We start from the raw sequence: 61,426 nt of genomic DNA, 5'->3' as shown, positions 1-61,426 counted from the left end.
GTATTATTTTTGATTTAGCAGCTTTACTAATTTTGATGGCCTCATAAACGGCCACATTATGTTGTTATAATTGCTTCAATGTTTCCTCATCTGTAAGTCGCTTTGGACAAAAGCGTCTTCTAAATGACTTGTAAACGTCTGCCATTAATCAAACGTTATAAACAGATGACTCATAATTGATGTTCTCTGTAGCCTAATGGTATAATATAGGCTACAGTATGTCATGGATGCATGTACTGTACCAACATGAGGGCAAGGGACATTTTTTATTTATGTGAAAATGTAGGTGGGTTACAGTCACACCTCCTTCAGATTCTTCGCTGCAAAAGGAAAAAAGGTTTATGTCAAGTAAACAGAACAATTAACACAAATTTTAAACATGTTAAACAATTTTTAACAAAAATCTCTAAGTATTTGATGTAGGCCATTCATACTGACTCATGATTCCTATAGGCCCAACTACATTTACATTAGCAGACAATTTTATCCAAAATGACTGACATGAATTCAGAAACAAACGAGAATGAGCGGGAATTTGTGAGGGTATAACAAGGTGCCGACCAATGGCTTCTGGTTGGGGTGTAGGTGTGAAAGTAGCCAGTGAAAGTCTCAAGCAAGCATTAGTGACTTAAACCTGACCAGGGCTGCAATAGCCGGTGGAGAGAGATGACATCATATGAAGTCTTTTGGGTTCTTGGAAGACAATCCGAGCTGCATTCTGAATCAATTGGATTCGGTTCGAGTGCCCGTGCATGAAGACCGGCGGGAAGAGCACTGCTGTTGTCCAGCCTAAAGATTACAAGGGCCTGGACAAGGAGTTGTGCAGCATGCTCCGTAAGGTAAGACCTGATCTTCCATTATATAATGCAATTCGGCAGGACTATGTGATGTGACCTCTAAAGGACAGCTGGTCATTAAAGATTACTCCTGGCTGTTTCAGATGTTGTAATGGTTTTAATCATACATAATGGTTGTCTTTATGACATACTTTAGTCGTTCCAAATTATTGATTCTTCTCATTCTTAGTTTTCCTTTAAAAATGCTAATATTACATCAAAGACCTTGTTATGAAGTGCTTTGAGCGGCTGGTCCTGGCAAACCTAAAAGACCCTCTACCACCCATACTGGACCCATACAAATTTGCCTACCGTAGCAACAGGAGCGCAGATGATGCAGTGTCCATGGCGCTGCACTCCGTGCTCACACATCTGGACAATAAGGACACTTATGCACGCATGCTGTTTGTAGACTTCAGCTCTGCTTTCAATAATGTCATCCCTTCCAAGCTAATCATCAAACTTGGAAACCTAGTCATTAACAACTCTGCCTGCAACTGGATTATGGATTTCTTGACGAACAGGCCTCAGCTTGTTAGGGTAGACCACATCTGCTCCACCACCATCAGCCTCAACTCTGGGGTCAGCTGTGGCCTAATGGTTAGAGTGTTGGGCTTGTGATCAGAAGCTTGCTGGTTCTAATCTCAGTGCCAGCAGGCCATGACTGAAGGGCCCTTGAGCAAGGCACCTTACCCCTGATTGCTCTGCAGTAATGTGCCACTGTATAAAATTACTTGTAGAATTGAGGAAAATAATGAATTTAATAAATTTTGGAATAAGGCTGTAACATGACAAAATGTGGAAAAAGTGAAGCAAATTAATTTTTTATTATAACTAAGCATCCTGTCATTTTCTGTACTACTTTTCACCTCTTCAGTAAATTTTTCATTAAACTCCATATTAAACTTGAATGCGTCTTTCAATTAATGAGTCAGTAATTCAGAAAAAGCAAAATGTCATGAAAGAAAACTCAGAAATAGTGTGAATTTACACTGTCATTATAAGAAGTTTCAGCATCACAATGATAAGTAAAGTGTAATGAAATATATTCTCTGGTGGCAGATGTAACCTGCGTTCCCAAGATATAGGGAACGTCTCGGTTACGTATGTAACCTCCGTTCCCTGATGGAGAGAACGAGACGTTGTGTCGACAGAATGGGGTTTGACTTGAGAACCTACCTTCTCTGACTGACTTGAACAGGCCAATGAAAATTGGCGAATGAAATTTGCATGCCGGACTCCGCCCCTGGATATCCGGGTATAAAAGGGAGCCGGCGTGCCGCATTCATTCACCTTTTGTGCTGAGGAGCCTGAGGATCTTGCCCCGACTGCTGCAGCGGGCGGCCAGTGTTATGGCATGAAGGACACAACGTCTCGTTCCCGTAAGGCCACTGGGAAGCGTCATTCCCCCCTGAGGGAACGCACTATGGAGACCACTTCCTACCGCAGAGAGGAGCTTTAGTGGAGATTCACACACGGTCTCACCGGATAGGGGAGAGCACGTGGGAGACATGCAGACACGAGGTCTCACCGGATAGGGGAGAGCACGTGGGAGACATGCAGACACGAGAGGGTGTCGCGAACAGGTGAAGTACACCTGGGAGAGGTCATGGGCCATCGATTGAGAGCCATTCATGAGAAGACAACAGACGGAACCGCCCTGTGGGGGGGTTACTACGTGTGGAGCACTAGGCCTTGTTCGAGTCACTGCTAGAGCTCAGAAACAGGCCAAGGGAGGCAGGGCCACTCCGCCGGGCCCGCCGCCGAGGAGTGCTTAGTGATGGATGGAATGCCTACTCTTCACCCACGTGGGGGGAAGAGGGGAGGCTAGATAGCGCCGCGTCTCACCTATGGAGGGGCGCTATCGCAGGCGTACGCCCACCGGCTGCCGGACTTACCTGGCGGTGTCTCGTAAGACTCTGGCTGATACCGGTTCCACGCGGAGGCTGTAGAACCTCGCGAAGGTGCTGGGCGTAGCCCAACTCGCAGCTCTACATACGTCTGCCAGAGGGGCGCCCTGCGCCAGTGCCCACGAGGAGGCCACGCCCCTGGTGGAGTGTGCCCTCACTGCAAGCGGGCATGGGAGATCCTGTGATCGGTAAGCCATAGTGATGCCGTCCACGATCCAGTGCGCCAACCTCTGTTTGGAGACAGCCCTCCCCTTGTGCTGACCTCCAAAACAGACAAAAAGCTGCTCAGAGCTCCTAAAGCTCTGCGTGCGGTGCAAGTAGAGGCGCAGCGCGCGTACTGGACACAACACGGAAGGGGTTGGGTCTTCCTCCCCAGAAGGGAGCGCCTGCAGGTTGACCACCTGGTCCCGAAAGGGAGTGGTGGGAACTTTGGGCACGTAGCCAGGCCGGGGTCTCAGGATAACGTGAGATTGACCAGGCCCGAACTCTAGGCAATCCGTGGCCACGGAAAATGCTTGTAGGTCCCCTACCCTCTTGATGGAAGCGGGCGCCACTAGGAGAGCCGTCTTCATCGAGAGATGAGAAAGTGCGGCATCTCCGAGGGGCTCGAAGGGGGGCCTCTGGAGGCCCGCCAGGACCACATTGAGGTCCCAAGAGGGAAAGGAGCGCGGACGGGCCGGATTCAGCCTTCTCGCGCCCCTTAGGAACCTAATGACCAGGTCGTGCTGTCCCAGAGACTTCCCACTAACTGGTTCGTGATGAGCGGCAATTGCGGCTACATACACTTTCAGCGTGGAAGGGGAGAGATTGTTCTCGAGTCTCGACTGCAGGAAGGACAGCACGCTCCCGATCGAGCATATCCGTGGGTCTTCTCCACGAGAAGAACACCGGGACGAGAAGAAGCGCCACTTAAATGCGTATAACCGCCTCGTGGCCGGGGCCCTAGCCTGAACAATGGTCTCTACCACCGCTGGGGGTAGACCACTCAGGATCTCCTCGTCCCGTCCAGGAGCCAGACATGGAGGTTCCAGAGGTCTGGTCTCGGATGCCACAACATGCCCTTCCCCTGAGAAAGAAGGTCCTTCGTCAGGGGAATCGGCCAGGGGGGAGTTGTCGTCAGGAGCATTAGCTCCGAGAACCAAGTCCGGTTGGGCCAGTAAGGCGCAACTAGTAGCACTTGATGCTCCTCTTCCCTGACTTTGCACAAGACGTGTGCAATGAGGCTCACTGGGGGGAAGGCGTACTTCCGCTTGTCCCGCGGCCAGCTGTGCGCCAGGGCATCCGTGCCGAGGGGGCCCTCGGTCAGGGAGTACCAAAGCGGGCAATGGGTGGTGTCCAGGGAGGCGAACAGGTCCACCTGTGCCTGCCCGAACTGCACCCAAATGAGCTGGACTGCGCGGGGGTGGAGCCGCCACTCTCCGCGGGGCGTCGACTGACGAAAGAGCGCATCGGCTGTCTGGTTCAGGTCGCCCGGGATGTGCGTGGCTAACAGAGACTTCGTCACCTGCTGGCTCCACAGGAGGAGGCGTCGGGCGAGTTGCGAACGAATACCACCCTGTCGGTTGATATATGCCACGGCAGTCGTGCTGTCCGACCGGACCAGCACGTGCTTGTCCTGCACGAGGGGAAGGAACCTCCTCAGTGCAAGCAGCACCGCCAACAACTCTAGGCGATTGATATGCCAGCGCAGGCGGGGGCCCGTCCAGAGACCCGACACTGCGTGCCCGTTGCACACAGCACCCCAACCCTGCAGGGAGGCGTCTGTCGTCACCACGACACGCCTCGAAACCTGCCCAAGAGGGACCTCAGTCCGCAGAAAGGTCATTGAAGACCATGGGGTTAGGGTGCCCCGGCAGAAGGGCGTGAACGCGACGCGCCTGTTGCCGGTGTGCCACGCACTCCAAGGAACTCTCCTCTGTAGCCAGTGCTGTAGCGGTCTCATGTGCATCAACCCGAGGGGGACCACCCCCGCCGAGGACGCCATGTGTCCCAGGAGCCTCTGAAAAAGTTTCAGCGGGACCGCTGGCTGCTGCCTGAAGCTCCTCAGGCAGGTCAGCACTGACTGGGCACGCACGGAAGAAAGACGTGCAGTCATGGAGACAGAGTCGAGTTCCATACCGAGGAAGAGGATGCTCTGCACAGGGGAGAGCTTGCTCTTCTCTCGGTTGACCTGTAACCCCAAATGGTCTAGGTGCCGGAGCACCAGGTCCCTGTGTGTACACAACAGATCTCGCGAGTGCGCCAAGATGAGCCAGTCGTCGAGATAGTTGAGTATGCGCACCCCCTGCTCCCTGAGGGGAGTGAGGGCGGCCTCCACGACCTTCGTAAAGACTCGAGGAGACAGGGACAGACCAAATGGGAGGACGCGATACTGATATGCCTGTCCCTCGAAAGCGAACCGCAGGAACGGTTGCGTGGGAGGATGGACACATGGAAGTACGCGTCCTTCAGGTCGATCGCCATGAACCAATCCTGACGCCTGACGGACGTCAGAATGCGCTTCTGCGTTAGCATCCTGAACGGAAGCTTGTGTAGGTGCCTGTTCAGGGTACGCAGGTCCAAGATGGGGCGCAGCCCGCCACTTTTCTTGGGGACAATGAAATACGGGCTGTAAAACCCGGAGTACATCTCGGCCAGAGGGACGAGCTCGATCGCCCCCTTCGCGGTAGCGACCTCGGCCCGAAGCACGGGAGCATCTACCCCTCCCACTGAGGTGAAGAGGATGCCCCGAAACTTGGGTGGGCGCTTGGCGAACTGAATCGCATAGCCGAGACGGATCGTTCGCTCTAGCCACCGTGCTGGTCTGGGAAGAGCCAACCAGGCTCCCAGGTACCGAGACAGGGGGACCAGAGGTTCGATCTGATTCATTGCCCCCGTGGGGGGTGGTTCGATGGCTGGCAGTACGGCTCCCTCGACGCGGGCGGGACCCCGGGGAGGAGAGCGGCTCTGCCGAGGTGCCTGTCGGGCGATATCGCGGCATACCGCACCGTCTGATTGAGGGTGCTGGTGGCCACTGAGAGTTACACCCAACCGTGTGTCTCGCCAAACCACAACGTGGGGTTGCCGAGCACCGTCCTGCGGTGGTCGAGAGCGGCTGTGAAAAAAAGACCCAGGGAGAGACACAGCTCTTTTCGTGAGAATGTGGGCACCAGGCCCTGAAAAGGGCCCGGCTGGTGTTGCTGGGACGGGGCAGGCACCGTCCCAATCCGACCCTCCAGCGATGTAGTTGCCTGGGTCGGGCCCGGTGAACTCGATCTCCCTGGGTTCACCCCGTCAGGAACGCTTCTGCTTCCGCGGAGGTTGGTGACGGGATGGTGCTCTCCCCTTCAACGTCCTTCTCCGGGAGGCCGCCTGTGCAGGGGGCGCTGGGGCCGGAGTCTGAGTCGGAGAGGGGCGGGGCTGCTGGGAAGCAGACGCCGCGCGGGACCTCGACGGACGATAGGCGGCCGGGTCGCGGCGGGGCAGGATATGCTTAATCGCCTCCGTCTGCTTCTTTACAGTCGAGAACTGCTGAGAGAAGTCCTCGACCGTATCACCAAACAGCCCACCCTGCGCGATGGGGGCGTCGAGAAAGCGAACCTTCTCAGCGTCCCGCATCTGCACAAGGTTTAGCCAAAGGTGTCTCTCCTGGACCACCAGTGTGGACATCGTACGACCCAGGGCTCGCGCCGTCACTTTCGTCGCCCGAAGAGCGAGGTCAGTGGCAGTGCGGAGCTCCTGCATTAGCCCCGGGTCGGACTTTCCCTCGTGCAGCTCCTTCAACGCCTTGGCCTGATGGACCTGCAGGATGGCCATGGCGTGAAGAGCCGAGGCAGCTTGACCCGCAGCGTTGTAAGCCTTCGACACCAGCGATGCCGAAAACTTACAAGCCTTGGAAGGGAGCCTTGGTCGATCCCTCCAGGTGGCAGCTGTCTGCGGGCACAGGTGCACCGCGACTGCACGTTCCACCTGTGGGATGTCGACATAGCCCTTAGCTGCCCCGTCATCGAGGGAAGTCAGGGCGACCGAGCCAGTCTGACGTGCACGCGCCGAAAAGGGGGCGTTCCAGGTCCGACTGAGCTCCTCATGCACTTCCGGGAAGAATGGTACCGGTGCCGACCGTGGCTTAGAGTCACGGCCGGCTCCAAGATACCACGTATCCAACCGCGAGCGTTGGGGAAGAGGCGGTGCGGTGCACTGCAGCCCAATACTCGCGGCGGCCCGGGACAGCATGGCTGACATCTCGACGTCCGCTTCATCCTGAGCTCGACCCCCCGGCGGAGGAAGCTCCAAGGAATCGTCGAGGTCGGATGCCAGGAGGTCGCCCTCCGATGCTGCGAGCGACATCTCATCGTCGTCACGCCCCGTGTCCGAGTACGTGACGGAGGAACAAGGCGGCGTACCGCCTTTTCCGGGACGGTCAGACGAGCGAGGCGGGGCGTGAACGGTCCGCGAGCCGGTGGCTGACGGATTGAGGCTCACGGTAATTCCCCGATCACCCTCGGTGCTCGCCGAAGCGGACGGCAGGGCTGATGCCGCTGCTGCCGCAGAACGGGAAGCACTCGAGGTGGCGGCTGATTCTCGCAAGAACACAGCTACCCGTGACCGCAACGTCTGAATCACCATCTGCCCGCAGTGCGGGCAAGATGAATCCACAAATGCTGCCTCAGCGTGCTGGGATCCCAGACACCTGAGGCAGACATCGTGTCCGTCCCCTTCCTCGATGAGTGCGCCGCACCCACGAGCACAGCGGGACATGCCGCGCTGAAGAAATATTAAGCCCTGAAAAGGGCTCGCTCTTTAGAGAGACGCTTTGGCAGTTGCCGAGACGCCCAGGGGAAGTCACAGGAAAAGGGACAGTCCGCTGCACCACGTCGTAAGACCAGCAACACGTAGATAGTATCTGCAGAGTCGTCAGCATCAGGATGCGAAGGCTCCGAAGAACAAAAGGTGAATGAATGCGGCACGCCGGCTCCCTTTCTATACCCGGATATCCGGGGGCGGAGTCCGGCATGCAAATTTCATTCGCCAATTTTCATTGGCCTGTTCAAGTCAGTCAGAGAAGGTAGGTTCTCAAGTCAAACCCCATTCTGTCGACACAACGTCGAGAGACCGACAGAAAGGGAACAAAACTTTTTTGTACTAAAGATTTCTGAAACATACCACAGGGAAATGTCATGGTTAACCTTATTAGAATGTTAAGTTTGTACCAAAGTTTTCATCATGATAACATACATTTGATGGTTTAAAATGTCTCTCCTGAAGTTATACATTTTTTTCAGATAAATTGCACTTTTTAATTTTCTCCGAAAAAGTCGTCTCTGAAAAACCATGTCCTTTTTGTCACATCCATAATGCATGTCTTTTCTCTTTTTTTAAACAGAACAGAAAACCCCTACATAGACTGATCTTTTCCTGACGTCTAAGGGTTTAGTAAAATATAAACAGATGTTTCAATATATTGGTAACAAATACATCCAATGAGACAAAAACTCTTATTCTTTTCTTGAAAGCATTTCAATAAGTGGAAGTACGTAGTTCAAATGTAAACATTTGGGGAATTTCTTTTTTCTATTTTTACCACATAAGGTTAGCAGCCCATAGGGTTTCAATTGCTCTCTGACATAAATATTCAACAAAATATTTGCTCCTCATTGTATATCATGAAAACAAACCTTAAGACATACATAGATGAGTTTTGTTTATTTACCTATTCATATTCTAACATTTGAATTTATTTCTGTTTGTTTGTTTTTGCACTTACCCATTTCATCACAGTCCATGACATGATTTTATTTCAACTATGTACAGCTTAACACAGCATGTCACAAAATAAAAATGTCATCGATGAACCCTTTTTAAGACAAGTATTTCCTCTAGCATATATACACATGTGATGACATAAGCTCACATCTAGGATGTCTGTAGATGAAGTTCATTGCAGTTTACCTTATCATTGTTATGATTGTTTTGTGTCTCTTCACATAACAGGAAATTTCTTCCATTTTGACTCATTTCAGCTGCGTTGAAAATGTAAAGCAATCGAATGCCTTATTATTTAGACTTTATTCTGCATAGAAATGTATGAAGTCTGAGCTGTTATTTAACATGATCATTCATTGAAGTGGCTTAAACGAAAACTGTCATTTTAACGTCATGAATCCGTTGTTGGTCAATCAGTGACTTTGAACTGACTGTCACTACTGAACAATATCCAGTCCACATTAGTGCTATTAATGTAATATTAAAAAAAGTTTGAAGTTGGTTAAATTATAATCTCGGTCCTATTCTTTTCATTTAAATGGTCATTCTTGGCCAAAACCCTCTGTTTCCTCAATAGCAAACAGCAGTTTCTCTCGGAGTTGCTCCATGTTTTTATAGGGCGGCAGGTCCAGGCGATTAAAACTAGTAAATGAAGGCACAAGGAATAAAACATCCATTAACGTTTGTTTAACAATATCTCTTTACTATTTGGATTAGGTCAAAATGTGAGCCTCACCAAGTGTGACTTCTGGGCAGCCAGGTTTCCTTCCCCACTTTGTCTATGCAGAATTTTTGTGGTCCATTACTTCCTATAAATGTTAGAAAACACATCGTTTACACTAAAAAGCACTTTTTCTGCCGTTGAAGTCAACATCACATACATTTCATGCTATTATCAGTGCATGTTGTTCAAAAGAAAATAATCTCTCTTTGTGAACTCCTGTAATACATAATAACTCTCTCCGACTCTAAATCTGCTGCTTTCTTCAGCTGGTGTCCTCCAACACTCTCGCTCTATAACACATAGTGATTGTGCTCAAAAAGAGCAACACAAGCTAACAAAAATGTGTGAAACCTTCATTTTGTGGGATGTTAAATCTTCTGTTGTGTTGTGGGATGTTAAGATTAACTGTAACTCTACCTATAAGTTCAGCAAAACCTCCAACCGGAAGCCGACACGTTCCCGTGACAAACTGTAGGAGGCGAATTCGCTTTTCATTGTCCATCTCCTTTACCACCTGGCCAACAAAAAAAGCAATATTTGAAAATACGATCTAGTGCAAAAAAACACAAAAGGTTGACTGATATTTACCTGCCAGAACCATTGGATCTGTTTGCTGTTTTTAGTGTAATGTCGATAGATTGTGTTCTTCTGCCAGTCACTGAGATCAATCTCCTGCATCCCGCACAGCATAAGCTGAAGGAAGACATGATCATACGCCATTCAGCAGATGCGAAATAAAGGCTCCATAAGTGGGTAGTCCATAAAGTTATTTACAGTTCAGCTGTTTATTAAGTGACGTCACAAACGCTTGTGTCTGTGTAGACGGTGTAATTTACTTTCTGTGTTTTGTTTTGTTAAGCATCTATACAGTAAATGCAGCATGTTTGGTCCTTACTGTAAGACAATTTTGTTTGCTAAAAAAAGAAAATACCCACCTCCAATTCTTTCTCATCAAAATAGCGCAACCACTCCAACGGCACAACCTCATTGAAGCCGTCCAGGAAGGCCTTCGTTTGTTCCTCCACCCCTCGTGTGAACCGCCAGTCTGTGAGCAGACTACAGGAGAAAAATGCCATTAGTTACAACAACATTCAGTTTGGCTGTGAATAAATGACAAGACAAGCTTGAAGGTTTAAAGAATAGTACCAGATCAATATAAATTTAGCTGTGGCAATTATTTTGTATAATTTTAATTGAGTAAACAGTGCTTTCCAGATACAAATTAATCTTAATTTTTTTAACTAAATAAATCATGTGAAAGTTATTAGGTTTCTGGTCATGTGGTGAACTTTACCGAGATAACTTGACAACCATATAGTTAATAAGAAATTATATTCAGTGATGGTCCTACTGCATTTTGGAAACAAAGTAGCATTTTTCAGAAAACAACTGTAAAATTGCAGATAAATGTGCATAGTTTTAACTACAAAGTTGCTATAACGTTGATCATCACATGAATATTTTCTTTTTATGAGGACATCTAGGCTTTGTCAAAGTTGAACACTTTCAGAATGTCGAACATGAGAAGGGCTTGTTGCTTAATCATCGACAAAAATCTTTTTTTTGAGTGATCGTGCAGTTATATTCATTTTCTTAAAGTGAAATAACTCATGTAAAAGAACTTACATCTGACAAAGGCTTGTTGCTGAAATATTGGTTAAGTGAGCATGAAATTATATTCCTTCTTCATGAAATCTTATCATAACCTAGGATGAATGGTATAAATGTCATTACTACATTCTCTGTCTCTCTCTTGCGTGCATGTGTGTTTGTGTAAAACAGTGGTCCTTTGAGTAAAGTGATGTAAGTAACAGCACTTTTAATGCATAATCAACTAGCATGCAATTTCCACCCAAAGTTGCTAAATCATTATGTGGGCAGCTTAAACATGACAGGACAAAAATAGATAAAATGATAATTGTTGTAGCACCCCTTTCAAAATGTAATTAAAGCAGACCTACTAAAAAGTGTTTCACTTTCACTGCTACAAGGATGACACCCAACTCTATTTGTTTTCAAGGCCTGATTTATCTGTTTCCATCAACCTCTTTTTTGGAATGTCTAGATGAGATAAAATCCTGGTTTTCGTGCAACTTTCTCAAAGTAAATGGTTTTATTAATATTTACATATTAATAATGTTATTCGATCTGCTTATTTTCACTTATGGAACATCCATCGTCTCTGTCCGTTTCTTACATCCAATGCTATTCTCGTACATGCTTTTGTCACCTCAAGCATTGCCTACTGTAATTCTCTATTGTTTGTGTTGCCTCAAAAACTTAAACTTCAGTTGGTCCAGAATTCGGCCGCCCGTATAATTACAAGAACATCTTCATTAGAACACATTTCACCAGTTTTGTATCAAATACGCTGGCTTCCTATTAAATATTGCATAGATTACAAGATTGTTCTTCTTACTTTTAAAGCACTTCACCATCTTGCTCCTTACTGACATTTTCAAAATGAATATTCCCGTCTGTAGTCTTAGGCACAGGACGTGCGTCACTCTCTCTTGTTATACCTGCCGTTCGACTAACCACCATGGGGTCTAGAGCATTCAGTTATGCTGGACCTTGTCTGTGGAACTACCTTCCACAATTCATTTATTCTATCACTAATTTTAAATCACATCTGAAAACTTACCTTTTTAGATAAGCTATTCCTTATTCATTTTATTGTATGAATATTTGTTGCTAAACTGATGCTGTTGATTTTATTTGTATTGTTGAATTGTTGCTGAATCAATGCTGTCGATTTATTTTGTATTTTATATTCATTATTGAGTTGTACGGTGTCCTTGAGTGTTGAGGCCCCTCTAAATAAAATGCATTATTATTATTATTACTACAAATCGCTGTGTAAAAACAAAATAATGATGCTGGTGTATTTCGCATGTCAGTTTCCCCATTTCTAATTTGGCTTAAAATTTTGAGAGAAAACCATTATTTTTACACCCCCTCTAGAAATAAGTGGATTACTCCATAAACATGAATCCTTGACCTGTAATATTTGTCTTTCATCACTTTAGATGTTGTTCTTGTTTCAGTAAAAATATAAAAAATATTAGAGATGGGGAAATATTCAAAATTTGGTTGATCTGACACGGAATGACACCCTACTGATTCTAGGTAAACCATTCTGAATACTTTTGTTCCTGGACTGTCACTGTTACCCAAACGAGAGTGGGTAAATGACGGGAGTGTGGCTGGCTATACTATTCGTTAAACTGGCTAATAATACTATCATCAACGACTTTTAGCAGCATTACCCGATATACTCCTCTTTGTTGTCTTGAATGACCAGTTCATTCTCTCCATCATTCTTTAGCTGGTGTGTCGTCACCTTGCCCAAAATCTCCATGTCCTGAGCGAAGTACAGCTCAACTCCACACTCTTCCAGATCATTCTCTCTGTCAGCAGACATCAGTGTCAGCATCATGTCACACACTGTCCTCAATAACATCCACAACGGGAACCAAGCACTGCAGGATTAATACTCACTTGACCCACATGATGGAGTTGTAGAACTCGGGGTCGATAGATTCCAAGTCTTTTAGGGTGGGTTTCTTGTTGAGCATGCGTTTGTAGAAGGGTAAAGTAAACCCAGTGTCTATGAACTTCCCATGGTACAACGCCTGAAAAGAAACATTTGCATGCATTATTATCTCATGGAAAAATACATATGGCTGATTGGGCAAATTTCACTATTGTTACCATGGCAATGAAGCGTCCAATGAAGCGAAAGTATGTGAGGTGGTCGGGGTTGATGGAGGACGCAGGGTTGATCTGCAGACAGTAGTTGTTTTTACCGGCGTATTCAAACAGACAGTACATGGGGTTTAAAACCTCATGAGACAGCAAGAAAAACCACTCCCTATAAAGAGAATAAAGACAATGAGACATCAGTACCCTCATATTACAAAGCCAGTTAAACATTACAATAATCTTGTACAAGATTCAGCAGCCTTAGATATTTTAGAAAGTTCTTCAAAAAAGGAAAAATACCAGTCTTAAAAACACACAGTTTACTTTATTTGAAAAAGATAATTACAGGTACATTTACATGTTTTCATTTGGCAGACACAATGATTTCTCACTTATGAACTCGAATCAAAACTTTCTAAACAACTGGTGGGATCCTGCAGCTTCTTTTAAAGCCAGTTGTGGATTCTTTTCATTTGAGTGACTTCTCATGCTGTCAGCTTCTAATGCTGCACTACAAACTTGACCATCTCAATACAAAGTCATAAAAAAAGAAAAGGTTTCTTGTAAAATGTATCAGAAATTGTATTTCAATTTGGCATGATGTGTCTGTATGGCCAACGGAGGTACATTAGTGGTGAAAACGATAAAAATATAAAAATGATGTCTAAATTTCAAAAAAAAGAACTCTGACGTGAATTTTACAAATATATTATTATACATAAGATGTATGAAGGATTTTGTATGCCTGTTGCACAGGGTAGTTACGTTGGCTACATAACAATATACAAACCAATTTTGTACCGATAAGGGTAACGGGGCGAAATTGTTGCAAAATTTAAAAAATGCTATAGAAATCAATTTAATTTCAGTTAAATTAGAAAAAGACAAGGAAGAAGTATGTATATGATTGGTTGTTTCTCCATTTGACTAGTTAAATTCTCTCATTTCATCTACTTCTGCCTAAGCAGCTCTATATCTCTACTGTATGTTATTGTATGGTTAAAATACAAGGAATCATAAACAGAATCAACATGTTAAAGGATAATAAAAACTGCAAGGATCATTAAAGAATGCTTAAGATAATTGTAAATCTTTCTTTCTTCATTGCATCGGTTTAAAATGGTTTTAATGCATTTAATTTCATCATGAATTCATTGGTTAGTTTGAAACAATATGATTTTTATTTTGGATAGTTAAGAGGTGTGCATGTATTTTCCAAATAAATCACCAGATAGTTTTGACCAAATTAAGCTCGTTTATTTTAGATACTATAAAAATAAAAGCGTCACATGAACAAGCAATGAACATGAATACACACCTACACACAGCAAATCAAAACTGACCCATGATGAGGGAGTTAAGAGGGAGGTGAAAAATAAACATGGGGACCGTGATTGGGAGGATAGGAAGAGGGTTGAGGCTTGTCACATGACAGGACGATGCAGACACCTCCAGACATCCCGTCCGTGGTTCTACCCTGTGGTAGAACAGCATGACGTAACCTACCATAGGGTAAAACCACTGACACGACGCAGGAAGACAGACACAGACAGAGGACGACGACACTGAAGTCCAGACACCAAACAAGCACCAACACCAAACATCTCCCCGAACCCAAACATTAAGCACGAGTAACTAAAGACGACTGAGAGGTCCTTAGGATCAACTTGCCTGGCTATTCCTCCATAATCCAGACCCTCTTCTCCTCTCATTATGATGTACAGCCTCCGACGGAGATCATACGGCTTCATATTCATGATCTGAGAGGAAACATACAGGATACACTCATTATTATATAAACTGGAAAACAAAGGGTCTGAACAGCACTTGGATTATAAAGCCATGTGCAACATGCAAAACAGTATATTATGCAAATCAAAATCTGTATTAACTTTGAGAACTGCCTTAATCTTTTAAACAACTAAACAGATTAAGATGATGCAGATCCGTACTCCCCTGGACCTCTGCTTCTCGTAAATACTTCAGTCCATTATGCACATTATTGTTTTTAACAGAAATGTAAATGTCATGAAATTTAAATGATGGATTTAAAAAATGATATAACAACGTAATCATTATTTCTTAGCCAACAAGTATTCAATAAAGTAATATACAGTGTTTTTTTGGTGTATTAAGATCTAATTAGTCCAACTAATAACCATTTCGGGTATTTATAAAATGATAATGAAATTATTAAATAAAATAAATGATCAAAAATAACATAGTAGTAAAAATGTAAATGGTAGTCAACTGTTTGCTTTCCTGCATTCTTCAAAATATCAAAATAATGCAAAATATTTAATGATGTTTCAAAGTATAAAGGTTAGGAACAACTTTGGGTAAATGATGACAGAATTTTCCTTTTTGGGTGGAGAATCTAAGACAAAAAAGAGAATCGTTGTGTCCAAAATAGCATACTGTGAAGGTAAGTACTGAATTTGAATAAATACCTACCTGTCTACTGTTAAAACATTACATTCTATAGTACTCATATGAGTGGGGGTAGTATGAATACGTTTCGGAGATAGCAGATCAGCCATGTTTTATTGTCATGTAAACAGTATGATCTATGACCTACAGTATGACGTTTTAACAGCAACCTGTACGTAGGCCTTGTTAAAAACACAATTTACTCCATAGAAATTCAATTATCAGTACTTTCATTTAAAAAATGGGCATTTGCCTTTAAAATTTCCGCTATTTGTATCTGATTAACATTTGAATTTGACAGTTGCTCAGCTCCCGTGGCATCGTGGGATAGAGTAGTGTCCATCCAATACACACGCACAAATCTTTGCGGAAGCATCCGGGTATTTCTCGCCTACAGTTCTTTGTTTGCTGAGATTGTGGAGGTACCATTCATGACCATTACCGATTATAGTATGGAAGTCGATTTGGGACACAAGGACTGACATATTTGACTTCAATACATTCAGCTGTCACAAACCCTCATTGACTTTTGGAAATCACGTTTTTTTAACCAGGAAAGAAGTGGTTTTGAACCAGAAAACGAGCAGCACATTTGATAAAGTTGCTTTTATTGTAACAAAAAACTCTTTTTTAAATGAATCAAAATGCAGATACTGTTGAATAATAGGGAAACAAATCTGTAACACTTTACAATAAGGTGCTGTTTGTTAACAATTAGTTAATGCATTTGGTAACATGATCCAACAACGATCAATTCTTCAACAGCATTTATTAATCTTAGTTCATGTTAATTTCAGCATTTACTTAAACATTTTTTAAATCAAACATTGTGTCTGTTAACATAAGTTAATGCGTCATGAACTGACATAAATAAATGTATTTACATTAACTAACATAAACAAAGATTAAAAATAATTGAAAAACGAATTTTTTCATTGTTAGCTAATATTAGCCAATGCATTTACTACTGTTAACAAATATCAAATTTTTTGTAAAGTGTTACCAAAAAATATTTTTAAAACTATTGTTCCATTATCACCCCTTAGCAGATTTTAAATCATATGTGCAAAATCTATAATAAATTGAATAGCAATTAATAAAACTATGTAAACATTATTACGTTTGTATGATTTGGAAATGTTGGATATGATAAATAGAGCCAAGACGTCTGTGTGGAGGGACCAGCCACATAATTGTTTAGGGGCTATTCAGAGATTTATAGATTTTTGCCTTTATAGCACCAGTAATACCATACCAGTTGGCGCCCTATTTATGAGTGAGATTATGCTTTTTTTGTGGTGACCCACTTAACTCTCACTTACCTGTTGAAACGAGTCCTCAAAGAGCGTCTGTCGTGACACAGAGATTTTCACATGACTGGGCAGCGCGTTGGACTGTTCAGAGACACACAAAATATAAAGCAATAATAATCTGCAAAAATTGCCACTTAAAGAGTAAAGACGAGCAATTCACACAACTCACGTGACACAAGAAGCGGAACTGATGATATTTCCACCTGAAGCTGCGATCGTACGCGCCCGGAGAACCGCCCTGCCGCGAACTACACAGAGGAGAGATGAAAAAAAGTCAAAGCACTGTTAAAAAGTCTGAAATAATATATTTCATAAATGTGTTACTTGAGATGCTGGCACACATTTCATATGTGTAACATCAGAACAGACAAGAGCGAAGACAGATAACACTGCATTTAGGTTTACAAATTAAGACATTTCCTCTTTACCGCTGTATATCAGATAAACAAAGAAATAGGGAAAAAAAAGGAACAAAACAGAAAACAACAAAAAGTTGTATGAAATAACATAAGAAAATAAAATAATAATAAATATATATATATGGTTTGTGAATGCTTGTGGCTTTTTGGTTACAGACCTGAGCTAGAAAAACGCAAGATGTTTAGGGTACTGACGTGATTAATCAGTTAACATCACATAAATAATCTTTCCTATAAATCACACAAATCTAAGTAAAAAAAATATATATATAATTTAACCATACCATACAGCAACGGCATTATATCTATCATCTACCAAGTCAAGCACTTATTTCAACATTTCTTGGGACATCATATATCTGTCACAGTGAAAACCTCATCCCTTAATAAAAACAAAACAAGGCAACCTGAGCTTCGGGGTGTGTGATTTTTACCCTGACTCAAAGCCTGGCCGGGGGTCTTTAAAGGTGGTGGTGCGAGAATTGTGGTCCACAAAGTATCGCACCCCCTCTGCCGTGTACTTCATCTCCCAGCCGGGGGGCAGGGGTGGCTCCTGGATCATCCTGCAACAGGAGGAGGGCAGTAAGAGCAGCGCTACCTGCTGGATGCTACAAACATATCGTCTGACATGGGGTTTGCTAACAAATCATATCGTATGTTTGACTCCCTGTAGACTAAATGTGAAAATCCAAAAGTAAATATCCAAAACACAATGTAAAAAAAAAGAAGGTAAACGTAACGAAACAAATAAAAATGATTTGCATTTCGAGGATTTTGATTTTCACTTTTTTGGAATTCACAGATACACATCGGATAAACACATCTCCTTTTTATAGAATTTATCCAAATATCTTATTTTGTCTTCCACAGAAGAATGTCATATACATGTTATGAGGGTGCATAATGGTGAGAGAATTGTTTTCTTCACTTTAAAAGCAAACATAAACTAAAATCAAACCATTGTGAGATCCAGCACACTCGAGGCTGGAGTACACTACACGACTTTTTGATTGATTTATTTGACATTACATTTAAAACATAATACAAACCAGCCCAAAAGACCAATTCATACAAGTTTTAAAACTGTCGAAGATGACATACACAAAAAGCCAGAGGCTTAATTTCCATTGTGGTCCTCGGAAAGAATCTAAACAGATTTAAAAATTTTGCCCATAATTTCAGTATGTAGTGTATTCCAGCCTTAGAAATTCTGACTGTTATGCTTTGAAATATCAGACTTCCAGTCATGTTATAACTTCAACTTGCACTGATATCAAAATGATACAAATGAACACCCGCTGACTGCGATCTAACATACTCCACCAGTTTCTATGGACCGTGTGACAAGAAAACTAAATTACCCTTGGGTTCGAGGATCCTCCCACTGTGTAGTTCGAGTGTTGTGATTGACGTAATAAACTCGGCCATTGTCCTGACGTTTCTCTGATGGGGAAAAAACAATTATGGTTACTATATAGAGTTTTAACACAAGCACTGAACTAACAACTTACAGTCAGTTGCTAACCAGTGCTATTTTATTTTAGTAGATCAAAACCTCTTGCCCTTTTCTACATATCGACAATGACCATGTCTGTCCAGCTCAAAAAAGAAAGAGATGAGCAAGTATCCAATTTTGTTTCCATGCCCAAAAATGTCCCAACTACACCAAAATGGCACATGCAAGGAAAAAAGTTAGAGATAAGTGGCATTACAGTATGGTTGTTCAATAAAGTTAGACAGACAAACTCTGAGCTGCATGGCTGTAGATGAGAACTGACTGAAATCTTTCTCCTTTTGTGCTCCATGGAAAAAGTGATACTGTTGCACACAGGTTTATCCCACTCCCCAAAATACCTTTCTTCACTTCACTCTTACACTGGGTTTACAAACAAACACTGAAAGAGACACCGAGTACAGCAAAGTTTCGGTGAGTGACAAAGAACAGCTGGAATCAATTAAAGAATCAAAAGAGGTCCATACGCAAAAGCGCTGTATGTTCATACCCCTCACCCTTCACATCTATATTCAGCATGTGGTGTGGTTTCAGTCCTCGCTGTCTGACATCTTGTTCTTATTAACAGTCGCTTGTGGAGCACACAGTAGCACTTTACTTTCTCTGCCTTTTTCAGTTTTTTACTGACTCACCATCAGAGGGATCTCACATTACTGACAAAATATACTGTACAATATATACGTTTTTATTTAAATTTTTTACATTTAATTACCACATATTATTATTATTTTTTCATTAAAAAGCTCAATCAATCAATCAATCAATCAATCAATCAATCAATCACAAGAGATCAAAAGAAATACTTTTTAACCATTCTTTACCTTTTCAAGCATTATTCACCTAAATCCTATTCACATTTTGTATAATGACATCAGGGTCCAAAATCAACTTTTTGCAAAACGTCAATTGTGCCACCCACAAATATTTCTTACCGGCATAGTTCTAGTTGCGTTGGGTTCTTGGCAAGTGTTCATTTTGGACCCTGGTGTTGTTGGGCGGTGTTCTTTACATCGCAACCAAATGGTTTATACGGATATCGGCAGACACGATAACCAAAATATTTCCCTCTATTAGTCAAGTAGCCATGAAATTTACAGGTAGCTCACGAGCAACAGATCACCTGTAAATAAAGCATGAATAAAGACTTACCCCAGCCTGGAGGAAGAGCACCGAGCGGGTCATTCTCTACAACACCTCCAGACGACTAAAAGAGAGACAGACAGACATACATACACAGTTCTGTTAGGATTTCCTAATTTCTGTTCCTTATCTGTCTGCACACCACAGCTCACAAAAACCTCCCATAACCTTCAAACCAACAACAGCAGGACTACACAACCCATAGCTGTTGATAAGCTTCTACCAACATCAATGATGCAGTCAAACCCCAAGATTTACCCCAAGTTTCCGAAAGGTGTCAAACCAAACGAATCCCAGAGTCTGCCTGCTGCTCCTGGATCAGAGACTGGCAGAGGTGCTCAAATGCCTCACCAGTGACATCCAAATACTACATGCTTGCAATGGGCAAAAGGACACACGCACACAGTATTCCAATGATCTCACTGGCTGCTGGAAGGCCCCGCCCTGTCCCTATCCACCCCCTCCCGACCGCACCCAACTCTCTGGGCTTTTCTAGCGAAGCTGTGAAAGTACGCGGGGAGGCGCGATGTCTGAGCAGACTGAAGCGAACATTCATGACCACTCCAGACGGCCCAACACCCGCCCACCAGACAAAAGCACCTTTATTCAGCCGCTGCCGTTTACTCTGCACGCACACATGTGAGTCTGCCGCTTGGAAATCTCTTTTATTTTGTCCACCAAAAACATCCACCCAGCGCGTTTATATCTATTAAATGCCTTCTCTGTGGCAATATATGTTAATTCATATAACAAATGAGGTACACAGTTCTTTAAAGTATTACAACTACAAAAAGTAATACAATTTCTAAAGAGTAAATAAAAGTGTTTTACTGTTGATTTCTACAATACCAGCCTTCAGCATAAGGTCAAGTAGCCATGATTTGCTCATAGAATCAATGTTTTTCACATATACACAAATAAATGTTAATTGTAAACTAACTAACTAATTGTACAAAACTTGAAGAATTCAGTTGTGATTCAGACCAGAAATGAAAGTTTCTTTTTTTTTAGTTACCAAAAAGTACAAGACAAGAGAGCATGCTGCAAACTTACTACGATTTGGGTTATTTTAGAGGTTTTAGTTTCTGTTTAGGATTGTCTCTTACAAAAGTTTTTGATGATAATTTATTTTGAAAAAAAAAGAGAAAACATAATAGTGAATGTAAATTCTAAATTACATTTGCACGTCTGCAATATCTTCGCCTCTCATCTGCCATTGGTCACAAACACAGAGTCCCACCCAAACTATGCAATACTATCGCAATTATTGTTGTATATTAAGCTGATCAGGATACAATTAGTGTATGAATATCAGCAGAGTTGAAACTTCAGAGGAATCGGTCTCATGGTTCTTTCACTGATACAGTATCTCTGTACTTTACACCGGAAAAAGAACAAACATATATCATGTTGCAAAATATGAATTATGTAAAAAAAGAAAATTGTTTCAGGTTTAAATCTTTAAAATCATATGCCTCTAGTTTGAGAAAAGCACAAAGAATTCAATTGAAGAATAATTTCTAAAATGTTCTTCCATATTTCCTACAGGCCTTTACCCTGTCATTACATTCATGTCCCAAACTATAGAAGTTCCTACAATTGCAGCCAAGAGCTCTGACTAAGCAAAAGCTTAACTGGCATCACACACTGGCTTTTCCGCTAGCATTTACTCCTTTTTCCAACAGTTCATATATCAGTTATACTTGTGGATCAGGCGTATACCATATAGCGTATATCTATATATAAACCCCATGGCCTATGTTCGACTAAAGTTGGTCAGAAATGTAGGAGGCATAATAAACGGGTATGTGCTCATTTTTGTGTGTCTCTATGCCCCACCCTCAACAGTTTTTATGACTAAAAAAGGTAGAAAAAAAAATGAAAGAAATCATGACATCATCTTCACTCGCTCTACAAGGCCACAATACCCAAAACCAGCCTCAGATAAACAGAGATGGAAAAAACTGGGTCAGACAAAGAGCAATAACATGAACAACAAGACCCAAAAGCAAGTAACAAGAGGGTAATGGCTGCTCAAATAGGAAACGCTTCATAACCATACCACTGAATTTCCATTTTTCTTTATCTAAGGGTACAGCTGGTATAATAAAATCAACCTAATGTTCTTAAACTTGTTTTTATTGTTTCCGTAGAGAATTTTAAGGAGTCTTTGTGCAGTGTTTTGCCATAAAATAGCCGCAGATTAGAAATGAAGGCTGTCTCAAATATGGACAACTTTTAGACAGAAATGGTCACAATCACCGTTTAACTCCTCCTATTGGTGAAGTGATCATGCGTCGTGTAATCGGGTGAGACATATTGCAGTTTACACCCGCAAGAAAAATGCATATCTGTGGTCATAATATCTGCGAGAAAATTTAATTGCAGGGTCATTCTTACTCTTCTCACTCTTTGTTGCCATCCCAGTTTGTAATTGCTACTGCAGGTGATGTGCAGAGGTATTTTCTTTATGGCAGTTGTGATTCAGCACTGCTCAACTGCGCGGATGAGTCTGATGTTTTGAGTCGTGATCTGTGACAGTGCACCGGTGAGAACCTTCACTGAACATCAGTAGTGCATAATATACACAGATAACATGGCTGATGATATAACACGTAACAAATAAGTACACAAATAGACCCAAATTGCGCAAATGGAGGCAGTGTCGAAGCAAAGTTTGATATTTCGGGTGCTGGGCCATTTCCATATCTGCAGTTTTGGCCGGGAGTCTCCAGTTTTGTTATCTCTCATGGAAACTCCTGTAATGCGAACCGGACAGAAGATCCCCGAACACGGGTCTTAAATTCTGACATGAACAGTCATAAATCATTTACATCATACAACTATATATACTATATGCAAAGCCTTGCCATCATATCCGGGATATAAGTCTGTAAATTTGAGTAAAATCACAGCACTTATCTGTGCAAATTCGCACCACATGAAATACAGATGTGGGGAGGTAATTTCAATATCACACGAGGTCCCCAGATAATACTAATCCCGTGCGAATAAGTAATTGGGATCACTTTCAGATACATTTTTCCAGCAAATGAATGACAAAACACACAGTCAAACAGTCCCTTGAGGATTTCTAAAGTTTAGCTATTGATAATTGCGACAAAGGTTTTATGTCTGAATTAAAGTAGCAGGGTGGTCAGTTATTTAAAGCGACCACACGCGGTTTTTATTCAGTCAGTTCGACGCTTTAGTATTCATCCAATCATGTCTGTTGACGCTGCAAATATGCAAAAAAGAATGTTAACCCAGGGTTTAGTGATGTACAGTGTGAAACATCAGGTTATGAATACCCAGGGTTATCTCTTAACCCCTGGTAAACTATAAGCAGCAATAAACAGAATTCTGTTTACCTTGGGTTAAGCATTTCAAGTGTGAAAAGCCCTTGAGATTAATGTCATGAGCAAATAAGACAGTATCTTTATTTTTGGGAAACTAATCTGTTTTTTTTCTTCTTGAAATAAAAAAAACAACTTAATTTTACATGTTTGTGAGCATGAAACTCAGTATGCACACGGAATAAAAACAAGAGTGAGTGTGTTTTATTTTCGCTGCAGGCCGGAAACAGTGGTTAATGATACGTGCATCTCTCAGGAGTTCCTAATGAGCTGTAATTACCACACAAAAAGCTCAGTGTGCTGTGTGTTTGTATGACGCAAACGGCAGGCCAGAGACTGGTTTTCATTCTCTCTGCTCCATCGTGTAATGTTGGAATCAGGTGTCACATTTGAGACTCATGTGAGAATGAAAGCTTCTCTTCAGTGAGAACCGACCCTTTTACCCTCCAAACTTAATTTGGGTTTCTCATGTTAGCCATAAATCAACTTATTTATAAAAAAAATTATTATAAACGGAAAAGTAATATATTTGTATCACATAAATAGAACACACTTTAGATTAAAAAGAATAACCTGTCTTTAATGCTTGTTAATACACGGCACTCCGGAATACTTGGTCTGATTTTCCCAAATAACAACCGCTCAAATCTAGTAACACATGGTAACCCGGATGAACCCTGCAGATCATTTTGACAGGCACAGTTTAATATTACACAAAAATGAAATATGTCTTTTAATAACATATTATATTTACAAATGATTCAACCAAATTGTGTCCGAAAACCAAATGTAAACAGCTTTTCCTCGTGGCATGTCTGCATTCGTTTAATCATTCAAATTAGCTAATAAAATGTATCAAATCAATATTTCAATGTTTGTTTGTTTAAATTCTAAACACATTCCAAAACAACCACCGGTTGACCAAAGTGCTGTACATTGCAAATAAAAAAGAAACAAAGCACATAAAAGCACATTCTTACATTAGAATAATAATTTAAGAAATAATTCTAAAAAGTTAAGGATTAAAGCACAATTAAGTAGTAAAATAGGAGCAAGACATCAGAATATTAGCAGGTCGCAAATTTATCCAATAAATGTGACTTCAACAGGGATTTAAAAATAGACAAAGAAGATGCTATACGGATCTCAATTGGGGGTTGTTCCATAAAGTTGGGCTGTTATCCCGAAAATTATCCTTTTCAGAATGATACAAGACACTCTGCATCACTACCCTCCCCGATTACACTGTCATTCTGCAATTATGCTGCTGCCTGTACACCATCCTTTGCATACTATATCCTTCATTTGTTTTAATAGTTTGTCTTTTTGATATTCTTTTAATGCATTGCTTATGCTTGTACAGCACTTTAGCAAACACTTGTTGTTTCTAAAAAGTGCTTAAATAAAGTTTGACTTGACTTGATTTAGCAGCTACATTAAAAAAACTAAAGAATTTCACATTTATGCCTTAATACATGCATGAGTAACAAATGCTCATAGTGAGCAGCCTAAATTGACCGTGGCAAGCAACCAAAAACTACTTAAACAGTAACCATAACAATGCCCTTAAAATTACATTTCATGCAATGTGTAATGCTGCGGTGTGTGAATGTAAGCAATCGGTCAAGTTGTAAAGCCAAAAGGGAACAAATAACAAAGTTATTGGCTTGGGAAAAAAGGAGTTGGCTCTGAATCAAGCAAACGAGTCGTCTGTTGTTCTAATTTCAGTCAGATTTGCGTCACTTGGCAATGCCTGCCTACGTTCAGTTTGCGACACTGCGATGCTGTACGCGATAGACCAATCACATCATACTAAACCAGCTGACCAATCAGATAAAAGTAGGCTGACTGAAAGGAGGGGATATGACAAAAGAATCGTCAAATGAATCATTTGAGAGTCAGTCAAGAAGTAAGGTACAAATAACGGTCTATTATTAGAATATGAAAGTGTTTCTACACCTTGTTTGTACGTAAATGTATTGTTAGAGGCTCCATAAACCAAAGAAGGACCTTAAAAGTCACAAATATTTTTATATTTAAGGTGTTGGAACTATGAAGAAGCCAAAAGTGACTTCTTTGGTGTGCCTCAGGAGTACAACCTACCTCTCTGGTTATCAGCACCTTATGTCACGTTAAATGATTGGTGTAGATTTGGTGTGTCAGGACTGTACACAGAGACATATTTTGCACCTGCTATGGACTCCATTTTCCAAAAATTTTAATTGCCTGGTGGGTTTGACCCAATACGGCCCTGTACAAACCGATCTGCGTATGACTACTGCGAGACAAATGTGAGCGTAGACTGCTTGGTATGCTTTCCACATCTCTCTTGGGGTAGTTTGACGTCATATGCTAATCAGTCTGTGCAGCAGGAAGGTAGAAACAGCCTTAAAGTGGCCAGCCCCAAGCTGTAGAAAGATGTCAGGAGAATCCTTTTCAGGATCCATTTCATTGCTGTTGAACTCACTTCAGTTACTCTGAACCCGCCTCCGAGAACTACAAAATTACTATTTTAGATGCTGTATTTACCTGGTAGAGGTATCTTTGGTTGAACTGCTGCATGGCACCCTGGAGTTGACTGCGCTGAGACTGCCATTGCTCGTAGTTGCGCACAGACTCTGCTGTGGGTCGCTGCCATGTGGTGGTTCTGGTGTTGTGATCCACATAATAGAACCTACCCCGCTGGTCCACACGCTTTTCCCAACTACAACACAGACGACAGCGTTATTTTCTTAAATCCACTTTGATTCAACCAACCCAAGTGTGTGCATGCATGCAAACATACCAAGCTAAACCTCTGATGTTCAAACATTTCTCAATGCCAATATCCTTGAGCTACTGCTGTATCATCCGTACTCAACTTTTAATTGAATTCTGAAGTAAGTCGAGTAAAAAGCAGCTTAAACAACTTAAGACAATCTGTGCTTTTCAGGCAAGCAGCTACTTTATGAGAAATGCATACAACTACAGTATAACAAGTTTGAAAGCATCTTCAACTAAAGAGGTTCGCTTTGGTGACAGCTACATGATGTACACCTGGTTCTGAAAACAACAAGCAAATGAACATAACTCTGATTTCATACAGCCTTGAGTCTACGCCAAAACACCCTCAACCACCCACAGAATTTTGTAGATTCAACACCTGACAGTTTCAACTTCAAATTCGACACTTCTAAGACAAGAAATATTCACAATAAATAGTGAAGCTAATCTCATGCATTTTTAAAAATCCTTTCTGTAGACATCAGATTCTAAATGTACACATTCATGCCATGAAACACAACATGGCCTTCCTAAAAACTCTCACAGAGAAGCTAGACGTCCTAACAATCACTATATGCTGTGACAAGATGCGAGGAAAAGAACAGGCTGAAGTGTGTAAGATTTCTGATGTTCTCTAATCCTATGTTAAAATGCATAAAATGATTTGACAGAAAAGTATAAACACTGTAGATGAATAAAGTGTAGTTTGAGCATCCAAGCTCAGGTAAGTCACAGCTTAAACAATGATGTGATTCGATGAGGGACCAATTATTTGATGCACATAAAGAGAGTGTTCAGGAAGCCCTTTCTTGAGTTCTGTGATCTGTAGACCACAGTGATCCAGAAATTACACACTTAACCTTTTAGATTGGAAGAATCAGCATGCAAATTGTTAAAAATAGACATTCACTTTCATTAACATGGTGTTCACATCAGGAGAAATTGTGTTAAAAAAGGTCAGACACACACCCTGGCGGGAGGGGTCTCTCCCATGTGGTCGTCTTTGTGTTATGATCCACGTAGTACACTCGTCCATGAGGCAGAACCCGCTGTTCCCAGCTGAAAGTAATGAAAAGCATTGAGCATACTGATAATGTTCAAGTACCCAGACCCATTGTTCAATCCCTTCACATACCCAGCAGGTAGAGCATCCGTGGCACACGTCTCTGTGGTAGTACTGGTTTGGTCAGTGATAGAGGGAGTCTCTGTTGCTGGTGGCAAAGCAAAACTGTCGGTCCCGTCAGTGGAGTTAGAGCTTAGCGTAGGCAAGGATGTAGCAGGATATGACACATGACTGCTATCTATCCCATTGGCTGATGTCTCTTCTTTAGCTGAGCACAGACCAACAGAAATGCAGCATTACCTATTTCTAAGTAAGCATATAACAACAACAAAAACTGTTGCACTAAAACATGCTGCCCCGATCTTCAACCAAAGGAACAGTTCAACCACAATCGTAAAATCTCAAAGAATTTTCAAACACTTTATTTAGTCTACAAGGTGGGCTTTACCAATAAATATAAACCAAACAGGGCAGTAATATACTGTTTATTGCGAACTTAGGCTGCCAGGTCAATTTTTGTTAACAGTTGAAACAAAACACCTCACACATCATTTTTATGATGCTTTGGTGAGGCCATGACTTTCTTTGTTCCTAATGCTTTGCTTCTCAAGTCACCATAAAGTAAAAACTGACAAATCTTATTTTATTATATAAACGTTTCAGTGTTTATTATAAATGATTTATCAGTGTGGGTCATTTCTTAATTCATGTGCCGTCATAATCTTTAATCAAAACCAGAAACTTCTCCTCCCCCTCCAAATTACATATTTTCTTTACGTGACGCATGTCCTGGCTATTGACTGTCCAATGGTCCGGCTTCCCATTTTTAACAATGCAATCAATCACAATTCGGAAGAAAACACCATAGCATGCCTACTTTAAGTGTTTTGGATCACTTTATGTAAAAAGACATGTAAACCTAACATGTTAAATACAAAAACACAATGACTATTACTGTTTAATAACATACCATAGCACTGAGAGTAAGTTATGATGTTTTTCAGTGTTTATGCATCTCACCAGCATTGCTTGAGCTGTTGTTGGCCATCTTTATGTCGATATGGGATGTGGTGTCTACAGGCTCTCTATTCAGTTCTCCATTAGTGAGAGAAACTCCCCTTAGGTCAGCAGGAGAACCCCCCCGAGAAGCCATGGAAGACTGACCTACTAATCTGAATACGTGCACACAGATTTGTTTTTACATATGAGGGAGCTGCTAACAGAAAACTCTTAAAAAGGATAGTAAAGGGTTATTATCAACACGTTGTTTGTGTTATGCTACTAAACACAACATGTCCCTTTCATTAATTTTTCACAAAATCAGCACAACACAAGTTGTGCTAAACACAAGTGTTTTAGAGTGAAGAGAAGGATTGAGGAGATGTATGTGCTGACCGTCCACGAGGGCTGCTGCTGCTGCTGGAGGTCTCCTCACTTTGAGCTCTTCGCAGACTAGACCGGCTTGATCGAACAATCTCTGTAAACATACAAAAAACACTGCATTACGGCCAGAAGAAAATACAAAACAGAACCATTATCTTTATTAATTAATATATACAGTAGTATACAAATAGTACATGTAGGCCCAGTTTCATAGACAAGGCATAGCTTAAGACAGGTCTGTGCCTTAGTTAAATTTGGATATTTAAGTTGCTTTTATTACAATGCCTTATATTAAAACATTACTGGTGTGCATCTTGTGAAAAACAATGGCAATTACATATTTAAAGGTATGTCAGGGCATCCAGTTAAGACAGCTCAAACTTTCATTTTAGTCTGGGACAAGTCTTGACCCTTGTCTGTGAAACCAGGCAATAAACATAGTTACAAATGTTGGGTATTACATATGAAACTGAACAAATAACATGCAACCTGGTCCAAACGTCTGCATAAAGTTTTGGATATAATGTTTAAACCCTACAAAATGTAGCTTCAAACAAAAAACAATCACAAGGATCCCCTTGCAGGAGTAATACAAATTCATAGCCGACTTGGTTGCGTTTAGATCATTAGGTCATTTTGAAAGTTGTCTGCCTTGATGAAAACACTGCCTTGGGCATGAATTGGGCACCCTTTAGTAGTACCCCCTTTTGACCCAAGTCTAAGCTTTGCCCACATTTAAAGGACACAAACCGTGTAGCATGTGTCTATTTCAGGACATTTTAAGCATACTAGGACTCCAAATATAGTAACAAGTATAAATAAATCTGCATATAGATGCAGAATATTGCTAAACTATTTTTTTTAACTATTTGATGCTTTACCTAAAATACACAAGATTCTCTTAAGTGAATGCGTGTTTTTACTCAGGTCTGCACTATACAAAGGGCTGCTTATGTAATGTATTTGCGTGTGTCAGAAAAACTGCCAAGGGAAAACATTAAACTAACAACAGCACCTTCAGAGTGAACAGAGAGCACAAACACAACTTACATTACACACACTCCAACCTTTATTCACTACTGAGGGTCAAACACAAACACACACTCCCATTCACACATCAGCTCATAAGCGTTCCCCTCTTTTACAGGTTTAAGAGTCCATCACAGAGCCAATTGTTCTGGCATGCCGTGAAGGGGACTTTTTTTCTACAGAACTGAACATTAACACCAAACAAGAGAATGTTTAAAGACCAAATCTGATAAGCATGAGGAACGTACACTGACTGAACAGACAATTAAACTTTACTTCACGGTAAACATTAACACAATAACAATATGCTCAATATTTTTGTAAAGGAATCGTTTTTCTGCAGCCCTAATTTTGACTAAATAGACAAACTTATTTTACCTAACCTTATAAACAACTCTATAACCTCTTCTATAGATATTTGAAAAGTCAATTATTGCTTATTCACGTGTTTTAGTGTCAATCTGTCATATGTTATCACACGGAGTCACACTGGTGTAAGTTACGTTTTTAAATTGGACAGTCATACAATTCACAATGCAATACTCACAACTCTTGAGTACTCTTAAAAGAGCTACTTTTAACTAGCGCTGTTAGAAATAAGACATGAACCGATGCAAAAAAAATTATATTAATACAGACAGGCAGGCAGCTTCTAGCTGTGCAGTGCGGAAAATCTCTGTCAGACATGGAACCAGAATTAAGGTCTAAGGTGCTTCAACATAAAAAAATACAGAAGATTCATGCCTTAAAGCACATTTGTCGATAATCTTCGTAAGATTTTAAATAAAATCGTAAATTAATTTATAGTTGAGGAAATGCGTCAGATCAGAGTGGCAGCTCTTAAAAGGGGCCACACCTTTATTAACTCCTGTCACTGATGTTAATCTAAAAGCACAAGAAAAGAGAATTCAATGTGTTTTGTAGCTTTAATCACATTTAATCTTCTGCACGTTATGTACAATTAAGCGGTAAAGACTGTACAGAGAATGAGAAATTTTAATTTCTGTATATTTCCCAACTGTTAGATAGGTAGGAAGGGCACATACAGTGAGGGAAATAATTACGTTTACATTTAGCAGACACTTTTATCCAAAGCGACTTACAGCGAGTTCAGGGAGCATGTCATACAGGAGCAATAATACAATAAGTGCTAATACCAAGTTACTAGTTTTAAAATTTTTTAGGAAGAATGTTCCACCAGGAAGGAGTTGTGAAGGGGGGTAAGCGGGAAAGCGATTTACTGCCCCTTTGAGAAGGCAATACAAGACGCCGCTCGTTTGCTGAACGCAGGGTTCTTGATGGGGTGCAAGAATGAAGTGAAAGTATGCCGGTGCAGATCCAGTGATAGTCCTGCATTAGTGACTTGAATCTGATACGGGCTTCAACCGATAGCCAGTGGAGAGAGATGAAAAGGGGTGTCACACGAGTCCTTTTGGGCTGCATTCTGAACCAGCTGGAGTGGTTTGATAGCTTTTGCAGGAAGACCAGCAAGGAGAGATTTGCAGTAGTCCAACTTTGAGATTACAAGAGCAAGACCAAATAGGTTTCAAATGATGTCTGGGGCAAGATTGTAGACCTGCACAAACCTTTGAATAGGCTACAGAAAGAAGCTTGGTTAGAAGGAGACAACTGTTGGTGCGATTATTTGGAAATAGAAGAAATACAAAAACAACTATCAATTGTCCTTGGTCTGGAGCTCCCTACAAGATTCAGAAAAGGCTTTGGAGGAAGTGCTGTGAGACCAAAATTGGCTCATTTTTTTGGAGGGAGAGAAACGCTGACTATGACCCCAAGAACAGCATCCCTAGAGAGAAGCAGTGTTGGAAACATTATGCTTTAGGGCTTTTTTGTCTGCTACGGGTACAGGATTACTGGACGGGCTCATGTACCGTAAAATCTTGGACAAGAACCTCCTCCCCTTAACTAGATCACTGAAGATGAGTCATGGATGTGCCTTTAACAAGACAAATACCCAAAACATATTGCCAAGACAACCAAAGAGTGGCTTAAGGAGAAGCACATTAAATGTCCTAGCCAGTCTCCAGACCAGAGTCCTATAGAAAATCTGTGAAGGAGGCTAAAACTCAGATTCGCTGAGCGACAGCCAAGAAACCTAAAAGAATCACAGAGGAGTGGACTCAAATGTATCCTGACACATGTGTAAACCTGGTGACCAACTATTAGAAATGTCTTACCTCTGTGCTTGACAACCAAGTACAAAGTTATGTTTTGCTTGGGTATCAAATACTTATTTCACTGACTGAAATGTACATCAATTTATAACCTTTATATAACATTTTACCCTGATTTTTTATATTCTGTCTCTATCAGTTAAAATAAAGCTACAAATAAAACTTATAGACCATTCATTTCTATGTAAGCAGGCAAACTTACAAAATCAGCAGGGGACCATATAATTATTTCCCCCACTGTAGATGAAATTATAAAGGTCTTGTAAAGAGCGTAAAGTTCACTTTGATAGCTCTCAATTATACTTCAATATGGAATGACTATAATTAATGTTAAAAAATATTTCATTGAGACATTGGTAGCAGTAGTGATATCAGTGTTAGAGATTTTCATTCATAACATGGTGGCATTAAAGAAATACACTGTATTTACATTGTTTCTACATTCATTTGGTTATTGTTGTGAAATGTGAAATTGTTAGGATCTTTGGTCGTGCTGCCTGCTCTTGGGAGTGTGAATAGACATGGCCATAAATGAATAAACCACACTTCAGTGGTTAATAAATGTCTTTGGAGGTAAAAGATAGGTTTGTGTAAAAAGCCTTGACATTTAATACATAAACACTGGCGGTAAGTAACATTTTACAAATGTACTACAACCCATCACGCTCTCTAAGATCTCAAAACGCAGGACTTTTGATAATACCTAGAATAACTAAATCCACCAAAGGGGGGGTCGAGCTTTCTCATACGTAACACCTAAACTCTGGAATAGCCTTCCTGATATTATTCGAGGATCAGACACACTCGCCCAATTTAATTCTAGATTAAAGACGCATCTCTTCAGCCAAGCATTCACTTAATGCAAAATATGCTAAATAAACCACCAGGAGACTGCTGACATTGGCTATTATTTACTAGGTCTTTTTAATAACAAGTTAAACTATTCATGTTCTGTGTTTTACCCTTTTTTGTGTTTTTCGTTTTTCCCCTGTAAAGCTGCTTTGGAACAATGCACATTGTGAAAAGCGCTATATAAATAAAATTGAATTGAATTGAACAAATGACATTACATACAACAAAAAACTGATGCAGATGACGTGCAATCACATTTTCATTTGTCACTGGCAAGCAAATTGTCCCTTACTAGTGATTTCATTAACTTTTTCAGAATAAATAACGCTTTAAATACTTCAGTATACTTCATCAAACAATTCAAATGTGCTTGGCTGAGAACTTCATTTATATACAATGTACGAAAATGCAAAATTATACTTCCACAGACTGGATTACACAAGAAAATGCTAACAAGATTTTATCAAAGCAAGTATTTGCCAAATTACATGGCATGAATAAGAAACTCACTGGAATAGTTTGGCCGAATGAATCAGTACAGTAAAATCTTGAAAGATACCCAATCTGACTTAGATAAAAGTAAAGGAACACACTAAACTTTATGTATTCAAATCTTAAAAATACAAAAACAATTTCTGTTAAAAGTTAGTTTAGGACCGTATCATAAATATTATTGCTTTTGATGGTCCAAATGAATCTAAAAGAGACAAGGTTTGTGAGTGGTCAGTAAACCCACTGACCATTTTGAAAGTGTCTGACAGCCCGGGGCCAAACAGTTTGAGAACACAGCTCTCCTGTGTGCTGGACCTCCTCTTTCCATCCCACCCCCTCTCACCACAACCTCCTCTATTTCTGCATTTAGATTAGGTGGAGTCGCAGCCAATGCGCTGCTTACTCATGAATGTGGATTTGTTCATGCTTACTGTGTTCTGCGTGTGCTTTCCATGAAGTGTTCATGTGTGTCTGTGAACAGAACTTACTGTCTGAGGCAGCACTGCCATTGGGCAAGGATCCCAGATCAACAACCAAGCCATCCAGACAGACGTTGAGCTCACCTCCTGCTACAACGGAGCCTTTGTTCTCTGTTTGTAGAACCAGACTGAGCTGAACATTCTCCACTGCCAGTCAAAGAGAGAGAGAGATCTGTAGAGCTTCATTCGTTTGCTAGCATATACATTTTTTATTTAACATTCACTCTTTACATTTTATTGACAAGAAGAATCAGACAGATAATTTGTTATGAAATACAGTCATTTGGTTTCTATTGTGTCTGGTTTATAGTTTGTGGTTCACATTGCAAGGAAATTAATCTGGAAGCGGTTAAGATCAACACTGCAGAGTTGCATGAATGCAGCGTGCAACCTTTCACTTAGGCAGTGTATGTAGCGCGGAGCTGAACAGTGATTATTACTATGAATGAGGAAAAGCGCTGTAAGTACCGCCTTGCCAATAAAAATAGTCAACCACCAGTGGTTAAATGTTTATGTTTCTCTGGGGGAGGGGCTATGTTGAGAAGCTTAAGACATGCACAGAAGCTAGACCAACCTGGAAATAAGTGCTTTAGCCCATTTGAGCAAAGAAACATTGTACATTTATGGTCCGTTGATGTCAGATTTAATATTTGGTGCAAAATATTGTTTTATTGTGATCTTTGCACACCCCCTTAATGACACCCCCTTTCAAATAGACACGATTTGGTATCAAACGACTGAAATAGCTGCCACTTAGAAGCAAAGGTTTAAGAAGTTCATGTTACGATCAATACAGATTATATAACTTGGATTTGTTATATTTACATTGTTGCTCATGTAGTTGAGAACATTGAGCTTAATCCGTTTCTTTGAAGGATATGAAGAAGGATATGAAGAGTTGAGTGACTGCCAGCATGATGTGATAGTGTTTACAGTACATTATGATGTCATAAACACAGGAAGTTTCAAACTGTCTTTGGTAAACTGCAGTTTTATAGAGAAAGTACTCCACAATGGTTTAAAAATTACGATTTTTAAGGTTTATTTTTTGAAGATCTGCCAAACCTCTAAGCTTAAGCGAAGCGCTCAAAATGTGAGCCCTCAAACAAAAGAATCTCCGTGTCAAAATGTGCGAAAGTAAAGACTGTTCTTTCACTGGTATTTTCTTGCACCTCATAAAAACAGTGCAAAACTTGTTAACATTGGCTGTAAGGCTGAGCCCTCTGAAGGCCACATTCAAAGACCAATTCGCTGTGGTGCAACGAAAGCTGTACCAATTAAAAGACTTCTTCAAATGCAGCCTCCAAATGTGTCCTCCGTTTTTTGTCAAACACAGTAACTTTGTCCCACATCAACCACGTTGGTAATAGTCTACAAATTAATCTGTTCAGAAGTAATTCATGCCAGATGATTGCTGTAAATAATAAAACCAGCGTCTGAAGACTACTTTAGTTATCCTACATTTGCTCTTTAAATTTCAGATGTTTCATTAATTCGAAAGTTTCATCTTAGCAGCAGCTGACCTTGCAGGAAGTGTTTCAAAGGCAAGAAAAACTTCATAAAGACATAAAAAAATCTGAAAAAACTCACAGAATAAGTTGCGTGAAAGTTGCGTGATTTTTTGATCAAAATGTATTGTTCTAGATAATTAGTTGTGTCAATTGTGGTTTTGAAACGTCTGCTATCTCAGGAGAGAGACACCGACATACAATACAGGTTACATTTTTTTCATTGTTATTGCTCCATTCAAGTTCAAATAAAGTTAAATTGGAGGGTTATTTATTGCAGACAAAAAAAAATTTCTAATCCTTTTGAGACAGAACCGACTTCTCACCGAAAGAGTAGAAATGCTAATATTCCTAAAAAAACCTGCCATTGCTGTTTAAGAAAACTTTACTTACGGACAATGTCGGATAATGTCACTTGAAGTCTATCCTTAAACACAGTTATTGTGTAGATATTTTTGTACTATTTTTTCATGTGCACATATTTGTGTCTACAAATGTACATGTTCATACATACGTTTTTGATTTAAGATTCACAAAATGTAGATTGTCATTAGATGACTCCAGATTTAATTTAATTTATTTCAATTTCAAATTTGGCAGTATTTTACAATACATTTTACAAGAAATTGCACAGTTTTCTTAATAAAGATGTTCGTCATACTGTGAATATTTTTTCTTCGTTTTTATGCATTTCATGAATCTACAAAGCTTGACTTTAAGCAGATTAATTTAATGACTGTGTGAGTTACAGACATTCTAAACCTTAAAAGGTAAACAATAATGGATCGGTGTCGGACGATATTTGTAAGTTCGATGTCCGAATCGGATCGGCAGAGAAAAACTGGTATCGGTGCATCCCTAGTGAATACATAAGTGTTTGTGTGAGGGAAAACCTTACTCTTGCCATCATGTGTTCGTAAGGTGTCCAGTAAATCAATGGTGGCACTGCCCAAAAGCTCTTTCCTCAAAGTGTGACAACTCCACAACTTCAGATCCAGATGACTCTGAGGAGTCACGTTCCTGCAGAAAAGATTAATAATATTTGTGTTATATTAATAAATATAAAGTCATGACACAAACATGCTTATTAATACATTATTGCAAAATATATTATGCCAGCTAGGTAAACGTTAAAATGTCCTACAGTGTGAGGTCTTCATTCCACTGTAATTCCAGGTGTCCTGTGCGTTTGCCTGTTTTCTTTGTTTCACTGGTCAGGCCATCAGCGGTCACCTCCACAAACGAACTCAGACGAGAGTGACGACTGGGCAGCTTGGGTGACTGAGGCTTAGCTGAAACCACTAACAGAACGAAGCACAAGTGCCAAACCTTTAAAATATATATCACCACATTTCTATCTGCCATAGTTCTGACGTTAAACAAAGCCAGGATGAGATGCGTCAAATAAATTATAGTACTTTTATTCTGAATTAGTTTGGATTTGTTTTAATGCATGGTCAACATTACTGAAACACAAAACATTAATAAAACAAAGCATATCGCTTCATTTTGTATGTTTTAATTGTAAGCTAGATCATTTTGAAGGGACCCAAGAAACCCTTCTATACCCAGCCCTGATTGGGGGGGGTCACGTTACCTTGCCAATGGCAGTTCCTGCAAGCTGAACATATCTAACCTAAAATAAACGTATAAAGCCTTTATAAGACAACCTTCAAATCAATATTCTCCAAGACCTAAATATATATTTGTTAAAATAATAAACATTTCCTTACTACAAATGAGCATACTGTAAATAGAAATTCACTGAAAAATGAATTTAGCTACTTATCCAATTTACTAAGTTAATTCAACACAACATGATTATTTTTAACTTGAGCCCTTCGTGTTGGGACTACAAAAATAATTTTTTTGTTAAAGTTGGGCAGAGAATTTCCAGTTCCTATAAAACTGCATTCTAATTTAATCTTGTTAACCTAAGTTAAATACCTTAACCAAGCAGGTTTTTATACCAAACAAATTAAAAAGCGAATAGCATACAAATATGCACTTTTCTACATCTTTCATTTTCGCAAACATGTTTTCTGTCGAACGGCAAGTTGTGTGTATAATTCCAGATTTACTGCTTTTCGTAATTAGTATAAATTGTCTTTATTTATACATTAAAAAATGCCTTGTTTTGGTAAGGGTGATCATCAGCTCAGAAGGTGATCATGCTTTTGGGTACCCATGCACTGAAGGTCACACATGAGGTTGTATTCTGCCAAACAACTGGCTGACTCATATACAATAAATTAAGAAACCATGATTAATGAGTCCTAACATTAAAACACAGTCTAACTAGCTGCTTTCAGTTATTGTTATTATTCAGAGCACATCACCCTCTACAGGACACACAGTACACTGCAAAAACATATGGGTTGATGTGACCCATAGACTTCAAGTCAGACACAACCAATAAAACACCAGACAAAGCAATCTTGCCCATTCTGTCCAGACAGAGATTATCTTTAGATGGGGATGAATAACATGTAGTTTTGATTCTTACCTTTCAAGGTCAACTGAGATTTCTCTGTAGCCTGATCACTAACAGACTGAGAGACACTGGCAGATGCCATTATCACATCACAGCCCTGAAACACAGTTATGATGACCATTTTATGTTCATATTGTACATACTGTATAAAATGTAAAACATCAATTACTGTCAAATAATTACAAATCAGTGCCGTATGCGCGTGTGTGTGATTAAATATTAACACACAAACACAACGATTTTACATCTAAACAAGTCCAAACAACAAAAGGCTCATTATTACGGGCTCATTTTGTCAACATAAACAGTTCACCAACCAGTCATAACGTAAAAATTATGATTATTTAGTGTTAACAACGTTAAAGGGTCACTCTGTGCTTCGTAAGAACGTCATGATAAAAGATGTAGCAACACACTCAGAAAACACGTCTGACAGTCATTAATATATGGCACTGACAATGTTAAACAGATGAGCTCCAATCAGTTTACAGAAGCTTCGGCTCATCAAAACATCTTATTTATTTATCTAACTATAGAGTTTAACATCAGACTACACTAGAACAACTGTGGTCGTTTCTCCACGTACAAGACATGTACAGTACACTGTTAGGTTTAATACAATTTAACGCGATGTATGATGCGCTTATGGTATTTTAATAGCCAGAAATTAAACTGTGGACGTGGTGACGAAATGTTTTTATTCTTACCTTTCTATCTTCCGTAAGTCTGTAAAATGCTAACTGTCATTTCCGCTTTAATGTCACGGTCACGTGACTGCCAGATAGACACGCGCAGCGTTGAGTCACGGGTGCCCGTGCGGGCCATTAAACATCAAATACAAAGTGCGTTTTTAAAGTATTTTCTTAATGGCTCTAGCAACATTCACGAAAGCGCAATTAACCTTTTGTTGTTTTTGTTTTAGCAAATGTTTCAAAAGTATGTTTTGTTATACGCAGAGTTTGGTTCCAGAATGAGATAACTCAAAATATTCAAAAATCATGTTTTTTCAGCTGCATTTTTTTGAATCAAAACAAACCAACCTCAGTTTGATTGATATAAATTTGAATGCACAAATGAAAATATGATTTCTGAATTTTTTTGTAGTTTTCACATTTTGGGACCAAACTCTTCATATGTGGATTATAATATATAATTATTCACTACTGCATAGGTTCATACACAAAACATGCCATTATTTAAAGCTCAATAGCATTTACAGGGAATGACCAACAGTCACGAAACCATCTCAGGCATCGCTATCTCATGAGGCAATGACTTTGGAGGCAGCGTTTAGGCATGAAGGCAGCTCAGAGAACCACGCTCGGCCTTCAGTCGCACCGTAATGGAATTCTTTTTGCAATATAAAAAGAGGTCGCCTTTGTGATAAATAATCAAATATTTTAAAACTACATTAGCAATATCTCGATAGAAATGTAGTGAAAATTTGTGAAAAGAGAAAATATAACTTTATTTCCACAAAAACTGTGCTATAGCAGCTTTCTTGGCCGCCATTAATTTTTTTTAACTCGACCCTGCTCAACCAATCACATTCCTAGCGGGAGCACACCCATAGAACATTGTGGGACATTGACTACAGCGAAGGATACATCTATGCTGCCTTGAAAAACTGACCTGATGGAGGTATCTCAGGAGACAGGAAGTAAAGCAAACATTGGGGCTGTGTCAAAATTCGGGGGCTGTGTCCTTTGAAGGCTGCATTTTAAGACCAATCCCCTCAGTGAAGCGCGACTGAAGGCAGGTAAGGCTGTACCGATTCAAAGGTTACTTGGACCTTATTTCCGCAGGTTTTTAAGGATAGAACGAATGTATCTTTCACAGCTTTGGCTATCCCGAGATTCATTGCGTGCTTGTAACAGCTTGAAAATGTTAAATAATCTATCAAAACTTTAGTCAAATAAAAGTATGTCATTCACAAATATGGGCCATTTCAGTGTTTTAATATCATACATGATGTTGTTAATTAATATTATTGGTGCATTGTTGTGTTTTACCTTTCTAAGGTTGTTTAATTTAATATACTGTTGGGCTGTTTTAATCTACATAAACGTGTCATATTCTCTCAAATAAAATATAAATATAAATTTTCTGGCTCCATATTTGTTTAATAAAGTCAGTAACGTCTCTGCTGTGTCCAGGTGACACAAATCATGCAATAGGCCCTTTTCACAATGATATCATTCAACTTCCGTTTTGCCATCGCACTAGAATTTGACAACATTGACTGAAAATATAAGTAGTCAAGACATCGGTAAGATTATTACTGTGTTTAGTATCAGGCATGTTAATATTACGTAACGTTATTGACTGACAGAACACCTTTTTATCCTAGCACCTTCGCTAACGCAAAAAGAAAGAATGAAACAGGTACTGTTCAACAAAGAATTTGTATCCTTTATCAAGCTTTTGATCTTGTCGTTAGCGACTTGTCATCTAGCCGTATTTGTGGCAGGTGTGCAAGAGACGTTCTGTAAACTCCATTCTGAGGCGCTAGCGGAAGTAACAATACACTGCTTCATGGCAGAACGGAAGATGCGTGACGTCATGTGAAAAGGGCCTGTTAGGAAATCCTCCACGAGGCTGGGCCGTCTCAATTCAGGTTGCTTCTTGGACTTTTGAGGGCGCGTGCTTTTGAAAACAGTTTGGATTCAGACGTGCTTTGATTGATTCCTACCTAGCATTTTAGAGCTTTCGGACGCAGCCCACATCAATCCATCAATGGGTTATATGTACACGTTACTTACGAGTTTCACAAGAACCTTAGGTAGTTGGGGACACTTAAAGCAGAGAGAAATGGGAAACTGGGAACATAGTTAAATTTAGCCGATGCTGTACATTGTGGAATACCGCAGTGATATTTAAGATTCTCTTATATAAAATCGTAAACATGCAAATGCTTAAATCACACACTACATTAGGGTTATCATTCCAGTGGACGCATGCATCACATGATCCGCTCATCTAGAAGCGGAAGTAAACATAGTGTATATGTTGTGACATGAGGACATCTAGTGGTAGTATGGGGTTATGTCAACTGGTGGTCATGCAGGGGGGACATTTTGGTTTTGGAAGCAGTTAGATAAAGAAGCAGCAGCAGCTTGAGTCTGTAGAAAATGTTATTTTTACCTCAGTGGTAAGGGCATTGTGTTAACAACGCAAGGTTGTGGGTTCATCCCAGGGGATTGCAGATACTTATGTATAAATGTATAGGATAATGCAATATAAGTCGCTTTGGATAAAAGCGTCTGCCAAATACATAAATGTAAATATAATACCTGGCATTTATGCGCCCTTGAAGGGCCCTTTGTGGAGGGGACGCCATTTGTAGGTGCGTTCCAATCAAAATTGTACACCTCAATCCCTTAACAAAGGGCCCTATCAGAAGTCTGTTAGCGAAGGATACATGCAGGTTGTGGCTAGAAGGGATACAGTTACAGCCGGAAGTGATGCAAAATTTCGCCATCAAATAATTATAAATTACATTAACTAATGCCTACATCTACCCCAACCCTAAACCTAACCTTACATTCATAAAAAAACAATAATTTAACTGTTGTCTGTGTGACAAAAATTATGCGGTATTCAAGTGCATATGCCCAATGGAGGTAGCTGTATCCTTTCTAGTCAAAACATTGAGTTATGCATATAAGTACTGTTCCCAGAAGGAGGAAAACGAGTTACAAACACATGGGATATCACACTCTCGCGCCATCTGCAGAAGACAACGTGAGCGGGTCTTCCTGCCCACAGCATATAAATGCAGTCGCTTACGTCATTCCTGGCCTGAAACCCCTGCGGACGTAGGGAGACGGCGCTGGTCTGCTGAACCTCCTCAGCATTGAACCCCTCAGGGACTCCGCCTGCTTTTTAGAATCCTCCAACCTCTCTTGAAACATGCCGAGGCCTTTGCCAAATAGCCCGGACGAGGATATCGGGGCACTGAGGAACGCAATCCTATCTCATTCAGGCAGGTTCACAAGGGCCAGTCAGAGATGACCTTGCGCCACCATCAACTTTCGTTGACCAAGGTGCCGTACAATCGATCAAAACAACACACCAACAAAAGAATAAAAATCAACAAGCCATAAACAGCCTGATAATATTTCCTATGGTAAATTATAGCATAGAGATAAATAAACAAAGCCCAACCCATTGCAATTAAAAGCCAACAAGAAAAAATGGGTTTTGAGTTTTTATTTAAACTCATGCATTGTTACAACAGATCTAACATGAACATGAGGCTATTCCAGAGCAATAGCAAAGGCCTGATCTCTTCTGGTTTTTAATTTAGCATGAGGCAGATAGCTTGATAAGTCTGCAGTAAGGACACAGAGCTCAAATCTCTGGCCATGCATTCTTGTTCGCTTTAAACACTGCCCAGTTGCTTAAAGGAGAAGCGGGGCCATCCCGATTGTTCTCAGAGCAGATCGGGTGGTGTAAAATTTGATCTAATCAAGAAACCAAATTTAGATTCAAATGAACTAGGAAACTATAGACCGATTTCAAATCTCCCATACCTGTCTAAAATTCTAGAAAAAGAAGTGTCCACTCAGTTGTGCTCTTTCTTACAAAATAACGACATACACGAAAAATTTCAGTCAGGCTTTAGACTGCATCATAGCACTGAAACTGCGCTCGTTAAAATTACAAACGACCTGCTTACAGAATCAGATAAAGGTAACATCTCACTCCTGGTCCTGCTTGACCTTAGTGCTGCGTTCGATACCGTAGACCATAACATACTTCTAGATCGCTTACACAATTATACCTGTATTGAGGGACAGACACTACAATGGTTCAGATCGTACTTGTCAGACAGACATCAATTTGTCAATTTAAATGGGGAATCATCAAATCTAACGCAAGTAAATTATGGATTACCTGTAATTTCCTTCTTTTAAATTCTAATAAAACCGAAATATTACTTATCAGACCAAAGATACGCAATCCAAATATTTCTGATTATAAACTGCAAGTTGAAGGATGTACTGTTACTGCAACAAATACAGTAAAAGATCTAGGCGTTATATTAGACAGCAACCTGTCATTTCGAAATCACATCTCAAATGTCACAAAAACAGCCTTTTTGCACCTAAGAAATGTTGCCAAGTTACAAAATATTCTATGTGTTGCTGACGCGGAGAAGCTTATTCATGCATTTATGACCTCAAGACTTGACTACTGTAATGCGCTACTTAGTGGTTGTCCTGCATCATCAATAAACAAACTACAGTTAGTTCAGAATGCAGCTGCCAGAGTTCTAACCAGGTCCAGGAAATACGATCACATAACCCCAATTTTATCAACCCTTCACTGGCTACCCATTAAGTATCGTATTGTTCTTTTAATCACTTATAAAGCCTTAAAGGGTTTAGCCCCTACCTACCTAACAGAGCTTCTATCACACTACAACCCATCACGCTCTCTAAGATCTCAAAACTCAGGACTTTTGATAATACCTAGAATAACTAAATCCACCAAAGGGGGTTGAGCTTTCTCATACGTAGCACCTAAACTCTGGAATAGCCTTCCTGATATTATTCGAGGATCAGACACACTCGCCCAATTTAAATCTAGATTAAAGACGCATCTTTTCAGCCAAGCATTCACTTAATGCAAAATACGCTAAATAAACCACCAGGAGATGCTGACATTAGATATTATTTACTAGGTCTTTTTTATAACAAGTTAAACTATTCATGTACTGTGTTAGACGTTTTTTTTCTTTTTTTTTCTTTTTCCCCCTATAAAGCTGCTTTGGAACAATGCAAATTGTGAAATGCGCTTGTTAAATTTCAGGTTCCTTTCGAACACTAAATCTCATTTACACTTTCTGTGTTTTGGATCACCATATGTAGCCGGTCAATTTAGGCGTTATTTTTTATTTTTTTTATATATGCAATAAGAAATGTAATGTAGACTGTTAACTTCAACAAAACTTGTTTTCTATGTACTATTTGCAGTTGTTCCTATCGAGAGTTCCTATCGATTGTTGTATGTGGGGCCTTAATTAGTGGGACACCTAAGGAAATTATATCGCTTCTCCTTTTAGCGCTCGCGCTCAGACGCATGGTGCATGCGAGCAGGGAAGCGGAGGAATGAGAGAGTAGGCCTTCTGGTATGTCCCTAATTGTGCCTCATTACTCTGTTTAAGCGCTCGCGCGCAGACGCATGGTGCATGCGAGCAGGGAAGCGGAGGGTGAATAAACAACATAGAGCAACATCACTTCAGTCATCGTGTGGTCGTGTTTCCATGGTGTCCTGTGGTTACCACTTGAAGTCTGCTACATAAAACTGGTGCCGTGACCCGGATCCACTTGGTCAGCTGCAGCCGATCGCCGGGGTCTAGCAGTGTGCTGTGACGTGTTCTGCGTGGCCAGAGGATCTACCCAGCAGATTTTCAAGTGACTCTATTCAAACATTTGCACACACACGTGTTTACCTGTCCACCGTGAAGATCCACATAAATCCAGACTGTGTCGTACACTGTACACGCATGCGCATATCGGACATTTGCATATACTGGACGTTGACATTCACATTTACGTTCCTTTGAAGACTGAGAGTTCTTCTTAAATTCTATATTTTCATTGAGTGTTTTGCATATCTGTAACCACTGCATATTTACATGTTTCACAAAGTTGTGTTAACTGATTAATTTGGGTTTTAATTTTGTGGTACCATTCAAAATGGCCGGAAGAGGTAGAGACACTTCTGATGTATTCACCCCATTTGCTGGGAGGGGTAGAGGTCTGTATAGTGTTAGAGAGAACACAGGAGCCGTACCAAAACTGTTATTCCCAAGTACTTTGTCAGAGCCAGAAGTAAATCCTCATCCAGAGTTGGCACAGCCAACGTGTTCCACTCCATCTGATCCCAGCCCTAATGTCACACAGCAGCTACGAGAGTTAATAGGAGAGTTGGGTAGTCAGATTGGTGAGTCCATAATCAGCCATTTGCTAGCCAGTCAGAGTGTAGTCAACCCGCTACCCATAAGTCCACCAGAGCCCAAGAATGTGCTCCAATCTGAGTCCCCCAAAGTCAACTTTATAGTGAGGTCCGACATCAAAGAGCCACCCATGTTCAAGGGAGACACGAGTGACAAGTACACAGTCCAAGAGTGGATAGATGTTATGGAACTGTACTTGCAGAAAAGCAGTTGCCCCGAAGCGGAAAAAGCTGACACTGTCGTGAGTCACCTCCTAGGAAGGGCTAAAAATATTATCAAAGTGGGACTAAAAAGCACAGCTTCTTCTAGTCCAGCTAGGGTCGAGAAAATTTATGACATGTTGAGACACTACTTTAGCGATCACCCTGTGTCACTTTTGCCATTGGCAGATTTCTACGCAACACAGCCTAAAGCTAAGGAAAGCCCTGTAGACTATTGGGTGAGATTGAACTCAGCAGCTGAACGAGCCAATGGTCATTTAGAACGTAGTGGGGGTAACATGGAGAACATGAGTGCAGAAGTAGCCATGATGTTCATACGAAACTGTCCTGACCCAGAACTGTCTAGTGTATTTAAATGCAGACCCATGAGCAAATGGTCAGTCGAAGAGATACAGGAGGCTATTGATGAACATCAGAGGGAAAGTCAGCCTTGTAGAGTTCCCAGAGCAGTTATGCCTCGTACCTTGCAAGTATCTGCAGCTACCGCAGTCCCTAGCACTGAAGCCGTGGAAAGTGGAATCACTGCTATCAATGCCGTAGCATGCACCCCAAGTAGTCATCCTAAGACCAGTGATGCAGCCAATCCTGATGCATTAGAACGTGTCCTCAGCATGTTAGAGAGAGTGCTTGAACGGACTAGTCAGCCGGCACATAGTCCCTCAAGGCCCTTCCAAACACAGGGAGCTCGCATTCTGTCTTGTCGCGTCTGTGGGGACACCGCACACTCCACTCGCTCACACTGCATGCGAGAGAAGCGGTGCCTTGTCTGCATGAGGGTTGGACACCAGCGTAGAGACTGTCCTAGCGTTACAGAACCAGCTTCCCAGCCGAATATGGTGCCTCACACTCAGGAAAACTACCCTGCTCGCATTGGGGAGGGGACTATGTGAGCGAGAAAGATGAAACCCTCAGCAGCAAAGATGAACTTCTGATGTATGAAGAGAGCTGCAAAGCAATTCCTGATAAAAATGTCCTATACCAAAATGTGATGAAGTTGGAAAGAGCTGACAGTCTGTTTTACACGGATGTTGTTGTTTCAGGGGCCCAAGTTACATTACGTGCGCTGCTTGACAGTGGGTCAATGGCCTGCACCATGAATGTGGAGGCCGAACGCAAGCTGAAGAATGCAGGAGCTGTGCTCACACCTACTGAAATGCGTCCTGATATCGTCCTTGTTGGTTGCGGTGGTGTCAGCATTCAGCCTGAGAGTATTTACCAGCTTGAAATTGAAGTGTATGGACATGCAGTTAGTGTTCCCACTTTGGTAGTTCCTGGTCAGCGAGACGAAATGATCTTGGGCACTAATGTTATCAAGTACATCGTCAGTCAGATGAAGAGCACACACGGGTATTGGCGTGTCCTAAATCGACCTGAAAGTTCAGGAAATGAAGAAATTATGCAGTTTCTGGACATGTTGTCTGGCCTCCACCGGTGGAAAGGCACTGAAATGCCCAGCAAGATTGGAACGGCCAAGCTCACCCAAGCCGTAGTGCTGTGTCCTCAACAAGAACACCTCGTCTGGGGACGGCTACCTGCTACTGCACCTGTTTCTGAGGGAAGTGCTGTCCTTGTTGAACCCGTAAAGTCACAGTCACATAAGAACATTGTCATTGGGCGGGTGGTAGCATCCATGAGTGACGACAGATGGATACCAGTCAAGGTGCTGAATACTACAGATAAGCCCATAACATTGCGGAGGAACACCAAGTTGGCTGACGTATTCCCTTGTGTAGCTCTGGAGGACTTGGACATCGGTCCCCAGAATCTAGCCAGTTATGAGCTGAAAGTCATGACCCAAACTACAGGTATTTCAGCCGCTGACAGTGGGATCCCTGATTCAAGTCTCTGCGAAAGACTGAGCAAACTCGGTCTAAGCGACCTTGATGTTGAGTCTTGCGAGGTGTCATCACATTGGAAGGAACAACTTGTGCAGCTAATATGCAAATATGAGGACGTGTTTTCAAAGAGTAAACTAGATTGTGGCAAGGCAAAGGATTTCTCTCACCGAATACATCTTGCAGATAGTCGCCCCTTTAGACTACCTTACCGACGTGTGCCACCAGCACATTACCACAAGCTCAGACATGTTCTTTCAGAAATGGAGGAGCTTGAGATAATTCGTAAATCCTCTAGTGAGTGGGCCTCCCCGCTGGTGCTCGTCTGGAAGAAAAGCGGAGACTTACGCATTTGTGTTGACTATCGATGGCTGAATGCCCTTACCACTAAAGATGCCCACCCTTTGCCACACCAGGCAGATTGTTTGGCTGCACTTGGCGGCAATGCCATATTCAGTGCTATGGATCTTACCTCAGGATTCTACAATATAGAAATGGCGGAGGAAGATAAAACATTCACTGCGTTTACAACACCAATGGGACTCTATGAGTTCAACCGGCTCCCTCAAGGTTTGTGCAACAGTCCTGCAAGCTTTATGCGTCTCATGATGGGCATTTTCGGGGACCAGAACTTCCTTACCATACTCTGCTATCTGGATGACCTTCTAGTATTTGCACCAAACGAGAGTGTGATGATGGAGAGACTTGAGCTGGTGTTCAGCCGCCTGAGAACACATGGTCTAAAACTTGCCCCAAAAAAGTGCCACCTGTTACGTCGGAGTGTACGGTTCTTGGGTCATGTGATTGATGAGAGAGGGGTAACGGCAGACCCCGACAAAGTTCAAGCCATTACAGCGATAACCGAAACTGATCTTATGATGGAAGATGGGGTGACACCGTCTCAAAAAAAGATAAAGTCGTTCCTGGGTATGGTCATGTTTTATCAGCGATTCATACAGAACTGCTCTAGCATAGCTAAACCCTTGTTCGCACTGACCGCTGCACCGAGGGGAGGAAAGGGTAATGGAAAAAAGCCATCTGCCTTCAGGAAGCTGAACCCAAGTGACTGGAGGAGGGAACAGCGTGACTCCTTCAATCAGCTAAAGTCAGCCCTTTTGGAGTCCGTGGTGCTTGCACACCCGGATTTCAACCGGCCATTCATCCTGTCAACAGACGCCTCATTGGATGGATTGGGCGCTGTACTTTCTCAAGTCCAAGAAGGAGAAACTAGAGCACGTCCTGTCGCTTTCGCAAGTAAGGCTCTTTCACGTGCCCAAAGCAATTACCCTGCTCATCGTCTGGAGTTCCTGGCCTTAAAGTGGTCTGTCTGTGATAAGTTCAGCCACTGGCTGAAAGGCCATTCCTTCGCTGTCTGGACAGATAATAACCCATTAACTTACATCTTGACAAAGCCAAGGCTCGATGCGTGTGAACAGAGGTGGGTCGCCAAGTTGGCACCGTATGACTTTAGTATCCAGTACATCCCCGGGAACAAGAACGTGGTGGCAGATGCCATGAGTCGACAACCTTTCGTCCAAGGACGTGCAAGTCGGAGGTTGGTAACAGAACCTTACGCGAGACTGTTGGAGGAGGCTAATCACTTAAAAGAAGACGTAGTACAGCACGCTTTCAGAATCAGTGCTATGGGTCAGAGTGTCGAATCCCCATTCTCTGACCAAGGGACAACCTGTGTCTCGTTCTCCTCAGATGAAGTGTCCGCCATACTGACAAACCAGGTAGAGTGGAATGCAGGGCCAAAGGGAGAAGTGCATTATTGGCTGGCTCAAGATGTGCACAATTTGGTTCCAGCTGGTCAAAGTGCATTGCCAGTATTTACACTGAGAGAGCTTCAGGATAAACAGTTAGAAGATCCTGTTTTGGCTCAAGTTCTTTCTTATGTTTCCCGTGGCAGGAGGCCATCAAGACGCGAGAGGACAAAAGATTCGCTAAAAATCCTGAAGACTCTTAAACAGTGGGAGAGGTTGAAAATGTTGGATGGAGTTTTGTATCGTGTGTGCAAAGACCAGCTAAAAGGAAAGAAACGTTGGCAGTACGTCGTCCCAGCCTCACTTACCCAACAAGTCCTGCAAGGAGTACATGACAATGCCGGTCACCAGGGCCAGGCCAGAACACTTCATTTGACCAGGGAAAGATTCTTTTGGGTTGGCATGGAGCGAGATGTCAGAGAGTATGTCAGATCCTGTAAGCGCTGCGTGGTGAGCAAGACACCTGAGCCTGAAGCAAGAGCCCCGCTCGAGAGTGTTAGGACAACCAGGCCTCTAGAGCTGGTGTGTATAGACTTTTGGTCTGCAGAGGACTGCAAGGGTGGAAGTGTTGATGTGTTGGTGATCACAGACCATTTCACCAAGATGGCACACGCCTTTGCATGCAGCAATCAATCCGCCAAGCAAGTAGCTCGCCAACTGTGGGACAGATACTTCTGCATCTATGGGTTCCCAGAGAGGATCCATTCAGACCAGGGTGCAAACTTTGAGAGTGAACTGATCCAGGAGTTGATGCAGATTGCAGGGGTCAAGAAGTCGAGGACGACGGCTTACCATCCCATGGGGAACGGTCACACTGAGCGGTTTAATCGCACGCTAGGCAGTATGATACGAGCCTTACCCCCAAGAGTTAAGCAAAAGTGGCCTCAGATGTTACAAACGCTGACATTCACCTATAATTGCACCGCTCATGAGTCAACGGGTTACGCACCATTCTATCTGATGTATGGAAGGATCCCTCGTCTGCCAATAGATGTTATGTTCCATAGTGTTGGAAGAGATGACAATATCACAGACTATGTCAGCTACGTTGCAAAAATGAGAGATGATCTCAAGGAGGCACTTAACCTTGCTCAGGCTAATGCTAGTGCAAGTCAGCAACGACAGACTGAATTCTACAATAGGAGGGTAAAGGGATGTGACATTGAGGAAGGAGACAGAGTGCTGTTAGCCAACAAGGGTGAGAGAGGACGGAGGAAATTGGCTGATAAGTGGGAATCGGTGCCCTATGTGGTGGTTTCTAAAGACCCCCGATGCCACACCTATCGTGTTAAGAATATCAGTACGGGTCGAGAGAAGGTAGTACACCGTAACCTCATGTTGCAAGCCAACTTTCTGCCTCTTGAGGAAGGAGAAAATGAAGAGGAGTCTTTCCATGATGATTCACTAGCCAGCCGGGAGCAGTCAGATGAGGCTTTGACACAGAATTCTGCACTGGGGAGCAGCCTCCCTGAAACAGAGCGTACTGTTGAATGGGTGGCTTCATTACCTGACGCAGATGATTCGATGGAGGGACGATTGGATGCAGGAGGACAGGAGAACGTAATGGATTCTGGAGAGCCTGAGCGTGTATCAGACAACCTGGACACAGGGTCTGAAATTAATTTACCTCAGTCCGACTCCCAAATCATCCCATCAAATCTTACAGACTCTCAAGACCAAGTACGTGCGGGTGACGCAATACCCAGTGCTAGAGAGCAGCTAAGATCCACCAGCACCATGTCCATCTCTAGCGCACCCCCTGATGTGTCTGAAATAGTGACCCAGGTACGAACACGGGTTGGTAGGTTAGTTAGACCTGTAAACAGACTGATTCAAATTATGACTCAGAGAACAACTCACAACGCAGTTAAAGATGTTTCTAAGTCCTTTTTATTTTAAGAGGTTTTAAGTTCTGTGGGTCTAGTAAAACGAATGGGTGGCAACAAAAAAAAATGTAATTTAAGTCACATTGAGTGGTGTATAAGGCACCTCTTGAGCAAGAGAATATCTGAGAGCCTGATCAACTTTCTTATGTTCTTTTTCCCGTGAGTGTTGGGAAACATGAATGTTGTGTAATCGAATGGTGTTGTCATGCCGTCAAGAATTGTGTTGCTCCTTTATTCAATACCAAGGTGTAAGCTCAAGTTTTGTTGAGTTAAGGGGGAAGTATGTAGCCGGTCAATTTAGGCGTTATTTTTTATTTTTTTTATATATGCAATAAGAAATGTAATGTAGACTGTTAACTTCAACAAAACTTGTTTTCTATTTGCAGTTGTTCCTATCGAGAGTTCCTATCGATTGTTGTATGTGGGGCCTTAATTAGTGGGACACCTAAGGAAATTATATCGCTTCTCCTTTAAGCGCTCGCGCTCAGACGCATGGTGCATGCGAGCAGGGAAGCGGAGGAATGAGAGAGTAGGCCTTCTGGTATGTCCCTAATTGTGCCTCATTACTCTGTTTAAGCGCTCGCGCGCAGACGCATGGTGCATGCGAGCAGGGAAGCGGAGGGTGAATAAACAACATAGAGCAACATCACTTCAGTCATCGTGTGGTCGTGTTTCCATGGTGTCCTGTGGTTACCACTTGAAGTCTGCTACACATTAAAATCTCAAATCATAAATATGTTGGATGTTGTAAGAGAATTCTTCTGCAGATCTGGGAGCACAAAACGAGACACAGAGAAGCATCAAGCTTTTGAACTCATTTATTTAAGGGAAGACACGTCTTTATATAATGCACAGTACGACAACCGTTACAACCAAATAAGGTATAGAATTAAAGTAAAATCTGGCCCAGGATCCTGTAGTCTGAGCTAGGACTTACTGGAAATCACGTGACATTTTTTTAAATCTGTTTAACCAAATCACAAGAGTCATCTCAATAAACTTCATGAAACGCAACAGAACTTTTAAAAGCACAAACGATTTATATTCAAATATAAACTCACATTGCTAGTCAGGCAGGGAACACAATCTACTTAACATTTCAATGTAATATTCCTCCAAATGTATGTACAGATATGTAACAGAATAATGAAAGTGTTTTGCATATTGTACTTTAACCAGTGTTTAAAATTGAAGCCAAAGAGATGTCGGTTTTGCCTGTTGTTGATAAATACCAGTTGTGAATTATCCCAACATGCTTACGCAATCATGTCACAGGAAAATAAGTGAACAGTGTCCCAATGTGAAGTGAGCAAGGGTCCTTACCAGTACCCCAACCTGTGTACACAATATACTGATATACTGGCAGTGCCTCCCCTCCCCCTCGAAAATAATAGAATGAGAATATTATTAACAGTTCAGAAATAGAATAGGACAGCAGATATAACGTATTGAGCTAAATATGAGATAAATCAGCGTGTACAACAGTGTGAAACAGAGACCCCGCTCGAAAGAATTCCAAAGGGAGGCAGCGTTTCTCTTGCCTCCTCTAAGCTCATTGACTTTACATATACCCGCTAAAGCGTGCCGTGAGTTTGTGTGGGGGTAATTGAAAAGAATGGAGAAAGTCACGTGAGAGGAGGAAATGCCTCCAACGGGCTATGATTGGATTAACTCATCAGCGAGGTCCCGCCTTCCTGCTCGTCTTCGTCATACATTTTAAACTGAGGACGCTAAATTAGATTGAACGTTAATTAAATTGTTTTATTAGTTGTATTAACTGGAGTTTAGGATTCGTGTCGGAGATAGCGGAGGCAGAGGAGTTATCGATTGTTGACAGAATATTACGTGGTTCAGATTTGTTCAAAAACTTTTGCTTGTGATCAGGCTTGCTCAGGATAGCAGCAAGGCTAAAGTAAGTCACATCTATTTGATTTGATCTCTTAAATGCTTTGAGTATTTCTGGGACTGCTAATAATTAAATTGATGGTATTGGTAATGATGTTATTCTTATATAGGAAATCCCAAATGTTCCAGAAAAAGATGAAGGTGGTGTTGATGTACCTTTTCCCAAAGCAGGGAAAATAAAAAACTAAAAAAATCTGAAGTACATACTGTATTGAACTTGTAATAATTAAAAGGAATTTTTCACACATATATACTGAAATGACACTGGTTTTCTGACAATCGCACTTGTTAATAGTGCAGAGATGAACAAAAATGACATGGGTAGAAATCTGCCTCCTCATTTTTTAAGTCCACCGCACCACACTGCCGTTGATATAACATCCATCACTAAAATGCTGTGAACAAACACACCTCCAACTTCTCTCGGGTGGACACGCCGGCAGAGCTGCATCAGAGACACTGGCAGCTGCAATATCTTCATGCGGGGACCACTGGATGGGACTGACAATCAGTTTTGCCATAAGAACGGCCAGAGGATGTTCATGATGATCAATGGGTGCATGGAGGCATGAGAGGGCATCTGCTTTGGTGTTTTTGGTACCTGGAAGGTAGGAGATGGTGAACTGGGTGTGCCAAGAGTGGGGCTGATGTAAATGCTTCCTGGAGGCTGAGGCTCCTGGTGTCCAGGACAGAGACTTGGGATTGTTTTTCAGGAGGTTAGTGTGTGGTGCAGTGATGGAACTGTACAATTCTGTATTCTGTACAAAGCGTCTGTAGAAGTTTGAGAACCCAAGGAATCTTTCAGACTATTCGATAGTTTTGGGGATGGGCCAGCCCTGGAGTGCTTCCACCTTCTTCAAGTCCATCTGGTAACCAAGGAACTGGATGGTTGACTGAGAAATGTGCACTTCTCTGCCTTTAGATTTATATTTATATTTATGCATTTGGCAGACGCTTTTATCCAAAGTGACTTACATTGCATTATCCTATACATTTACAACAGTGCAAAACAGTATGCAAACGGTGGCGAGGAACTCCAAACTCCATTGGAGGAGAAAAAAACCTCTAACCAGGGGATTCCAGTTCCCCTCTGGCTAAAGCTGCAACCTCTGCACATGTCACGGATCTCGGGGAGAGATCTCAGGGGAGAGCCCAAACGCAGGCAGCCACAGGGGTGAAGGGGTTAACAAGGACTTTAATAATAAAACAGGAACAAAACAAAAACCCACGAGGGGGTAACAAAACAGAGTACACAATAAACTGAGGACTAACACTTGACAAGAACTTTGACTACAAAAAACACCTAGACTAACAGAACACTGACTAGACTATAATAATAGTCACTCCACGACACGGCATAAAGCATGAAAGCATGAACCAAGTACAACAAACCAGCACAAGACAATAGACAAGAGGGCATTAAATAGGGAGACTAACAAAGGAGATAATGATGGGCAGGTGTGGGTAATGCGACACAGGAGGAAAGCTATACTAGAAACGAGAGGGGCGGGGCCAAATGACGAGACAGGAGAGAACGCATATTATGTCCTGATTGACCATATGTTCCTCTCCATATAAAACACGTGGGTCTGTCATGATTCTGCCCCTAGACCAGAAAATCAAGACAAGAGCAGGCAGAATCATGACAGCACAAGCTCGACAGTGCTTGCACAACAAGGCAAAAAGTTAGATTTAAGATTATCATTAATAATCTATTACCGGCGGACGTTTTGCAGAGTCGCCACGTCCTTTGTCCAACTCTATCAACACAGCATTTATCAGGTCTGGGTATGGATTGATTGCTCCCTGCCAGCTCCGGTAACCTTGGACTGCGTCCTGCCCGCTCTAGTAACCTTGGAACAACGAGACAATACTGGCTGAGAGTAGAGTACTGTCCTGCTGTTCTGCACTCTTTGATGCAACAAAGGCATCAGTTGTTATTGGAAGTGTTCCTGGTTCCGTTTGATCTAACTAGTGCAGCCTAAATATTTGGAATATATATATTATGATAGTGCAGTGTATGCAAGATTAAAAAGATGCGTCTTTAGTCTAGATTTAAACTGACAGAGTGTGTCTGCCTCCCAGACAGTGCAGGGAAGACTGTTCCAAAGTTTGGGCGCTAGATAGGAAAAGGATCTGCACTTGATTTTGAAATTCTAGGTGTTACCAACTGACCTGATGCCTGAGAGCGTAGTGCACGTGATGGACTGTAATACGTGAGAAGTTCACTCATGTAGTGAGGAGCTAAACCATGTAGGGCTTTATAGGTAATAAGCAAGATTTTAAAGTTTATACGATGCTTTATAGGTAACCAGTGCACGGTTGACAGAATTGGGCTAATATGGTCATATTTTTTTGTACGTGTAAGAACTCGAGCTGCCGCATTTTGGACCAGTTGGAGTTTTTGTAATAGGCCTGCAGGGCAACCACCTAATAGTGCATTACAGTAATCTAGTCTTGATATCATAAAGGCATGAATTAGCTTCTCTGCATCTGATGGTGACAGCATATGATGTAGTTTAGATATAATTTTAAGATGGAAAAACTGAATTTTACAGGTGTTGGCGACTTGGTTCTCAAATGACGGAGTATTATCGAATAAAAAGCCAAGATTCTTTGCTGAAGATGAGGGTTTTATGGAACATCCATCAAAAGTTAAGCAGTATTCTTGGTTGTGACGTATGGCGATTTTCGGTAATACAAAATTGTTACTCATCCACTTTTTTAAATTGACTATGCATTCCACTATTCGATGGAATTGCTGTGTTACATGAGGCTTTGAGGAAATATAAAGTTGCGTATCATCAGCATAACAGTGAAAGCTGACTCCGTGTCGCTTTATTATATCTCCTAGAGGTAGCATGTATAATGCGAAGAGCATAGGCCCTAAGACTGAGCCCTGTGGTACACCGTACTGGACTTGCGATTTGCGTGAAAACTCATTGTTTATTGCTACATATTGAAAACGGTCGCATAAATAAGATCTAAGCCATTTCAAAGCTATTAATTTTTTCGACGTGGTCAATGGTGTCGAATGCAGCACTAAGATCTAGCAGCACCAATAAGGAGATACTACCTCGGTCAGACGCCATAAGCAGATCATTTGTAACTCTAATCAGAGCAGTCTCTGTACTGTGATGTGCTCTAAATCCAGACTGGAAATCTTCTTTAATCTCATTCCTTTGGAGGAAGGAACATATTTGAGTTGAGACTACTTTTTCCAGAACTTTAGATAAGAAAGGTAGATACGAAATAGGTCTGTAGTTAACTAGTTCTCCAGGGTCGAGATGTTTTTTTTTGACAAGGGTCCTTATAACAGCCACCTTATATGCTTTAGGCACATGTCCTAATGTCAGAGATGAGTTAATAATGCTAAGTAGAGGATCTATAATTTCTGGGAGCATCTCTTTCAGTAGATTTGTAGGTATGGGGTCTAGCATGCATGCAGTTGATTTAGATGATCTAATGATTTTAGAGATCTATAGTAGAAAATAATCACAATTTCTCCTTAGGGATGCTGTAGTTAGTCTTTTGTTTAGCGGGCTTCACTTCTGGTTGCATAGTTATAATCTTTTCTCTAATATCTTGGATTTTATTTTATTTCATCACTGCTATGCTGGTATACAGAATCAGAAGTCGCTGACAATTTATTTTTGGTTAATTTAGCCACTGTATCAAATTAAAACCTAGGGTTATGCTGGTTTTCTTCTATTAGTGATGAAAGGTAGGCGGATTTAGACGTTTTTAGGGCTTTCCTGTATTTCCTGTAAAAAAAGATTATTTGACTATTAGGGTAGGGTTGTATACTACTAACCTTATTGCTATCCACTATTTTATTGTATTCCCTGTATTTCCTATATGGGAGTAGGAGTACTGACTGAGCCATATACAACACTGTAAAAAATTTTAAACATTTAGATGTGACCAGTCACTAGAAAATTTGAGGTGGGAATGTAGATTTCTTTTACAATGAAGACTTCCTGATTCATTATTCACTGTACAAATACAAGTACACACGTTTCCAGTACAAACACAACATTTTACTGTTTGCATTTCTATGCTCACATAGAAACCATAGATAAATAAAATAATATATTAACCAGAAAATAACATAAAAGCCATAAACTTTGCCTATCCATATCAGCAATATAAAAAACACAGGTATGAGGCTGAACAATGGATTAAGTGGGGGCTGTGGTTAACTATTAGAAGGAATGAAAAACAAGTGAAAATGAAGCAGGTTGTGAAACACAGGGACAAGGTTTTTGCAGCCCAGTTACTGGTCTTTCATTGGGAGCATCAACCTGTGTCTTCAACCTCTGTTGTGCCTTCTTCAATCTGCTCTGCCTCCACTTCATTCTCTTTTTGTACTGACTTTTCTGAAAAACCAAAACATTTATTTCAGTTCAGTTGACTGAAAAACAATTAATAATTTCTTGTTGAGTGTCAATAATATCAGAACATTCATGTTTATCCTTTGAAGATACCACTGCTTTTTCTTATGAAATGTACGTGGAAATTGGCAGTGCAGCAACACCTCCCCCTCTGCCTTTTAGGCGAGGCTTGTGTGTATAATAATAATCTTGGGGGACAGACTAATTTAAAGCAATATAATCATGTGGCTTTAGCCAAGTTTCTGTTAGACAGAGCATTTCTATTTTATGATCTGTTATCATATCGTTAACAAAAAGTGCTTTTTGTTCATGTTTAGTTAGTTTAACGTTAATTAAATTACCCTGGAGAGTTTTAAGCATTATTTTATGTATGCTAATCCGGGGGACAGACACAGTCTCTATTTTATGATGTTTGGGAGAAAGTATTATCGCATGTTGTGTATTTAGTGTGTTCTGCAACGTGAGACGGCAAGCAGCCCGTTGGTTAAGCCATTCTGTCTGCTTCCTGACCTGGGCCCCAGTGAGTCAAGTTTTAGCATTAAGACTATGTGCCATATTTCTAGACAGTAGAAAAGCTCCAGCCCAGGAGGGGTGAAGACCATCACTTTTCAACAGGTCAGGTCTGCCCTCAAAACTCTTCCAGTTATTTATAAAAACAATCCAGTTGGTTATACATCAAGTCACCCCCTGAAAATGTATTATATTTCAAATCATTTAACTTACCAGCTAATATTCATTAAGAATATAGACAAAACATGTAGTAATGTAATTGTCTATTGCCAATATGTTTAATCTGTTCTATATTTATTTATATTTATTAAAAATAACAACATGAATTAACAATTTGCCACTTCTATAAATCAATTACTTAAAATAAAACACAGATCCCTTTACTCTACTCTTACTCTAATGTATCATGATACACTAATGATTCATTATTACTTAATACAAAATAAATATTTAATAAAACAAATTAACTCCACATGAACAGTCAATGATGTGTGTCTTAAATCATTTCTGTGAACGGCTGCACAATGTAATGCCGAGATACACAATAATATGTTTTACATTTTAAAAAGTAAATTAAAATAAATCATTAAATCATCGTTTTCTAAAGTATGTTTTCATAGGTGTTTATCGCTTTATTTTTGTTGGAAGAAAAAACAACTATCACACTGTGATAAGGGCTGAAGGTGAATGCAGCGAAGACGTACAGGTATAAGATGAGAAACCGAACCGTGTATTGGTCCAGTAACATTATTCATTCATTCATTCATTTTCTACCGCTTATCCGGGGCCGGGTCGCGGGATAAGCGTTAGAAAATGAATGAATGAATGAATAATGTTACTGGACCAATAACATTGTAGCGAAGACGTACAGGTATAAGATGAGAAACCGAACCGTGTATTGGTCCAGTAACATTATGTAAACTGCAATTACAAGAACTTGACCAATACAGATGCCATGTCAAAGCAATCTATCCATAAATGCAAACACACACAGCTTACTCTCTGATGTTCGCTCCGCTCGGCGCCCCTGCTGATTGAAAAACGCGCTGAATCCATGCAGACTCAGATCAGGGGAGGAGCCTAAACTTGACGCAGTGCGCCGCCATTTCAAATTAGTTTTTAAAGGGCACTGAAGCTATCACAAATTAATTAATCAAATAATTAATTGAAGCCCCCCTATAAAGGGCCTAGTGGCACCCCTGCTGCAGCCAGTACTAGTTCTGATAAGAACCCACCAAATTCTTTAATAAAATCTGTTTGGTGCCCTGGAGGCCTATATACAATAGCCAGAATAAATTTTAAAGATGTTTTATCCTTAGAATTAGGTGTTGATGCATGTGGTGCCCCCTGGGACAATAATAACGACAGCGTTTTAAACTTTTAGATTTGTGGCATGTTGAGAGGTGTCTTGTCTTTAGGATCGCTGGTGGGCCCCCCAGAACATCCTGCAGTGACAAGAGGACACAACCACATACACCTCCACAATGTACTAACACATTTTAAATGTCAATTAGGTAATGCATTTATCTCTTTGTGTTCCATCTAACTGTATATCCTGCACTTGCTTACTGCACTTCTGGTTAGACCTAAACTACATTTCGTTACACTGTACTTGTATATGTGTAATGACAATAAAGTTGAATCTAATCTAATCTATCACGTCAGCATTTCCACCACAAACACTCCAGTTCACTGGTCGAAGCGTGGGCTCACCCAGGGCGTCATATGTGTAAACATTCCTAGGTTGCCTGGTTCTGGCAGAAGTTCTCCTGAGCTTTCCTCCAGCTCCTGTTCCCCTTGAAGACCTTTCAGCACTTCTTCATCTGGCTTTTCTGAGTGAGGTGGGTTTACCGATTCGTCAACGATTTCCTCGATGTCAGGTTCCTTTTCAGCTTTCCTGTTTCTCTCCTCTCTTCCAGGGTGAAATTCTGCTGCACATGGATCCAGATCTGTTCCTGCTCTCTGCATTGGAACCCACAAGTCAACCTCCTCGTCGCTGGAACTGTCGGTGCTTTCATGGTGTGTATTTCGTTGTGGTTGTGCATCCTGGTTTGACCTGTTCTTCTGACATCCTTTCTTTCCAGGCGCACATCAGGTGTCCTCTGCACATCAACCAGGTAAGGACAAGGTAATAGGAGGTTCCAGTGCAGGTCCACTGGAGGGTCCCATCTGTCCCCTTCCTGAACCATGGGCCCAGTCTCTGGAGGTTATGTCATTGTCACATTGGCTGTTGGCACATTGGCACATTATATCTAAATGGCTGGTTATCTGAGTGGTGCCTGCAGAATGATATTGTTTTTATAAATAATTGGAAGAGTTTTGAGGGAAGACCTGACCTGTTGAAAAGTGATGGTCTCCACCCCTCCTGATGATCCCAAACATCATAAAATAGAGACTGAGTCTGTCCGCGCTATACCCCTGAACCAACAGGTCTGCCTGGTCCCCTTGAAGGGTAGTCTCAGCCCTGGCCGCCTGCGCCGCCCTGGTTGCCTGCTCAGCCTGGTTCCGCCTCCACCCTACCTCCCTCCTAGACAGTTTTAGGATCGTCTGGAATCCGCTCCTTAAAGGGGGGGCTATGTAACGGTCACCAGCTGGAGTGCCCTTGAGAACCACCATAGGGCACTCCACATCAAACTTATCATTCACTCACAAACTACATTTCCCATACTCACTTCCCGGACTCATCATCACTGATTACATTCATCTGTGTCTCATCACCCTGTTAGTCTCACACACTGCGAAGTCTTGTTTAGCCAGTCTAACATTTCCGAGCGTTTCCCTGTATTTGTTCCTGCTGTGTTTGATCTGATATTGTTTATATTGACTACGATTCTCTGCTGCCTGCCCTGACCTCTGCTTGTGATTGTTTATGATTCTGGATATCCCCTACATACCTTACGCTGTCGTTGATCTCTGCCTGTTTGACCATTCTGTTAATAAACTCTGCATTTGGATCTGAACGTCTCTGGCTCCCTGTAACAATAGCAGTGATGAACTTATGAACTATTTCACAAATAAAATCCAAGATATTCGAGAAAAAATTATAACTATGCAACCAGAAGTGAAACCCGCTGAACAAATGACTAACTACAGCGCCCCTAAGGAGAAATTACGATTATTTTCTACTATAGATCACAATGAACTCTTTAAAATCATTAGATCATCTAAATCAACTGCATGCATGCTAAACCCTATACCTACAAATCTACTGAAAGAGATGCTCCCAGAAATTATAGATCCTTTACTTAGCATTATTAACTCATCTCTGACATTAGAACATGTGCCTAAAGCATATAAGGTGGCTGTTATAAGGACCCTTGTCAAAAAAACCCATCTCGACCCTGGAGAACTAGTTAACTACAGACCTATTTAGAATCTACCTTTCTTATTTAAAGTTCTGGAAAAAGTAGTCTCAACTCAAATATGTTCCTTCCTCCAAAGGAATGAGATTAATGAAGATTTCCAGTCATGATTAAGAGCACATCACAGTACAGAGACTGCTCTGATTAGAATGATCTTCTTATGGCGTCTGACCTAGGTTGTATCTCCTTATTGGTGCTGCTAGATCTTAGTGCTGCTTTCGACACCATTGACCACAGCACCCTCCTACATAGACTCGAAAATGATGTCGGTATCAAGGAAATCGCTTTGAAATGGCTTAGATCTTATTTATGCGACCGTTTTCAATATGTAGCAATAAACGATGACGTGTTGCGCAAATCGCGGGTCCAGTGCGGTGTACCGTAGGGCTCGGTCTTGGGGCCTATGCTCTTCTCATTATACATGCTACCTCTAGGAGATATAATAAAGCGACACGGAGTAAGCTTTCACTGTTATGCTGATGATACGCAACTTTATATTTCCTCGAAGCCTCATGAAACACAGCAATTCCATAGAATAGTGGAATGCATAGTCGATATAAAAAAGTGGATGAGTAGCAATTTTTTATTACTGAAATCGGACAAAACTGAAGTTTTACTTATTGGACCGAAAACCGCCACACGTAACAACCAAGAATACTGCTTAACTATTGATGGATCTTCCATAAAACCCTCAAAGGTTGGAGAATAAGGCTCCATCTCAGAATCCTTTGATTCTTTCCATGCATGCAATCTATATAAGTCAATGGGTTATGGACAGTGTAAACAATAATAGGACCACAAACTGAACTTAAATAGACCTCAAAATGTTGAACAGCTAAAATAAGGGCTAAAGCCTCCTTCTCTACAGTGGAATACACTTGTTGGTGACCATTGAACTTCTTTGAAAAATAGCTGACCGGATGCTCGATTCCGTTTGAATCCTCTTGTAAAAGGACAGCACCGGCACCATACGCACTAGCATCAACTGCCAGTAAGAACACTTTCTCAAAATCAGGTGCCACCAAAACGGGAGCAGTGGCCAACAAAGACTTAGCGTTATCAAAAGCACTCTGACATTGTTCAGTCCAGTTAAAAGGTTTCTTTGGACTTAACAAATCGGTGATAGGGGCAACGACACTTGCAAAGTTTTTACAAAAACCTCTGTAGTACCCCACCATCCCAAGAAATCGTCGTAGCTCGCGATGTGTAGCTGGAGTAGGAAAACTACAGATAGTCT

General features: G+C 41.3%; 1 protein-coding gene across 2 annotated transcripts; it reads right to left on the bottom strand.

Annotated features, from left to right (window-relative positions):
* Nucleotides 1-8,229: 8,229 nt before the first annotated feature.
* On the bottom strand, nucleotides 8,230-38,134 carry wwp2 (WW domain containing E3 ubiquitin protein ligase 2). Of its 2 annotated transcripts, XM_079449668.1 has the most exons (24): nucleotides 38,051-38,134; nucleotides 37,356-37,440; nucleotides 35,994-36,150; nucleotides 35,748-35,869; nucleotides 33,351-33,488; nucleotides 28,310-28,391; nucleotides 27,935-28,086; nucleotides 26,987-27,182; nucleotides 26,821-26,910; nucleotides 25,618-25,792; nucleotides 19,742-19,796; nucleotides 18,441-18,522; nucleotides 17,514-17,642; nucleotides 16,830-16,908; nucleotides 16,670-16,741; nucleotides 14,589-14,677; nucleotides 12,927-13,086; nucleotides 12,714-12,847; nucleotides 12,482-12,622; nucleotides 10,148-10,268; nucleotides 9,801-9,905; nucleotides 9,630-9,726; nucleotides 9,225-9,297; nucleotides 8,230-9,130 (listed from the first exon to the last, which is right to left on the bottom strand). In XM_079449668.1, the coding sequence occupies exons 2-24, from the start codon at nucleotides 37,423-37,425 to the stop codon at nucleotides 9,031-9,033; spliced, it is 2,619 nt and encodes an 872-aa protein (XP_079305794.1). In that variant the 5' UTR covers nucleotides 37,426-37,440; nucleotides 38,051-38,134; the 3' UTR covers nucleotides 8,230-9,030. The 2 variants fall into 2 exon arrangements, with proteins under 2 accessions (XP_079305794.1, XP_079305795.1); XM_079449669.1 differs by lacking the exons at nucleotides 25,618-25,792; nucleotides 26,821-26,910; nucleotides 26,987-27,182; ... (5 more) ...; nucleotides 37,356-37,440; nucleotides 38,051-38,134 and adding an exon at nucleotides 19,991-20,198 and having other exon boundaries at nucleotides 8,234-9,130.
* Between the last annotated feature and the right edge of the window lie 23,292 nt (nucleotides 38,135-61,426).

Source organism: Barbatula barbatula (genome assembly GCF_947034865.1).
Source record: "Barbatula barbatula genome assembly, chromosome: 25".
Classification (NCBI taxonomy): domain Eukaryota; kingdom Metazoa; phylum Chordata; class Actinopteri; order Cypriniformes; family Nemacheilidae; genus Barbatula; species Barbatula barbatula.
The sequence above is the reverse complement of the archived record's forward strand: the minus strand, read 5'-3'. Positions and strand labels throughout refer to the sequence as shown.

What these genes read in the sequence shown, in the direction of transcription:
- wwp2 (XM_079449668.1), bottom strand. Translation starts at nt 37,425, where the DNA reads ATGGCATCTGCCAGTGTCTCTCAGTCTGTTAGTGATCAGGCTACAGAG. An exon ending in GAGGATCCTCGAACCCAAGG is followed by an intron (nt 17,643 to 18,440) that starts GTAATTTAGTTT and finishes CTCCTGTTGCAG; the next exon opens with GATGATCCAGGAGCCACCCC. An exon ending in AGGTTTTGCTGAACTTATAG is followed by an intron (nt 9,298 to 9,629) that starts GTAGAGTTACAG and finishes TAACATTTATAG; the next exon opens with GAAGTAATGGACCACAAAAA.